The sequence below is a fragment of the Eptesicus fuscus genome, chromosome 5 (genome assembly GCF_027574615.1).
Source record: "Eptesicus fuscus isolate TK198812 chromosome 5, DD_ASM_mEF_20220401, whole genome shotgun sequence".
NCBI classification, from domain to species: domain Eukaryota; kingdom Metazoa; phylum Chordata; class Mammalia; order Chiroptera; family Vespertilionidae; genus Eptesicus; species Eptesicus fuscus.
This window is the reverse complement of record NC_072477.1, coordinates 35,389,680-35,461,768: the sequence shown is the minus strand read 5'-3', so window position 1 is coordinate 35,461,768 and position 72,089 is coordinate 35,389,680. Positions and strand designations below refer to the sequence as shown.

At 40.6% G+C, this 72,089-nt stretch overlaps 2 protein-coding genes across 6 annotated transcripts in view; one reads left to right on the top strand and one right to left on the bottom strand.

Moving 5' to 3' along the window:
* NAA30 (N-alpha-acetyltransferase 30, NatC catalytic subunit) overlaps positions 1-11,736 on the top strand; it is a 21,774-nt gene extending 10,038 nt beyond the window's left edge. Inside the window, exons 5-6 of one of the 3 annotated variants that reach the window (XM_054716032.1) lie at positions 889-1,086; positions 8,336-8,388. In XM_054716032.1, coding sequence (XP_054572007.1) covers positions 889-1,053 — 165 coding nt within the window. In that variant the 3' untranslated portion in view covers positions 1,054-1,086; positions 8,336-8,388. Of the gene's footprint in view, positions 1-888; positions 1,087-8,335 lie in introns of all 3 variants that reach the window. The other 2 variants (XM_008139006.3, XM_028141667.2) reach the window with 2 other exon arrangements.
* Positions 11,737-39,386: 27,650 nt separating this feature from the next.
* CCDC198 (coiled-coil domain containing 198) lies at positions 39,387-58,511 on the bottom strand. 3 transcript variants are annotated; one of them, XM_008139004.3, is made up of 6 exons: positions 58,289-58,511; positions 55,424-55,506; positions 46,219-46,305; positions 44,813-44,914; positions 43,869-44,028; positions 39,387-39,622 (listed from the first exon to the last, which is right to left on the bottom strand). In XM_008139004.3, the coding sequence occupies exons 1-6, from the start codon at positions 58,509-58,511 to the stop codon at positions 39,387-39,389; spliced, it is 891 nt and encodes a 296-aa protein (XP_008137226.2). The 3 variants fall into 3 exon arrangements, with proteins under 3 accessions (XP_008137226.2, XP_008137227.2, XP_054571463.1); XM_008139005.3 differs by having other exon boundaries at positions 44,813-44,911; XM_054715488.1 differs by lacking the exon at positions 39,387-39,622 and having other exon boundaries at positions 43,858-44,028; positions 44,813-44,911.
* Between the last annotated feature and the right edge of the window lie 13,578 nt (positions 58,512-72,089).

Genomic DNA, 72,089 nt, shown 5'->3' with positions numbered 1-72,089 from the left:
GTGTGTTTTGGTATAATGTACCTTTCACTGTCCTCATGCTCTTTAACTCTTCATTCATCTTTCCACTTATAGTTACTATTAATCTTTTGATATGCATCCTCCCATTTTCTAAGCACACCTGTATGCAGCTGTGTAATACTTTTTTTTTATAAAAAGTGAAATCACAATTATTCTGTAATAGTTTTTCCATTTAATGATATCTCATGAACACATTTCATTGTCAGAATATAGAGATTTACTGCAGAATATACTCATACTTCTTGTTTTCATTAGTTTGTATTCTGACAGATCACACTAAATGGTGGTTGCATGAGAAGGCCTACAGACACACCGGGCAGCATAGAGAAGTCTAGGATTTAATGATATTTAATTTTACTCCAAATAAGATAATTACACATGGTGGAGGATCTCATATTGTTTGCAGCTTTTAATATAAAAAAGTAAAAGGTACAGTGACCTTGATAATTTACATGGCTGGTAACTAAAATTTATATACACTATGACTATAAGTCTGTGTTTGGACCGTAGCCACAGTGGCTTAGACAGCTCATCAAGAAGAAAGTCAGGCTTTGAAAAAGTGGTGTAACAGTTTGGAGAAATCTTTGGCATGAGTGGAGTGATTTCCAGTGAACAGGGAAGCTATGATCAGGGAGTATTATATTCCTTATGGTTAAGCCTTTTCTGAGTTTCCATAATCATTACCTGTGAGACATGCTTCACTTAATTGATCAAATGTTTAAATAGTATTGGTTTTACTTTGAAAGTTTGAAGGGATAATATGGAGATTTTGGTTATATTGTTTTAGTCTCAAGGTTAAATCCTAAATTAGTGATATATGTATTATGAAATAGTCTTTTTTTTTAATATATATATTTTTATTGATTTCAGAGAGGAAGGGAGAGGGAGAGAGAGATAGAAAAGTCAATGAGAATCATTGATTGGCTGCCTCCTGCACACCCGCTACTGGGGAATGAGCCCAAAACCCTGGGCATGCGCCCTGACTGGGAATTGAACCACAACCTCCTGGTTCTTGGATCAACACTCAACCACTGAGCCATACCAGCTGGGCCCTTCTATTTTTTGATGGTAGTGTATTTGTTGGTTCTACTTTATATTGCCATTTCATCCCATTTCGTTTGGATTCTTCCCCTTCCACTCCATTGTAACAACTTTCTCACTGATGTATTTGCTTGACCCAGTAGCAGCTTCTTCCTCCTCTGCTTATTAAAATACTCGTCAGTCTTTAATACCCAATTAAAATATCAACAACTCCTTAAAGTTTTCTTTAATCCTTCTGGACAGAATCAATGTACCTTCTCTGGTTTTCTTTACTTCCCTTTTTGTAATATAGTAATCCCTACTTATCTGTGGTTTCACAGTTTCCCATGGTCACCTAGGCTCTGAAAATATGAAATGGAAAATTTCAGAAATAAACAATTCATACATTTTAAATTGCCAGCAGTTCTGAGTAGCATGATGAAATCTTGCACTGTTGTTGTACTGCTCCATCAGAATCCTCCCTTTGTCCAGCATGTTCACGCTGTGTATGTTTGCCTCAGATTAGTCACTTAGTAGCTATCTTGGTTATCAGATTGACTATTGCAGTGCTTGTATTCCAGTTACCCTTATTTTACTTAATAATGACCCCCCCAAACACGAGAGTGGTAATGGTGGTAATGCGGATATGCCAAAGAGAAGCCAAAAGTGTTTCCTTTAAGTGAAAAGGTGAAAGCGCTCAACCTAAGGAAGAAAAAAAAATTGTATGTTGAGGTTGCTAAGACATGTATAAGCCTAAGTGACCGTTATGACCGGTTGACCAGTCGCTATGACGCGCACTGACCACCAGGGTACAGACACTCAATGCAGGAGCTGCCCCCCCAGGTGGTCAGTGCGCTCCCACAGCCAATCTCCCCCGATCCCTCCCCCCAGCCGGCATACCTCCCATGAACCCTCCCCGCAGCTGGCAGGCCTCCAGGCCCTGTCCAGCGGCCGGCAGGCCCCGGCCAGCCCAGCCCCAATCAGGACTGGGAGAGACAGCCCTGATAGGCCCTGATCACCAGCCAGGCCTAGGGACCCCACCCATGCATGAATGTCTTGCACCGGGCCTCTAGTCTATAATAAGAATGAATCTTCTACCTGTGAAGTTGCCTAATTTATAAATTAAACTTTATCATAGGTATGTATGTATAGGAAAAAATGTAGTATATGTAGGGTTGGTACTATTTGTGGTTTCTGGAATCCACTAGAGGTCTTGGAACATTTCCCCCACAGATAAGGGGGGGACTACTGTACTTCGCTTAAATTTACTTGTACAGAGTCTGTGTCTTAGCCACTAAGGAGAACAGAGATTCCTTTTCTTGTTTACTGCTGTATTCTTAGTGTAGCATTAATGGTATAGTACATGGCTCTTAAATGTACTTTGTTGAACCAATCTTTGTTGAATAATTAGTTCTTTGTTTCTATCATCTTATCTGTACCTCCTTTCTAGCTACAGCAGTTGTCTTATTTGTGTACATAGTAAGATTAAAAAATATATATGCAGGATTAACTAAGTTGTTACAATACCTTTTGGTAAAAGCAAAATTACATGTAAAAATAGTCTTGTATATAATTCATTGTTTTGAGGAAAACTGAAATTATAATTTTCTAAGTATACAGTGACCAATTACAAAACAACCAACATGTTAACTTCATTTAACTTTTTATAATTTCTCTCTTTGTCTATGCAATGTGATGGTAATTCTGATCTTAAAGGAATGTTATGAAGAGCAATAAAGGTGTTCATTCAGCAATATCAGTGTAAGTAGCCTGTGAGGTGCCAGGCAGTGAGCTAGTGCTTAGGTTCTAGCAGTGAACAAGCCTGTCCTCCCTTTAGGAGCTTCCAGCTTATCCTACCTAATAAAAGAGTAATATGCAAATTAACATCACTCCGCTACACCCACCAGCCATGCCCACCAGTCATGCCCACCAGCCAATCAGAGCGAGTATGCAAATTAACCCCAACCAAGATGGCTGCCACCACAGAGAGCAGGAGGGAGGCTTCGTTTTCCCCGGTAATGGAGGAAGCCAAGCTTTCCACACACCCTGGCCAGCCCAGGCCTCCACTCAGGGATACAAAGTTTCAATTATAGAAGATAAATCCCAAGAAAAATGGCGGCAGCCACAGAGCTGGAGAGAGCAGGCTAGGGTTGCCCCGGCGACGGAGGAAGCCAAGCTTTCCACCTGCCCTGACCAGCCTAGGCCTCCACTCCAGGCTACAAAGTTTCAATTATAGAAGGTGAATAAATCCCAACAGAAATAGCTGCCGCCACGGAGCAAGCAGAAGGCTTGGCTTCGCTCCAGGCTACAAAGTTTCAATTGTAGAAGATAAATATATCCCAGGTACGAGGGCCTCCGCTTGTGTTGCCGGAGGGGCATGGCCGGCCTGCAAACCACCAGAGGCCCCTCGCCCAGGCTGCCCCATGCCCCAAGGGAACCCCCACCCTGATCCCAGACACCCTTCAAGGCAAACCAGCTGGCCCTCACCCATGCACCAGGCCTCTATCCTACCTAATAAAAGAGTGATATGCAGATTGACCATCACTCCAACACACAAGATCAAGATAGCTGCCCCCATGTGGTCAAAGATCCTGTCCCCATGTGGACACAAGATGGCCAGCAGGGGAGGGTAGTTGGGGGCGACCAGGCTTGCAAGGGAGGGCAGTTGGGGGCAATCAAGCCTGCAGGGGAGGGCAATTAGGGGTGACCATGCTGGCAAGGAGGAAAGTTGGGGGCAAACAGGCTGGCTGGGGGCAGTTAGACATCAGTCAGGCTGGCAGGGGAGTGGTTAGGGGGTGATCAGGCTGGCAGGCAGAAGTGGTTAGGGGCAATCAGGAAGGCAGGCAGGCGAGCAGTTGGGAGCTAGCAGTCCTGGATTGTGAGAGGGATCCCAGATTGGAGAGGGTGCAGGCTGGGCTGAGAGATACTCTTCCCCCCGCCCTGTGCATGAATTTCATGCACCGGGCCTCTAGTAATATTAAAAAGGGCTTCCTAAACTGTAATGGTTTGGCATATTCTAACAATGGTTTGTTGTGAAGAGAATCCGTAGACATTCACTGTAATCCTTTTTTTCTGTTAAGTAGAATTCAACTGCCAAGTTTCTTTAGGACCAAATAACCTTATTATCCTTTGGCTTCCAATGTAATACTCCCATGATGTGTACTAAAAGAATAGTTTTATAGTGAATTTCAGTATAAACCCAGATTCTCTTTTAATACAAGAATATAAGTGATCAAGTATTAAAAAGTAGTTACTTTTTTCCTAGCATTTTCTATTGAGTCAAATAATACATAATCTCTTTGTTTAGAAATTGTGAGTGTGCTGAGAGACTCTTTTTCATTTTAAAAAGGTTAGCCCTTTGTGAAATTTTTTTTCTATGTAATTCAACACCTGTTTGTATTTATGTAGCCATAGTTAGCTGCAGATGTTTTCAATATTTTAGATTGCCAAATATTAATGAAAATGGACTTAGATCTCCTTCATCATGTTTTAAATATGTTAGAGCTTCCATTTGCTGCATTGTTTTTACTTTGGAAATCAATCATGGGAGGTATAGAAGAGTGAATACTATTAAGCTCTAGTTCAGGTTTAGAGACTGGCCTTGAGTTTCATTCATTTGTAAATTAGAGAAAATAATAATTATTTATAGGATTATTGTGAAAATACAATAATGATAAATGCATGTAAAATGCTTTCCATAACATTTAGTAAGCCTTTGATAAATGTTAGCTATTTTATTAAAACTGTCACTCCTTTTTATTTCTGTGAAATCAGTTCCAAGTTTTGTGTTGTTGCAGCTTTATTGCTTCTCATATTGTTTTAACATTTTAGTTGTAATTTAGTTATTTAGGTGCTGGCCTAAAACAGAATTCTAGGAATTACCCAAGTTAATTGTTCAAAACTGAAAACTTGTATTGACCTAGACTGGAGTGTTAGGTGGCCTACATTACTTTTAAAAAATTCTATCTATCTATCTATCTATCTATCTATCTATCTATCTATCTATTTCAGTATACAAAATAATTCTATTACCAGATTGTAGATACAAAATAATTAGCCATTAAATTCTGTGGTTTTTTTAAAAAGAGCGGAGAGATTTGACTCCTTATTTTTATCTTAAAGCAATATGTTTGCTATACAACTATTATTTTAGGCCTTCTTAGGAAAATTTTCTCATGATCCTGAACTGTTACTTGCTTTCTAGATCTTTTTAAAGTTTTTATTTAGCATGTGATTTGCTTCTATGACTTAATTGCATAAGTAATTGTCTTAAGATGGTGCTTTCTCTTTAAGTACTCTGGTCATTTACAAGCTTGGCAGTACTTTAATATTTATGTAACATAATAAAAGGTGCTGAGAATATAACTAATAAATATTTAAGATATTTCTATATGTCAGGCAGTGTGTTAGATGCAGAGGAAATAGCTGTGAAGGAGGTACCTATCCATAATCACAGCCATTGTTGGGCTCACCAACTAATAGAAATGACATACTTATCAAATGTTAAATGAGAATGCAGTGGAATAAGGAGTGGTGCAGAGTGCTGTGAGGTTGTATAAAAAGAAAGGGACATAACTTGATTCAGTCTGGAAGTGACAAGCTAAGGCCAAAAGCAAGGAGGGTAGGAAGAGCATACTTCTAAATAGAGAAAAACAGATTATATGAAGGCTTAAGGTAGGAAAGATCTCAGTAGATTCCAGAAACTGAAAGTTTAGTGTTGATTGTGGAGAGCAACGGGAGAGACAAAGTTTGCAAGGTGGGTAGAGACCAAATTTTGATGGGACTTTTAGATTTCTTTAGATTATTTTTAATTTACGGACTTTATCTTGAGGATAAGCAGGGAATTAACAAGAGCATCACACTACTTAGAGAATGGGAGATCTTTGAGTTAGGAAGCTCTTGTACTTACAGTGAAGATTGATGGCAGCTCAGATTAGAGTGTTATCAATGAGGATAGAAAGAAGAGGACCAGTTTGAGAGAGATTTAAGAGAGAAAATGGAAATACTAAGTGCTTGGACATAGTACGGGGATGGAAAGGAAAGAGGTTCTAGGACAGTGGTCGGCAAACCGCTGCTCGCGAGCCACATGCGGCTCTTTGGCCCCTTGAGTGTTCTAACGCCACTTCTTCAAAATAGACTCGCCCAGGCCGAAAACGGACTTCTGTGCATGGGCCACGATGTTTCAATTGCACTGTATGTGCGTGCCCGCACATGGTATTTTGTGGAAGAGCCACACTCAAGGGGCCAAAGAGCCGCATGTGTTTGGCGAGCCGTGGTTTGCTGACCACTGTTCTAGGATGACTCCTAGGTTTCAGGTTTGAGGCATTATTGTGATGGATATCTTGTTACTGACATAAGGGATCATGGATGAGGAGTTAATCATGAGTTCATTTATTGGATATGATGAGTTACAATCTTTTCTCAATTTCATTTTTTGTTTGAATTCTTGTTAGATTTTTTGATACCTTGAGTTGGAACAGGAACATGCTCAAAGGCTTCACTTGGGCCTTTGTTTAATGATATTTTGCCCTTTTAATCCCACTCTAAACACCTGAGGGTTATAACATCCTGACAGTAACCATGGCTTACTGTATTAATAATTCTCAGTGAGGTAGGTTTAGAATCAATAGAGCTATGAATATAAAAGTTGGGAGGGTGGAATAAAGGATGTTTTGGTAGAGGAAGGTAAAATAAATTAAGGAAAGAAAATCATATAATTTTCAAAAGTATCATCGTCAGGGCCATTGCTATAGTAATATTTAAAAAGACCCAGAAAGACAATAATACTTTATGTGTTTTTCTGTTTAAAGTATTGTATTTAGCCCCCTGACCAGCATTATCTGGCAATTTTAAAAAGTACACATTCTTGGGTCCCACCCCAAACCTACTCAGAAACTTTGTGGGTGGGGCTGAGCAATTTTTTTTAATAAGCCCTACACTAAAGTTTGGGTACCTTTGGTCTAGGTTCAGCAAATTTTCTCTGCTAAATGCCAAGTAGTAAATATTTTAGGCTTCGCGGACCATAGATCTGTGGTGCATCTACTCATTTCTGTCTTTGTAAGTGAAGAAAGCATCCATAAACCTCATGTAAACAAATGGCCTTGGCTGTGTTCCAATAAAACTTTATTTACAAAAATAGACATGGGCACATTTGACCCAAGGGTTGTAGTTTGCAGACTCTGGTGTGGACTCTAGACAAGTGTGGTAGTTGTCATTGGGATAAATGATGACAAATTAATGAAAATATGGCACCCTTCCAACAAGCATGTAAACCTATTGTTTGAGTGTATATTGTATAAGGAAAACTTCCTGCATATGAGACAAAGTTATAGACTAGAGGCCCGGTACACGAAATTCGTGCACAGGACTGGGGGGGTCCTCTCAGCCTAGCCTGCACCCTCTCCAGTCCAGGCCCCCTCGGGGGATGTCCAGCAGTCGGACATTCCTCTCCCAATCCGGGACCGCTGGCTCCTAACCACTTGCCTGCCTGCCTGCCTGATGGCCCCTAACTGCCCCCCTTACCCCTACCTCCCCTCCCCCGCCGCCAGCCTGATCACCCCTAACTGCCTCTGCCTGCCAGCCTGATTGTTCCTAACTGCTCCCCCTGGTCGCCCCCAACTGCCCCCCCATGCCGGCCTGGTTGCCCCACGCAGTCTGCTGTTCAGTCGTTTGGTCGTCCCTCACTAACCCCCCTGCCAGCCTGGTTGCCCCACACAGCCTGCTGTTCCGTCATCCATTCAGTCGTGACGGCCCCTGGCCTTTTATATGTTAGGATTAATACTTAATCTTGTTCTTTACCTACACAAATACAATAAAATACTTGTAGTTATTTAAAAAGAAAAAGAAAATATAGGAGTTGGAGGTCAATGTGAACACTTTCAAATACTGGTTTATTTTCTAAACCATTGATTTTTTTTGTTCCTTCCATCTTTTTATCACACTGCTATTATCCACAGGGAAATAATTTATCTTTGTCTTAGTTTGAAACATATTTTCATTACTAAAAATTCTAAATATCACAAAAATCAGTAGAACAGAACATGTTTCAGTGTTTCCACCCCCTTTCTCCCCAAAAGGAATTATTATTAAACTTTTGATGACTATTTTTGTGTGTGTTTTTTTCTGTATGTCTTTAATAATTACTGTTTTAGCTATCAATTTTTAAAAAGTTAAGTATGGTATGTTTTTTTAAAAAAATATTTGATCTAATTGTTTATAAGTGATTTGTCAAATTATGAAATTGTAAATTAGTTTCAAATATATAACATTATAACTTAGTTTTTCTTATTTTTTGAAGGTTGTTTTGGAAACAGAAATAACGAATAAGTCTGCTTTGAAACTTTATGAAAATCTTGGTTTTGTTCGAGATAAGAGGCTGTTCAGATACTATTTAAATGGAGTTGATGCACTGCGACTTAAATTGTGGCTGCGTTGAGAAACTGACATCAAGGAACAACTCTCCAACCACTCAGAATCGACCTTTGCATGCAATGCAATTTGTACAGAATTGCTTTGCAGGTGGATTTAGTAATTTCCATGCAGTTCTTATCTGTCAGTGTCTCATTGAGTGTCGCACAACATTTGTTGCACTTTGGCATGGCGCATTTGTTCTGAATTAAAAGAGATTGTTTTAAACTTAAAGAGTTTTTTTGGTACCAACAAGATGTGCCAGTTGATTGCCAAGATTTGTTTGTTCATTTGCAAAAGTCTGCTGACAATGTAATTAATAACAAAGTGATCATTTTACCACAGAACCAGTAAGTGGAACATTGTTTTTGTTCCTTAAAAAAAGCCAATGTAGATTGTAAAAATCTCTAAGTATACTAACATTTCACATGAAACCTGCCATAGTTTTCTGAAGGAGGTAGGGGGAAAGCTTCAATTTTAGGTTTTATTTTTTTCAATATTAAATTTTCCATTCTTGAATATTGGTACCTCAGTGATTAGTGAATGAAAAATTTAGGGTTGGTTGTGTCTTACAATGAGTAAAGGTAACAATTAAATTGCGTCTGCCAGTGCTTGTGTAGATAAGTATATTTGTCTTCATCTCTAGTTTTTTAATGCATGCTACCTTTTTCTTTTCTTTTTTTAAGGCCTTTGCAAGCAAACTTTTTTTTAATTTAAATTCTGAATTTGATAATAAATTATTTCAGATTTTTATAATTTGGATACTTTTTTCAGGTGAGTGACAGAGTGGTTTACTTTACAGTAAGAAGTTGAATTTATTCGGAAAATCTTTGAGAAATGGCTCCAAAGGGGATGAGAAAGTTAGTGGAGCTGGGAATTGCTGGGTTTTGGATGCACTTTTTTCTTGAGAGTGAGGGAATTTTTGGAAAAGAATAGAAAATTAATGTAAACTGATATGATTTTATTTAATCAAAATTATTGCTAAGCTGTGAAGAACAGCTTTTACAATGTAGGTGGAAGATTTTTTCCCACTTGATTAGGATTCACATTGCTTTCATTTCTTGAAATGTTTCACTTTTGGTTCTTGGTCTTTTAAGGTGCATTGTATCCACTTTAAACTGATTTTATTTACTTTCCACTTATTTGAGCAAATTCTTGGGGGAACTTTGCTTAGTTCCTAGAAAAACAAAAGTGAGAAATGGAATTTTTTTTGGAATGAGTTCTTTTGGGTTTTCAATAGCCATCACTATGCTCATAAGTTAAATTGTGTTTTGGCCAGTCTGTGCACTATAACAAATTTTAAAATTAATTGCTTTCAATTGAGTCAGGAAACCTGTGATGGATAATTTATTTAGCTGGAAAACCTAGGTACCCATGGGAAAAAAAAATTCATTCTCTGTGAAAAATGTTTTATAGGAATCTATGCTTTTTCTTTCATTTGGCTATGCTTTACTTTTTCTCTAGTATTTGGTTTGAATTTTATTTTATGACTATGATTACTGTATTTTTTTAAAACCCTACCTCCATTAACAGTTGGTAAAAGCCCCCTTTCAGGAAAGTTTGTTGTCCTTTTTATTTTTTTTATTTTTTTTTAAAGGAAAGCTGCTCTTTGCTCAGTGTAATGTCTTGAAAGTGAACATGGTAACAAGTACTTTTAAAATAAAGATAAACAGATTTGGTGAAAATAAATCTTTCTGCTGGTGGGATCATTTATAGTTCCTTATTATTAAAGAAACCTTTTTCTTTCTATTTTATATTGCTCTTGAAAGTTTAATGGGCAGAATACTGGTTACATTAAAATATGACCACACAATACTCAGCTTTTCAGTTGACCATTTTGAGTATGATTTTGGTCAAACTTCATTTGGGCTCTTAGCATTTAGAGGAATACCAATTATTGTGATGCTTCTTATTTTTAATATGGAGGGAACTGAACTAAAAAAAAACACACCACAGTACAATACTTACATCACCAGATTTTATCTCACCACTTTATATTTGACTTGCTGGTTCATAGGTAATGATTATTGATGAACATACATTTGCTTGACTCACTAACGGGGACAGTTCTAAAGTAGACACATGCTGGATTTTCAGTTCAACAATTATGTTTTTGGCAGGTTGTCAATGAAACCATTACTACTGACCCTTTCCCTCTGAATTGACTAAGTTTTGCCAAATTGACTGGGTATTTATAAATGTGACCATAGCCATGTGATAAAAAGTCATATGGTTGCTGTATTATTTGACTAGTTTATGTTAAATAACAGTGTCTACTTTATGTCTTTAATTGGGTATGCAAAAATTGTTTACTTAAGTAGACTAAAATTTTAACTTATAACATGATAACCAAAATTAATTTCTATTCCAATTAAAAGGGATCAAACATTAATTTACTTTTTGATATTGGGCTTTTATTTTTCTTGAATAATCTAAAAAATTCCATTTAAAATTGATAGAGTGAGTTCACTTGGCTAAACCTGAGCAAAATTGGTGCAACTTTCTTTTAAAGGGGTGCTGCCTCTTTAAGACTGACTGTGCTATCCACTGACACTGGTTTGGCAGTTAATATTGCTGAACATTTTTTATACATGCTACCATGAAGCTATATATGTTAGTATTGAAGAAGCTAACGGGTATACTACCATTTTTGATGTGTGGACTGATTACAATTTCCATTATGTTAAAATAAAACTACTCAAGAGTAATCCACAGGTCAGTAACCAGACAATAGTTTTTGAAGTTGAAGCCAGCAAAATTAAAATAAGAAAGAAAAAATATTTAAAAATTGGTTTTAATATTTTCTGCCTCTTCCCCAAATCACCCTCTCCACTTGCTTGACAAATCTTTGTAAAGGAGTTTGTTTGTCACATGTTTTAACTTTACCTTGCCCTGTGTTATGGTATTGGCTGACATGTATAAGACTGGATGTGTATATTATGGTGTCTAAAAATCATGAAATTCATCACTTTTCAGGGGCATAGATAAAAGCAATTGGTAGTGCATCAGAATTACTTTTCAGTGCACCATGACATCACTAAAATGAGTGCTAAAATGTTACAGGGCTTTCAGGTTTGTAAAAACATAACTATAAATTATATTGACGTCAGATATGAGTTGAGTATAAAATATCACGTGTATCTCGAAATATTGGACTGCTGTTTGATGACTGGATATTGCTGCATAATTTTCTCCTATTGTCCCGTATCCTTTTGGAGAGAGAGATTTAATGGGATTTAAATGTGCAAGCTGTCTAAATAAGATGCAGTCAAATAAAGTATGGTTACGTTGTGTTTGCATTTTTCTTTTAGATACAGCTGTGTGCATTTTATGATTGAGTTGTTTTACTTACTAAGAAAAAAACCCAAGCAATCTACTCTGTTCCCCACTTTCTGCCTCTCATCTCAGAGTTATTTGGAAGAAGTGACATACAGTTGTTATCTCTACTTTGTGTTCTGACAAAGTAAATTAGAAAAATAGCAACATGAACTTAAATTTCCTGAAAATATTCAAAGTTAATCATCTCAAATGTCAGATAACAATACAAATGAGCGTATTAACCCAAAACTTCTTTAGTCCTTGTTTCATAGCACTTTATTCTTAAGGTAGTTTTTATTTCAATTTCCCATTTTTTGTATTTAAGTAATTTTTTTTTTTACCTATACCGAGACACCAGAGTAAAATAGAGCATTATGTAAAGGGCTTTTTATCCCATTCTTGTGAGAAGCTTTAAATGGTATTTATGCTTTCATCAAGATTTATGGATATTAATGGAAGAGGTCTGTTTCAATCATGACTGCTAAATTTCATCATGTATACCAAATCTCTTCAATTTTCTTTTATAGTCATGTTTTGAAAATATCTGAGTTCATGTTTTACTTGGGTCTCACATGGCACTTTAAATACTTCATACATTGTCTAAATAAGGACCAGACATTTGATACTGTTCTTTCACACCTATGAACAGAGATCAGTATTAACCTGTAGCACAGAAATATAGTGATACTTTTAAACAACTTTTTAAAAAGATGAGTTTGAAAAGTCTCAGGAGCATATGGCACGTTGCACTTTCTTCAGATCAGTGCTAATAGCACTTTCTATGGTGGTAGGAATGTTCTTTATGTTCTCCAATATGCTAGCACTTAGTAACATGTAGGTATTTGAGCCCATAAAGAGTGAATTTTTAATCAACTGAAATTTAAATAGCTATATGTGGCTAGTGGCTACTGTATTGGACAACATAGCTTTAGATAATAACTAAGCAGTAAAAGCTGAGGAAAGCATGTTTTGAATAGGAGTTTTAAGACCAGGTTATCTATTGAAATATGAAACAAGGATCATGATTGAAAATCTCTGAGCAAAAGAGTATAGCTGCACTGTTTATGTTGACAATCTATTTCATTAAAACAGTTTCTGACTGACCACCTCCCTCCCTGCCCCTGTTATGATGTGCTTCTGAGGAAAGTAGCCCTTTCCGGCTTTTATTATTGGGAAGTTCTTGGAGTTGCAGAGATGCACAAATTCAAATGCCAAAAATTGGTTTCTGATGAGATTGTCATATTTTTAGCATTAAACATTTTACATAGTTTAGCCTAATAATTTCTCACTTTAGATGAATTTGAAATCCTTCGACCTCTAACTGAGGTCGATTTCTCATTACCGGTGATTATACCAGAACATGGAGGAAGATCGTATTTATACTTACTATTTTTTAAATCCTGGAAGATCACTCATGTGGATCCAAAGGCAAGTGTTTTTGTTTCTGAAAGAACCAGATTAATTTTTCTATGTTCTCTGGCCACGGTGTGTCACCCTTGGTTCAAGCTGGTCTTCTAATAAGTGATTCATCAAAAGGACCTGAGTGGGAATGGGAGTGCCAGGCGTGGTACAGCCTGAAAACACTGCTGGGAAAAGCTCAGAGCAAGTGTTCTGTTGAGAGCAATCACTGTTTAACCTTCTCATGAAAAAGACGGAGGAATAACAGACCACCAAAGTGCCAAAATCTACCTTCTACTTTAAAAAATGTAAACAATACAGAGGTTATAATGTAAGGTTTTTAAAGTGCTAAGAAATAAGCTCATTTTTAGTTCTGGATTTTCATGACTACCTCTTTTGCTGTATGACTATATCTCAATTTTCTGATACCTCAATTTCCTGATAATCTGTATGTATGTTTTTGTAAATAAAATAATTTACCATATGCTAGGGGAAGGACCTGGCTCTTAAAGAAATTGTATAAAGACATTTATTATGGGATTTGTTATGCGGTGAATCAATTTCTTCAAAACGTCTTATACCAGTAGCCTTTCCTCGCCCCCTTGATTGAGGTTTTTCTTTTTTTTTCTTTCAGTAAATAATCTTATTTAGTGCAATTTGTGTTCCAGAAAGTGTGTACTCTCATTTGTTCATTTAAAACTGCAAAGATTTGTATGTCTCCTATGTTTTACTTTCATGCCAAAGAAACTCTTTTTTAAAAGCCAGCAGGTTGCACTAACTGGGGGGGAAAAATGTTTGCTCCTTAAGTAGGCATTCTTAAGAAGTTTTATTTCCTGAGATATAAATATTTTTTCAGAGGAAAATAATCCATTGTTTCGTTAAAGCCATTACTAATAAGTTGTAAAAATGCATGTGCTTTTAGGAATGCAGTGGTTCCATTAAGGAAACAATATTGACAATTTTAAGGAACTGTTTCTGTAATACAATCCACAATTGCATAAAACTTTGCAAACTGATTTAAGATATAAAGTAATTCCTAAATTTCATGTATGTTTATGAATTGTTCAGGATTGAATGCTCTAACATAGGGGATTGATCGCTATCACTTTTAGGGCCAGATTCCTATGATTGTACATGGTTAGTTTCGTCATTTTAAGGAGGCTGAACCAGCTGTCTTAAAGCTAAACCTGCTGCCTTTAAACTGTGCTACCTCCCTCCCCTTCAATTGTGGCTGTAAATAGTGACTCTTTGCAGTCAGCTAGCGTTATACTTGATTTTATTGTAAATGCAAATAAAAATTGTAAGTCCATCAAGTATTGACTTAACTAGGTAAATATAAACTGATTTCAACTTTGTCTTTGGCCAAATCTACCTGATGGTTTATGGTAATTTGGAAATGAAGTACATCATTATGGATGTGAGCACTGTGTTTGAGTTATTGTGGGAATCATTTTCTTCATATTTGGAACAGATAATGAACATTCAGAGGGTTTATTTCCATCCTGATGATACTGGGCAAGCTTTTTTAACCTCTCTATGAGCCTTTAGTGATAACTACCTGGTAAACTCATTGTAAAAATGCTATCATTTATGTAACAGTGCCTAGTAGCCTAGTACAGAGTAAATAATAAATGGTGACTGTTACTAATACATGTAGCAGTAGTATATAATGTATTTTGGTATTGGGTTTTGTAGCACCATTTTAATGGCAAATAATCTACATATTTCATTAGCTCTTATGAGAGTAGCCTAAACTAGCAAGTGAAGAGAGAAAACTTTGTCTTTTTATTGTGGAGAATACTAAAATAGAAGTATATAATGATCTCTCCATGTATGTACTTAACCAGGCCCAACACCCATGGCCTATCTGGTCCCATCCATTCTCCATCTGCCCTTCTCAGGTTTTTTTCCAAACAAATCCCAGAGATTATATTTTATCTATAAATATTTTAGTATTTATTTCAAATGGTAAGACCTAATTTTAAATAACAAGACCACAGTACTATTACACAATAATCTATAATCATTATATAACCAGTATTAATGTTTCGGTGTTTAGGAAATTGTTTTTGACAGCAGTATTGAGATGCATAAGAAATGGAGAGTAAATATGTCTAGAAAAGAGGTCACTCAGAGGATAAAAGATTTCTGTTACAAGGACAGTAGACACCTTAGTAGGTAAATTTGGAGGTGCAAATGGAAAGAAAAGGGGACAAGTAGAGCTAAGGTTGAATGGAGGGGGCTGTCTTTTATATTCCAAGTACCTAGTGTTTTCTTACGTAAGAAAAGGGAGTTGATAAATATGGCAAAATTGCCAACAGTGACATGACTTGGAAGAGGTTGGTTTTTTGGAATATAGTCACTGAAGCATGGCAGATAAGATATTGGGTGAGCAGGAGAGAGAAAATAGGTGGTCATATAGGGACACAATCTCCCCCACTCACCCCAAATGGTTGTTGATCCATGGACTACCTTAAAGAAACTGAAATCTTATGGATGTTCTCTCCCAAACACATTTTTAAACAAAAATTCCCAAATCTTAACGAAGTTATTTGGAAAAAGAACAATACTTTCAAAGAGATACCAGTAAGCTTTGACATAATTGTCATGCCATCAATGATTCAATTCTTAAATGCTGAGCTAATGGCTTTAGACTCAATAGCATTCTCAGCCTCAAAAGACAAAGTAATTTTGCATTTCTTTTCATAAATTGTCCTTAAGACAGCAAGATGGTTGGAGGGTTTCCCCATAATTGGGATATTTGCCTTTAGTTCCCAGTTTTCTGCACTGTTTACCTATGACCTCAGGCCAGTTGCTTAGCCTCCTTGTGCCTGGTCTTCATATTTTTATGGAGTAATTACAGCAGCCTTCCTTTGCAAGGACATTACAAGAAAACTTCGAGGAATGCCCTGAGCGACTTGGTTGATGATAGTACCATACTTAGTGCACTCAGCAAAACTTGTTCTTCTGGGTGACTTTCCCCCATTTCATTGCTGCTTTCCTAGCACCTGTTATTTGGTGCTGTTGTAGGGTATGTTTCCTGTTCAGGTGGAAGGGTTGAATCAAAAGAAGGTCCTGCGTTAGGGACACAATTTTAATAGAGATGGTTAAGCAAGTGAAGACAGTTTTTGTTTCTTTTTTTAAAGAAAACAAGGTGGGGAGCCCAGCCAGTGTGGTTCAGTGATTGTGTGTCGACCTATGAACCAGGAAGTCACAGTTCAATTTCTGCTCAGGGCACATGCCTGGATTGTGGGCTGGATCCCCAGTGTGGGGCAAGCAGGAGGCAGCTGATCAATGATTCTCTCTCATCATTAATGTTTCTATCTCCCTCTCTGGAATTGATAAAAATACATTAACCTTTGCACTCGGATGTCGAGTGTGACTCGACACGGTTAGCATTAGAATAAAGGAATTGAGAAAAGAGCAAGCGAGTGCAAAGGGTTAAAAAATAGGGTGGGAAAAGGATAAGGGCCACCCTATATTGAAACACTCCAATATTGTGGTTAAAAGGGGATCAAGATATAAATAATTCAGGATAAATTCATCACAGCCATTATTTGAATTTATAAAGAAACCCTAAACCACATGGCTGACTAGAATTGCCAAGATTACATAAAATCAGGAAATGATTTTATGAGATCTTGTACGGCAGCTACACTAAGTGTAGAGTGTGAGCTATGGAATCGTGGTTCTCAAACCAGTGAGTCCAATTTTCTCATTGTCTAAAAGAACACCTGACTGGAGACAAGAACACCTGGACATCTTTGCACAACCTGCTGAGCAGAGGATCACTGGAGTCTGGCTGATCAGAGGATCCTTGCAGCTATTGGGATGTGATCCCCTCAGCTTCCGGTGGAGAGACCTATGATTCATGTCTTCTCTTCATTGCCGGGAGGGCAATAGAGTAATAGTAAATAAATAGCCTGTGGTGAGATTGCCTCCTTACAGTTGTCAAAGCAGTTCCACCCACTTTTACTCAGTCTTTAAAAAGATCCTTTGGGAAAGATAAACCAACATTTACAAATGACATCTTTGTCTAAGATCACAGCAGTGATGAGACCTGAACCCAGGACTCCTGACTCTCCTAGTTTTCTTCCCATCCGACCTGGTGCTTGATGAAACCCAAAGGAGACAGGCAGAGTCCAGTATGTTTAATTCTGTTGGATAAAATTAAAACTTTAATGAGTCCTACTAAATTATTTAATAGGTCCAATTTGTAAAATCCATTAAAGCATTTAGGATTAAGTGGTTTTTCATAACATTTAATTGGTTTCTAATAATTAAGCCTGTAATATCTTTCAAGGGGACTGAAATTGATTTCTTTTTAAAGCAAAACTTGCCTTCTGTATTGTCTCATTCTATAAAAATGGAAATGAATGCTCTTATTTAGATTATTTATGCTTAATTTTAAACTTTTAAAGTATCATGCTCTAGTACAGGCATCCTCAAACTACGGCCCGCGGGCCACATGCGGGTGTTTTTGCCGTTTTGTTTTTTTACTTCAAAATAAGATATGTGCAGTGTGCATACGAATTTGTTCACAGTTTTTTTTTAAACTATAGTCCGGCCCTCCAACGGTCTGAGGGACAGTGAACTGGCCCCCTGTTTAAAAAGTTTGAGGACCCCTGCTCTAGTATATAACTTTCTTGCTGTATTTCCAGTAAATTTTTACTTTATCAAACTTCAAATAAGCCTATAGAAATACACTGAGTGGCCAGATTATTATGATCTCTGAACACATAATCTGGCCACTCAGTGTATATCCTATATAATAAAAGGCTATTATGCAAATTGTCCCCTCGACCAGGAGTTCGACCAGCAGGCAGGCCAGCCAACCACCCATGTCCCCTCCCCCTGGCCAGGCTAGCCAGACCCCACCCATGCACGAATTCATGCACCAGGCTATATACACATACACACACACACACACACACACACTGAGTGGCCAGATTATTATGCATTCAGAGATCATAATAATCTGGCCATTCAGTGTATGTTTTTAAGGGAAAGAAAGGAGTTCATAGAAAAACTACCTTGATTTAAGTTTGAAGTCTAATTAAAATATGTAAAATATTTTAAAACAATATGCAAAATCAGATTATACATATTTTCTTTGTAATGCTAAGTCTCAATGCAAACATTAGGAAATTAATTTTGTGTATATATGGATATATGTGTGTATATATATATATATATACACGTGTGTGTGTGTGTGTTTTATTTTTTTGTATTAGATCCTTTTCCTGGTGGTAAAAACTTGCTTGAATTAGGTTATCAGCTGCTGGTCATACTATGTTAAATGACTGTGCCAGTCTCTAAAGCTGTCTTCAAATAGAGTAGGATGCTACTACATAAAACTGTGCCACTTAAAACACTGGACAGGTCAGGGATGCCAAGCATACTGTGAGAGAAAATCTTTACTTTCTACTCATAAAAACGGTGTTATCAATATGTGCCTTTCAGGGTAGTGATGTGGGTTCTGCTCGAGTAATTCCATGACAGTAGGAAATTTGTTCATGGCTGTATTTGTTCACTGCCTAGATCAGTGCCTGGAACGTATCTGGCATCAAATAAATGCTGATAACAAATGCATTACTTGATGCAGAATACTTTGTGAGTTATTCCGACTTTGTGAGGTATCCCAAGTGTGAACTGGCAGGCAATCTGTATTTCCCTCCCGTTCTTTCTCCCTCCTTCCCTACATCATTCATGAAATTTGCATCGTCTGCTAATGTTCTTTACTAAGAACCTGCTCTAGGCTTGGTATCATGCTAGGCAGTGAGGAGACAGAGCCAACTGAATGGCTCTTGTGGGACTCACAGACCTACCTACAGCTCTGTGTGATAAGCAGAAGTGATCACTAAATTATTTTTTATGATGCCAGAGATGTTGACAAGGTAAAAAATTCAGAGATCAGCACGACCCTAAATATTTCTGAATTTTTTTTTTTTTGTATTTAAAAAAAAAAGACGCCAAGACCTTTATTTGTTGTGAATGTAAATATTTTTTATTATGTCAATTGCTCAGACACATAAATCCAAATACAATTAACTCCGAATTATAAATTAGACCTAAGAATTTGAACAAGAAAGTTTCATGGGAATTGAGATATCGAATTTATATATTTTAGCCACAGAGAAGTAATTTTTTATAAACAAGGCAATTATACACTTGTTTTAAAATCATTTGCATATACCTTCAGTTATAAAAAATAACTAGTGCTTTAAAACCAACAATGCTTTTAAAACTCAGTGTACATTTTCAAGTTTTTCTAATCTGTAACCCAAATTTTCCTATTCCTTGTCCACCTGGTACACCATTTCTTCTGTCTTTCCCACTCAGAGAACCTTGCCAAGTCAGCTGTAAAGTCAATTTGCTGGCAAAACCAAGAACATGAATGCACTTTTCAGTCAAATCAGCCTACTGACAGCAAGGAGAATCAAGGCTAAAAACAGAGTCAGAGTTATAATGAGAAAAATAGAAGCAAAGGGGATCCAGCCAGCCAGGGCTAAGAATCCAGTTATTTAAACAGGCAGAAGAAGGGGAAAGAACATTAGAGATTTTTGTGGATTAAAGTAGAAAAGTCTGAGTCTTAATCCAGAATGATTTTATTTTTACAAAGAGATATTTTTAAATGTTATAGGAAGGCATATATTCTATGTCAGCTAAAATCATTACATCTACTTTGAAAAGTGGCTTCTTTGAGAAGTTTGCCTTTACCCAAGGGAAAATGTTGTTGACTTTTCTGTATGTTTGACTTAATTGCAAGTACTGAATGGTTAGGTAGTAGTAACTATGTGTGAGCCTCACTTCTTTCTTCTTAAACTTCAGAGATTTGACTGAACTACTACCAGTTTATATATTTGGACTAGAGGCCCAATGCACAAAATTCGTGCAAGAGTAGGCCTTCGCAGCCCCAGCATCGTCCGGAAGGTCGTCCGGACGGTCATTCCTCTGTTTGGCTCTTCAGTCAATTTGCATATTATGCTTTTATTATTATAGATAATGAGGTAGAGGGATGCCTGGGAAGTAATCCTTCTGGTTCCAAGTCTGAGCATAACTCCTGGCAAATGGCTCTGCGTTGGGCAGTCAATGGGAAACCATTCAGCACAAACACTGATAGAGCATTGCTAGCATCAGAAGAGATGTTTAAATTCCCAACTAGAGCACACCATTTACTCATCTGACCTATATTTACTAAGCACCTACTATGTGCCAGAAAATGCACCTATGACTGTAGAAGAAAACTACCACTTTTAGCATCAAATAGTGTGTGAAGTCCAAGACAGCAGAAGTCTAGGGAAGGGAAGAGGAAGCACTAATTGAAAGCCGAAGGGGCCCTGGTGTTATCTGTATTCTTCGAGCAGACAGCAATCACAGAATTCTAATGGGAAGCTTGGGAACACTTAAATAAGCATTCAGATATCTGGTGAGTCAGAGCTATGGGAGGCCAATTTTGAAAGATTAATTAGAAAGCAAGGGAGAAGCCCTCCCTGTAAACAGTTTAAAACTGGGCAATACTCGTGATGCAAATGTGGCTGGATCTTGTCAGCAGCCTAATAATTCTCTTTTCAGTTCATAATCAGCATTTTATAGCAACTCTCTGTCCTTTCTCCTAAAAAAAGTAAATCTCAAATACATTGGTGAGTGCCTTGGGTTTTGCGTGCGTGCATGTGTGTGTGTGTGTGTGTGTGTGTGTGTTTTGGGGCCGCAGTTTCCCCCATTGCTGGAAGTGCTGCTGGCAGACAGTCCTCAGCCGTCAGGAAGTACCTCAGCCAAAGAGAGAGGCTTTACCCAATGTGATGCCCTTCCCAGAGCAGTCCAAGCGAGGTTGATGTGGGCTTGTAAAGGGCTGGCTTCCCCGCCCCAATTCTAAAGGGCCTTCTGGGTGCCAGAACTCCCCATGGAATTGGCTGAGCCTTCAAGGAGGCTGAATCTCAGTTCAGCTTCCCTTTCCATTCAGCTGCTTCCTAAGAGTGCTTCCTGATGACTTCCTGCATGCTGATCTCCATCTCAGAGTCTGTTTCCCAAGGAACCCACATGCTCACATATGGCATGCCTGGAAGGGGTCAGAGACTTGTAGCAAGACTGAGGCTTCAATACTAGCCACATTTGTATTTCTTCCCATCAAGGACTGATGGGATATTGGGGGGCTGTAGCAGAAAACCGATGCTTCAGCCAGGTTCTAGGTTTAGGAGGAAATGGAAGAGCTCAATAAAATCAAAACTAAGTCTTGGAGTTAAAAGCATCATCTGAGAATCAGAGAGATTTGGGTTCAAAATCATGTCTGTGTTTTATTTTGGACTAGAAGCCCGATGCACGAAGATTCGTGCAAGAATGGGCCTTCCTTCCCCTGGCTGCCGGCACTGCCTTGGAGCCGCCTTTCCACCTTCCCATGCTGCCCAGAGGCCTGGAGTGGCTGCGTTATCGCCATGGCTACGATGCAAGCATCCCGCCCCCCAGCCGCTCGGCGCCTGTGTATGCAAATTAACCCGCCATCTTGGTTGGGTTAATTTGCATACTTACTCCTAATTGGCTGGTGGGCATCATGAAGGTACAGTCAATTTGCATCTTTCTCTTTTATTAGTGTAGATGAGTTATTTAAATACTGTAAACCGCAACTTTCTCACCCAGAAAAAGGAATAATAAAAGTTATTTTATATGTTTATGGTGATGATTAAATACCAGTCACTGTAACATGTTGTACTCAAATTTATTTTCATTATTACTAGAGCCTATTTTACATAGGGAGACCAAGGGCAGAGCTTGCAGATGACACTTGTGGCATCAACTTGTCCAGCTTTCAGGGGTCTTGGGAATGCAAGGATAGGATCCAAGTATAAGTGTATATAAGCAGTGGTGCCATGTGGGCTGAGGAACCCATTCTCTGATCCTGTTGGACCTTTACCTCTGTCACCTTTGAGTCAAATGTGGTTACCAAAGTCAGGCCACCTGGGCCTGAATAATAATGTTTTACAATTGGAGAAGCCCATGGTCATAGAAAGACAATAGAAAGAATGACATAGAAAAACAAATACTGTATGATCTCACTTATATGTGGAAACTAAAACAATCAAACTCATAGAAGCAGAGAGTAGAATGGTTGTTGCCAGATGCCGTGTGTGTGTGTGTGTGTGTGTGTGTGTGTGTGTGTGTGTGTGTGTAATGTAAAGTGTTGATCAAGGGGCACAAAGTTTCAGTTACATAAGATCAATAAGTTTGGGAGATCTAATACAGGGGTGGGCATAAAGAATGAAGGCCCAGTTTTAAATTGCTGGCCTTCATTCTTTACACATTCTTGTAGTCTGCTTCCCCTACTGGAGCATAGAATGTAGACCTACTTTTGCCCTGTATATACCAATGGGACTATAGTTAACTGTATTGTATACTTAGAATTTTAAGTGTTCTCAACACATTTTAAAAAATAAAGAAAATAGTACCTATATGAAGTCATGGATATGTTAATTTGTTGATTTCAGTGATCATTTCACAATGTATGTGTACATGAAACATCAAGTTGTACACCTCAAGTATATACGATTTTTCTTTGTCAATTATACTTGAATAAAGCTGAGAGAGAGAGAGAGAGAGAGAGAGAGAGAGAGAGAGAGAGTCCTTAGGCCTGCTCTCCACATCCCAACCCTCACCATCCTTGTCTTCCAGCTTATGAGAGACAGGTCAAGACTTTGGATAAGTATTCTTGGGCTGGAGCAATTTCTAGCAGACTCCTATGTTTCTGTTATCTTTCTCTCAGATCTGCTATGGTAAGGATCTAGGTAAAATGAAATAATTGCAAAAGAAGACGGGGGAAATGTTTTAAACACTTTTTATTTTGAAATACTTTCAAGTTAACATAGAATTTGAAAAAAAAAAAGATACAAAGAACTCCTATATATCTTTCATCAACATTTCCCAATATTTAATGTAGGGACCCACTCAGAATTCCAGAATTGGTATAAATATTATTTTAAACTTAAGACATTTGAAAATCAACAGATGGAAAGAAGTCTTCTTGAAGCTTCCCTTATCTAACTAAAAGCAACAATTTCTGGGAAATAAAGCTGCAATAAATTTCTTCTATGGGCATATCTATGCCCACAGGGAGGGACGTGAATAAAACCTTCCCTAAATTCCTTCTCCAGGGTCAGTTTTATGGCTGTGAAGGAGACAAAAATCCATTCATATCTGTATAGACAAGCATTATTGGCTAACTTCTTTCTCTCTTGATCGTTATCCTAAAAACCCATTTGTTTTTCCTAAAGAAACCTATTCATTCTTCCCAGAAAAGCCTTTTCTCCCCCTTTCCTTTCCCCCTAAGTTAGGTATATAAGTTTTTAACTTAAATCACATAAAGAGCCAGCTACTTCTTTAGCAGGCTCCCATGTTTATGTGAATAAATATTTTTTTCCTGTTAATCTGTCTTCAGTCAGTTTAATTTGCAGGCCTCAGATATAACATAAGAGGATAGAGGACAAGATTTTTCTCCTCTACATTAACATTTTGCCTTATCTTTCCTATCTCTTTATATATTTACTAGTAGCCCTGCACACGAATCTGTGCGCCAGTAGGTCACTGCTGCCCTCCTGTAGCTCCCCCGCCCCCCCATAGCTTGCTGCCCTGCCCCCTCCTGTAGCTCTCCACCTCCCACTTGCTTGCTGCCCTGCCCCCTCCTGCAGCTCTCCACTGCCCGCTTGTAGTTCGCTGTCCCACCCTCCTGCAGATCCGTGATCTGGTCATTATGCGGTCGGTCATTACGCCTCATGGTGTAACGGATAATTAGCATATTCCTCTCTTATTATATAGGATTTTTTTCTAAACCATTTGAAAGGTATAGACATGACATCCGATTGCCCCTTAATACTGCAAAGTGTATTTCCTAAAAAGAGACACTTTCTCACAATACTATCATCTAAGCCCTAGAACCCACTAAAAATTTGCTGATTATCTCAGTAATTACCCAATAATATTCTTCATAAGTCCAGGATCCAATCTAGGATCATGTGTTACATTTAGTTATCATTGGTTTTAGTCTCCCTCAACCAAGAGCAGTTTCCCAGTGTTTTCTTATTTTTTATGGTATTGAAAGTTTTTCAAATTTACTCTGTTTGGGTATGTCTGATGTTTCCTCATGATTAGATTCAGATTATTCCTCTCAGGCAGGAATACTACAGAAGTGATGTTGTATTCTCTCCGTGTATACTAGTAGTATTAGGAGGAACATAATAGTTATCTGTCCTATTACTCTGGATATTAACTTTTATCACTTGGTTAAGATGATGTCTGCCTGGGTACTCTATTATAAAGTTGTTAACTAGTATGTACTTCTTTATTAATAAGCAATGAATAAGTATCTTGTAGAGAGATGCTATGAGATTATGTAAATATCCTGCCCCTCATCAAATTATCACCTACTTGTTTTAACAGCTATTGAGGATTAATGATTAAATCAGTTATTATAATGACAGTTGCCAAATGGTAATTTTATAATTTCATTATTACTTCCCTCTCTCTATACATATGTATTTCTCACCCATGGATATGTTATTTTAGAGAGAGGAAGGGAGGGAGAGAGAGAGAGAAAAACATCAATATGAGAGAGAAACCTTGATCGGTTGCCTCCAATACATGCCCCAACTGGGGATCAAACCCTCAATCTGGGTATATGCCCTGACCCAGAATCTAACCCACCACACTTTGGTATATGGGACGACGCTCCAACCAACTGAGCCACACAAGCCAGGGCTTATCTTTATATTTTTTATTTGTCATTCTCTTATAAGGTAGAACTTGTCCTTTCTCCTCATTTATTTATATATTAACTCATCTATATATATATAAAATCCTAATATGCAAAGTGTCCCCTCGGGAGTTCGACCGGGAGACCAGGAGTTTGATCACTCGTTATGACGTGCACTGACCACCAGGAGGCGGTGCAGAATGAAGGAAGGCCCCAACCGGCAGCAGGCAGCTGGCAGCCACTAGGGACTCTACCCGTACACCAATTTCATGCACTGGGCCTCTAGTTTATTTACATGGGCTTCTGTTTTGTTCCATGTGTTATTGCCTGTTACTATGATTATTTATTAGCCCACTTAAGCTGGCTCCTATGTCCTTTTAATGTGTCCCCATCATTGTTTGAAGCACTTCCTTACTTTCTGGCACAACACAATGTTCCAGACTCACCTGCCATTTCCTGTCATAGCCCTGGAATCAGTTATTTCTTTAAGAAGTCCTGGTTCCTTTTAAGGGAGAATGTAATTTAGAAAACATGATCTCAATGCTCATTGATATTGGGATGTCATTACTTTCTTTTAAAAATATATTTTTATTGGTTTCAGAGAGGAAGGGAGAAGGAGAGAGAGATAGAAACATCCATGGTGGAAGAGAATCATCGATTGGCTACCTCCTGCATGCCCCACACCAGGGACTGAGCCCGCAACCCAGGCATGTGCCCCAACTGGGAACCAAACTGTGACCTCCTGGTTTATAGGTCGATGCTCAACCACTGAGCAACACCAGCCCTGCAGGGTGTGTAATTACTTTTAATTCTTCTCAGCTGAGTAGGAAATATGTATGTACACACTCGCATATATCCATGTCTGTCTGTCTATCTATCTATCTATCTATCTATCTATCTATATCTATCTATCATCTATCTATATTAAAATACCATGAACTCACACATGATACCTTCAATTCCAATCCAACACCACAGGGCTTTTTATCCTTTCCTCTTTTACCTATTTGTAACACCTTTCTTCATCACTGAAAAACTTGGCTCCCATTAGCCTCAATTGTTTGCTTAGTTTGTCATTGCTCCTGTATGTAACCAATGTCCTAACCATACCGGCTGCCTTTTTGGCCCCAGCCCCACTGACTATGCTAGCTACACCAGCCAAGTTCTTGACCTTGACTAAGGGAAATGGAAGGGGAAGAGATGGTATACATTTTCTTTAATGAAGCCTAAAAAGTTCTGCTGCTCAGTGTAATATAAGTGTTTTTCCTGCTAAAATCCAATTCTAAGTTTAAAACAGACAGGTAAAAACGCAAAGTGAAAGTTCACATTCAATTGTTAGTTAGTGATTGACTTGGCAAGTGATTATCTGCTCTGCTTAATTTTATTGTCTGAGATGATGTAACACCCCATTGAAACTATTAAAGTCAATCATTTTTATTGCATAATGGACAGATCTGCCCTTTTTAGTGCAACCAATGTGCTTAATTAATGTATGTAAAATTATGAAAATCAGATTTTGCCACCAGTTTATTTTATTTTATTTTATTTTATTTTATTTTATTTTATTTTATTTTATTTTATTTTATTTTATTTTATTTTTGTTAGTCCTTACCAGAGGATATTTTTCCATTGATTTTTAGGGAGAGTGGAAGAGAGAGGGAAAGACGGAGAGAAACATCGATGTGAGAGAAACACATTGATTGGTTGCCTCGTGTACAAGCCTTGACCAAGGCCGGGGCCTGGGAGAAGTCTACAACCAAGGTACATGCCCTTGATCAGAATCAAACCTGAGACCCTTTGGTCCCCAGGCCAATGCTGTATCCACTGAGCCAAACCGGATAGGGCTTGACACCAGTTTAAACTTCTCAGATTGCACTCATTTTTTTTATCTTTGGAACTCAGCACTTCAATATACTTAAATGTTGTTCTAGCTTGAAATATTGTTTATTATGTAGCCTTAGTAGTTTGACTGATAACCCTGGGTTTGCTTAACCAGTCCTCAAACTGGAATGAGCATCCAAACTCCTGTGGTGATGGTTAACAATGCAGATACCTGGGCTCACACTCAGAGATTCTGATTCAGTATCTGCATCTTAATGAGATACCCAGCAGGTCAGGAGTAGGTGACCCAGGGACCACACCATGAGAAACATTGGATTGGCATGTTTTTTACTCAAGCCCAGGAGAGTTCTAGTTTAGAAGCTACGGTTGATTTTTTCCTGGTCCTATGCAAGGTTGAATTGGTCATTAGAACCTGTCGAAGCTTTCAAAATCAACAAGCAAATCGGTGTGTTGAAACTTGGCTGCCAATACCTGCAATCACAGGACAAATGTGCCAGCTGTTTATCAATATTCATGGGTCAAGTCTGTGCTAGTGTGTCTGAAAAGGGGTGGCATCAAAGCCAGAACCCTGATTGACCAGAGAGAGCTACAGCAAGTGCCCCTCCACCCCAATCTCAACGCCCTCCCTCCCCCCGCCCCAAGATGCCAACACCATGGGCCAGGTCTTCAGGACTTTAGGTTTGGCTGGCTGGTGTTTTTATTAATTAAAACTGAGAAGTGACTGGAGACAGACTGAGTACATGTGCTCCACCATCGCTGGTGAAAAATCTGTTTCCTTTCTTCAGTTTTCCTCTTGGAACAAGGACAGATGACTGAAAACATGAGCAGAAAGAAAGCAAGCTATCAACCAGCACTTGTTTATGTTGCGTGCTTTCATGAAGAGTGTTGCATTCCATGATCTTGAATCACCTGGTGGGTAGGTGGCTTTACTATCACAGTTCCACAGAGAAGGAAAGGGAGATGCAGAGAGTATGCACTTCGCACATGATCACAGGTCTACTAAGTGGTCATGAAGAGTTTCAGCTGTTGGCCTTTTGTCCTGAAATCCGGTGCTTTGTGCAATAAACACTGTCTTGACCAACCTCTTGTATTTTGACTTTGTTTTCCCTTCCCAAGGTGATGATATTCAGAAAAACAGAGACACTGTCATGAGTGAAAGTAATCTGAACAATAGGACACTTTCATACTAGCAGACCTATTCTTTGAATGTTAAAGCAGAATATAGAAATAGGGGCCAGTGATGAATGTGAAAACAATTTATCAGACAATTGACATCTCTATGCTAACGGTACTCTGGGAAAAAACTGAAGTGATTTCTAGTAGATTGGTTTATTCCACCTGAGGGTAAGGATCTTTTATAGGCAGGTGGTCTTTTAGAATGAGGATGTACAGGGTGACCAGAGTATAGTATTTCCCCTGTGTTCTGAGTGTGGGATCTTCTGCTGGTTTCATTGACCCTTCACATGAAATACATATTTTGTTAAATGGTTTTACTCTTTTATAATCGATCAAATATAACTTCAGATATTACCCAGGGTTTACCTTCCCTGCTTCCAGGTTTGGGTTATACAAATTTAAAAGCAAAGATCCTCTTCTGAGATGTAAATATTTCACAGAAGTTCTTTTCTTTACATTTGTACAATAGAAAGGACCATTGGGATGATTTCACAAGAAGATGAACCAGTCTGCCCCCAAAGGATTATGTAGGGCTCATCACTTCCAGATCTAAACCACTTACTTTTGATGCTTCCCCCTCCCCCCAGCTTTTTCCCCCTCAAGATTTCAGCCCAGGTGCCCATTACAGGAGTCAAGGGTCCCTTGGTCCATAGACCTCAATGGCAGCACTTGAGTGCATTGATCCAGAAACTTGCATTGACCAATGTCTCTCCTCCTGTAAGAGCCAGAACCAGAACTCAAACCAGATCTCCTGACTTTAGTCTATTCCTCTTTCCTTGGGGCCTGGGCAGTGGGCATCACTGCATGTGGGCACAGTGGGTAGGAGTGTTGAGCGGCTAGACAGCAGTTCCAGTTCTCTCCTAATAGTCTCCCCAGGCTTCAAATAAAATACTTACATCAGCTCCTAGTCCCTTTCCCTGGAACCCTACAACTCAATATATCCAATGGTACACTCACTGGCAGAGCAGCCCCCAAAACTCAGCGCTTTCGGTGGAAACCTGTTGGTTTGCTATCTCAGGAGCTTCTCTGGTGAAACCTGACACTGTTTCCTGTACATGGAAGGTAAGCAGAGACTGAAGAAAGAGACAGATGACTCCAGATTGGTAGGTAGCAGGTTTAACAAGCAAGGGAATGTATGTAGGAGGCTTTTCTGGCCGACTGCAAGATGAGTAGACCTCTGCATCCACTAAGTTAGAATCATAAAAGTTTATATATTGGTCTTAACTGGGTTCAGTCACACATTCAGTCCAGACGGTCTTAACAACACTGTACTTTCTCACAGTTGTGTCCTTGAACTGACTCCCACTGTGGGAAGAGTGAGCAGGATGTAACTTCCAAGGATGGGTAAAGGTTTAAAGAGCCTGATTCCTGGGTCCAGCTTGTGGGTCAATTGGCAGTCATGTCCTCTTGATCACCTCTTCTAACAATGGTGCAGAAATAATTCTAAGAACACAATATGAAACATCTATTACTTATCATCATATCTAATTCATCACCAAGTCCAGTTAATTTTCCTTCCTAAATATATCTCATCCTAGCTGGTTTGGCTCAGTGGATAGAGCGTTGGCCTGGGGACCAAAGGGTCCTGGGTTCAATTCCAGTCAAAGGCACGTACCTTGGTTGCAGGCTCCTTCCTGGCCTGGACCTTGGTTGGGGGCTTGTGCAGGAGGCAACCAATTGATGTGTTTCTCTCACATCAATGTTTCTCTCTGTCTTTCCCTCTCTCTTCCACTCTCTCTAAAAATCAATGGAAAAATATCCTCGGGTGAGGATTAACAAAAGAAATCTCTCAAGGGGAGAGATATTGCCACCACTCTGGTGTAAGCCATCAGTACCTCTGGTGGGGCCACTGAAAGAATCTCCTAGTCTCCCTTCTTTGTGTACTTTTCTCTCTGCATCCTAAAGTCGAGGCCTTCTTGCTAGACTGTCCTAGAACAGCCCTCCCCAAACCCTTTTGCCTAATTAACATCCACTCACTCTTCAGGTCTCAGCACCAGCAAGGGTCACCCCTTAGGGAGGTTGATTTTGCCTTCCAAGTTCTTGTGTTATTTGCTCTTATAGAAATTTCTTCTTTCACTTCATAGCATTTATCTCCACTGATAATTAAACAATCTTTGTGATTATTAGGTTAATGGATGTCACCTCTACTAGACTATAAAATCCATGAGAAGGGGATACATCTGTATTATCCTCTCTCCCTTCCCTTCTCTATTTCTCTCTCCTCCCCTCCCCTCCCCTCCCCTCCCCTCCCTTCCCTTCCCTTCCCTTCCCTTCCCTTCCCTTCCCTTCCCTTCCCTTCCCTTCCCTTCCCTTCCCTTCCCTTCCCTTCCCTTCCCTTCCCTCCCCTTCCTACCTCACTTTTTTCCATAGGAAGTCTATATTTTCACTGAGCAAAGGATATGAGCTATTCCACATTGGGAAGAAAAAATGGAAGTTATTCTCTTGAGGGGCAGGCTTCTGAAGATCTGAGATGTTCCACTAAAGTCTAAGTTAAAGCAACTCTGCCTAGGCCGCCTAGTTTGTAGTTAATTTATCTCACTTTGGGGGGTTATGTTTTTTCATTCTTTCATAGTTTTATTTATTAAAATCTTTAATGGAAAATTTCAAAATTACATAGAAGAAAAGAATATTATGAACATTCATGTACTATCACCCAGCTTTAACAATTAATAACATTTTGCCAACCTTGTTTCATCTTTTTCCTCCCACTTTTGTTGATGTTGGTGGTGAAGTAATTTAAAGCAAATACTTACATTATTATCATTTTAACCCTAAATAGTTCATTAACTAACATACAAGGAATTTTAAAGACATAACCCCAATGCCATTATCATCCCTAACAATAATTCTGTCATGTAATTTTAATAATACTTAATTCCCCCATGCTGAAATCTTCCCCATTGTCTAAAAATTGTCCTACAATTGGTTTGTTTAGGTTATAATCAAACAAGAACCACACACTGTATTATTTCCTAAGTCTCTTTTCATCTATAACTATTTCTTCTTCTCCCACCTTTTAAAATTCTATTTATTTGTTGGTGAAACTGGGTCATTTATTGCATGCCATTTCCTATCTTCTAGATTTGGCTAATTGCCTCCTTGTCCAACTTGTTTCCTTACTTGCTTTTTTATTCCCTGTATTTCCTGCAAACCAGCTCCAGGCTCGATTAGATTGAGATAAAACTTCTTTGGCAAGAATAAGTCCTAGGTGGTGCTTTGTATGTCTTGCGCCTCATCAGGAGACATATGACGTCCCATTTGTACTGATGATAAGATTGATCAGCTGATTAGGCTGTTGGGTGACAGTTCTCCACTGGGCTCTGCATTCCTTTATGTTTTGCAAGAAGAGGCTTTGTCTGCATTATCTTTTCAAGGGTGTTTGTATCGTGAAGCAGTCTTGGAAGAAAGAGATAGTGTCTCTCACTGGAGCAAGAGGGCAGACAAGCTTACTGGAAAGCATAAAACATCAGAATTCCCTAAGCTCAGGGTACCTTTCCTCTAAAGCAGCCCACTGTGTGCACAGAGTCATTTGACCCTCTTTGTTAGAACTGACGCTCAGGGAACCAGGGTAAAAATGATAATACTCTGGTTACTGCTATTGCTATAGCAATAGACTGTCCTTGGTCTTTGATTAGTCTGGATTCTCCAGAGAAACACCTCCCCCCCCCCCCCCCCCCCACCACACACACTCACACTCACACACTGACTCACACACACAGCGTTAGAGAGAGAATGATTTACTCATGTGCTTCTGGAACCTAAGAAGGCCAACATCAGCAGGCTGGAGACTCAGGAGAACCAATAGTGTATGTTCCAGTCCAAGTCCAAAGGCCCGAGAGGCAGGACAGCTGGTCTGAAGGCAAGAGGAGACCAATGTCCCAGCTCAGAAACAGTCATGTGCAGAGAAAGAATTCTTTCTTACTCTGCATTTTATTCTTTTCAGGCCTTTGATGGATTAGATGAGGCCCACCCACGTTAGGGCAGGCAATCTGCTTTACTGTCTACTGATTCAAATGTTAATCTCATCCTCATAGACACACCCAGACATGTTTAACCAAATGTCTGGGCACCCCATGGCCCAGTCAAGTTGACACGTAAAATTAACCATCACAACATTCTGACCCAGAATCTGTATCTTCTGTCAGCTTCCATGAAATTGTGGCAGATTAATTTGTTAGCTTACAAATAGAATGAAATCTCAAATCCTTCACAGCGTGTGATATGCACTTAAATAAACAATAAAAAGATTGGTCGTGGGCGCAGGTGGTGTCAGCCTGATCTCTCCATTACAAAACTCCCATTAGCTTTTCAGGGAAAGATTTTAGCATCAATTGATGTTTATTGCTTAGAGCCATTATTTCATTAGAGGTTGCAAAGTGATGTCACTCTAATGCTATTATTCTGTTTGCATTCATTAGTAGGACTGTTTCTACAAAGAATTTTCTTTTATCAACTATTTGATTATGCTGAAATCCAATTTTTACAGGAAAGATGGGATTAATTGCCAGTTCTTTCCTGTTTGTTATTAGTTGGTGTGGTAGCAATCTCCAAAGTAATCAGTATATTCATCTTTTGAGTGTTATGAACTATCTAGAGGTCCGGTGCATGAAATTCGTGCACGGGGGGGGGGGGGGGGTCCCCTCAGCCCAGCCTGCACCCTTTCCAATCTGGGACCCCTTGAGGGATGTCCGACTGCCCTTTTAGGCAGGCCTTAAACGGGCAGTCAGACATCCCTCTCACAATCCAGGACTGCTGGCTCCCAACTGCTCGCCTTCCTGCCTGCCTCATTGTCCCTAACTGCTTCTGCCTGCCAGCCTGATCACCCCCTAACCTCTCCCCTGCCAGCCTAATTGCCCTAACTGCCCTCCCCTGCAGGCCTGGTTGCCCCCAACTGCCCTCCCCTGCTGGCCCGATTGCCCCTACCTTCCCTCCCTTGCCAGCCTGGTTGCCCCTAACTGCCCTCCCATGCCTGGTCACCGCTAACTGCCCTCCCCTGCAGGCCTGGCCCCTCCCAAATGCCCTCACCTGCTGGCCTGATCACCCACAACTGCCCTCCCCTGCTGGCCATCTTGTGACGGCCATCTTGTGTCCACATGACGGTGGCCATCTTTGACCACAAGGGGGCAGCCATCTTGTGTGTTAGAATGATGGTCATTTGCATATTACCTCTTTATTATATAGGATGGTTTTTTTTATATTTTATATTTCAATTCATTGCAGTTATTTGTTTTTTGTGCTCAAATTTTCCCATCATTGATTAGTTGGAACCCCTGCAGGAGGCTACTGCAAACTTTAGAGATGATCACAGGAGTATTTGATAATTTTTTTTCTTTCTTGAACACAAAGTGGCCCATGATCATCTTGCACATTCATGCTGCTTACTGGAATCAGTCATTTCTCCAAGATGCCCTGATTCTTTACAATTCATTTATATCTATGCTAAGGTGTTTTGTTTTTAATTTTTAAAAAAAAATATTTTTTATTGATTTCAGAGAGGAAGGGAGAGGAGAGGGAAAGATAGAAACATCAATAATGAGAGAGAATCATTGGTGGGCTGCCTCCTGCATACCCCCCTCCCCCCCCACTGGGGATCGAGCCAGCAACCCTGGCATGTGCCCTTGACCTGAATTGAACCCAGGACCCTTCAGTCTGCAGGCTGATGCTCTATCCACTGAGCAAAACCAGCTAGGGCTATGCTAAGGTATTTTACATCAACTCTGCAGTGGATTGGCCTATCACCATAGAATTAGATGACTACCAGGGATTTCAGAAATCCTCTGGGCCAGCTGCCCTCCACCCTTAGACAAATGGACAGAATTTTGTTGTTCAATATTTACAGGGAAGATCCTAGCCTGCAGAGTAAGGGGTAGAGATGCAGGGTAGCGTAACAGATTCTGCAAGGGAAATAGGGATGAGGAAAAGATTAAAAATGGGAGTGGAGAAGGGAGGATTCGTAATGGAACAGACTCTGCCCTCAGAGTTTGATGGGTGATGCATCTTGACCTGAGACGTTCACAGCTGGTCTGCAGGGGATCACTACACAATAACTGGGCATGACTTCCTGTGTCTGCCTCTAAGAGCTCCCAGCCTAGTAGTAATTAGATATTAAAAAACCTCGGTATTTCCTTTATAGCCTGTTTTTAGGGCCACCTCTGAAATTGGAAATCAAGAAAGAAGCCATAAACCAGATAACAGAAACTTTGCAAAGAATCATGGAAAAAGCTGAAGTCAGCTCAGAACAGGACAGAGGTCAGGCTCTCTGCAGACCTATTCTCCAGGAAAGGGCTGCCAGGAATGGCTGGCAGCGGACTCAGACCCCAGGGAGGGAAGCAGGCTGGAAAAAAAGCACCAAAGTGAATCGAGTGTCAGAAAAATGTCCTCACTATCCCCAAGGTTTTCTGATTACTTTTTATTTTATTTTAATTAAGCAGTACATGTAGTGAGAATGGTCAGCAGAGAGCCTTCAAATGAACACGAACACTGAACATTGTTTAATATTTGGGTAGGACCTTTGAGCTTTGAATGCTCTTCCTTATAGGATTTTTAAAATAAAAGTTTTAAAAATCCTTCACATTTTGTTGGGAAATAGTTGCATGCATTCGATGTATGTTGCTGGCATAGAATTATGATCACTAGCAACATTTTGAGGAGAATGAGGTACTTTAGCAAAAGGTCAGTAGGTGGCAAACTTGTACAACCCTTAGGTTGAAGAAGGCCTGTAATGGGTAGATCTCATTCAAAGAAATGGGTCTTTTTGCAGTATGTTTACTGAACTGAAAAATATCACTATTACTTAAAATCCTTTTTTCACTTTCAGATGTTTTTCTTATTTTATTTTATTTTTCAATTACAGTTTACATTCAATATTATTTTTCACTAGAGGCCCGATATACAAAATTTGTGCAAGAATAGGCCTTCCTTACCCTGGCTGCCGGCACTGGCTTCCCTCTGGCACCCAGGACCCGGGCTTCTCTCGCAGCCCCGGCTTCCTCTGGAAGGTAGTCCGGAAGGACATCTGGTCTAATTAGCATATTACGCTTTTATTATTATAGATTAGTTTCAGGTATATCTTTATAGTTATGTACTTCTGGCTTTTGTTTCATGTCTTGTTGAACAAATCAGACTTCTAGAACCACAAAAAAATATTCTTATTTTATTTTTAATTTCAACAGGAATAATACTGCTAGTTAACTAACATGTATTGAGCAGTTATTATGTGTCAGGCACTGTTCTCAGCGCTCTACCTGTATGATCTTTATTTCATTGTCTCTGTAAGGTAGACACTGATTATCTCTATTTAACAATGAGGAAACTGTGGCCAGAGAGGATAAATAATTTACCTAAGACAGGAAGCAGCGGAGCTGGGATGTGAACTGTGACTCTAGAACCCATTGGTGTTTACCTCTAGACAGGTGTGCTGCCACGTGTTTAACATCCAGCTCTCCGAAAACAAGTCCTGGTTTGTCACATTTGCCAATTTTTGTGGTGTAAATACTCCCACCATAGCTGACGTGGCATCACTAAGCACGGATTTGGGGAGAGATCTCACAATTTTTCTTGGGAGCTGGACCTCTTGCCAGTTCCAGTGCACACAGCCTTTAGTTTTACACCAGAAGTTAGGGGGTGGTGTTCTTCAAATAGCTATTGGTTGAGATTCTTTGGTTTTAAGAAACAGAAATCAGTTGGAGCTGGCCCAAGCAGAAGGTGGAATTTACTATAAGGACATAGTATCAGAATGAAGGGCAGGAGGGTTTTAGGGTGGGGGAGCGAGGAACAAATATGCTGGGGGCCTCCATGGGTCCCTGATCTCTACTTCTCTGTTACTGCAGGGCAGTGTTCTTGCATCTCTGGCCTACAGGCAGAACAGCACTATCCATCGCTCCTGAATGTTCCTACAGCGGTTCCTGCCACCAGCAGAGACTGAGGCCTTCTCTGACTGGCTCAGTCAGGTCAAGAGTCAGGTCTAGGTCAGTCAGCTATGGCCATGTGACTTCAGTGGGTCTGTTTGCCTCTGTTCACGATCAAATGGAAGATGTCAGTCTAGACTAGGATCGGCCTCTTCTGTCTTTGAAATTCTGTTACACTCACACCTCTCTTTGTACTGTGGGCCTCCGGCTCCTCACCATTTGGGTCCTGATGAGCGTTCTGATGTACGTCCTCCCTGTCCGTTTTCCCTTTCCTCACTTTGCCATCCGGGCCTTCTTGCTGGCCCTTGAATATTACCAGCTCATCTCACCTTAGGGCCTTTGTGCTTGCTCTTCAGATGCCTGGAAAACATTTTCTACGCGTCTTCTTGTGGTTCACACCCTCCCTTCATTCAAGTCTCTCCCTCAGAGAGTCCCTCCCTAAGCATCCTGCCTGAAACAGTCCACACCACCCGTGCCTGTCCTCTCACCTGCTTTATTTTTCTTCATCATGTTTGATATTATCTGAAATTGTATCATGTATTCGACTCTCTGCTCATGGTCTCCCCACTGGAATGTAACCTATTGGTGTAGGGACTTTGTCTTGTTTATTGCTATATTTTCAGCATCTGGAACAGTGCTTGGCATGTCATAGATACTTAAATCTTTTTGTTGAATGCATGGTTAAATGAATGAACAAATGAGTTGCAGACTTATTTTGAAGTATACATTTAAAAATAAACCTCAGCCCTGGCCAGTCTGGCTAAGTTGGTTGAGCATTGTCCCGTGCACCCAAAGGTTGCCTGTTGATTCCTGGTCAGGGCACATGCCTAGATTGTGGGTTCAATCCCTGATAGGGGTGTGTGGGGGAGTCAACCAACAAATGTTTCTCTTTTACATAGATGTTTTTTTCTCTCTCTCAAAATCAATAAAGACATATTAAAAAAAGTAAATCTCAACTCTTGACTTTTTTTCAAATGTGTTTTGTTTATTCTGTGCTGAAATAAAAATAGTATTTCTTTTTAAAAAATGAGATGTAATTCAGATTTTTAATGGTCTGACCTTCCCCAATCTACCATTAACACACTTTCTCCAAAGCCCTCCCTGTAAGTATTCTAAATAAGTGAGGTTTTTGCAGCAATATGTGGAAATGGGCTTTTGTTGTTCGTTTGAGGCAGAAATATTTGATATTAATTATGACTTGATGATTGTATGCTTTCCTGGTAAGACAGGGAGTGGTGTTTTGTTTTCTGTGTTTGAAGGCTTGGTGCAAGCAGAAAACATTATCTGTTTATAAGACTATTTCACAGATGACTCCTACAAGAGTCCTCTTTAGTTAAATGCAGGTATAGTAACAGAATTATCATCAAAATAGACAAAGACAAATGGCTGTCTGCCTGAAAAAAAGAAAAAAACAATTGAGAAAAATATGTTTCCAAAAGTGTGCCAAAAAAGATTTTCTTTTGAAAAATTCAGAGCTAGGAGGAAAATATTATTTTCACAAGAGAAGCATGCATTTGGCCATTGACAAGCCATTTTCCTTTCCAAAGCTGGGGAGATTTTCAGTTGAAGAAGATTGACAACATTGCCTCTGGGCTGAAACTTATAGTTTTCACCATTATGATTGATTTTCTTTTGCAGCTAACACACTCTGATAGAGTTTTGAAAAAATTTTTGAGCTATGGCATCCTCACTATGGTACATACGTGTCTAGCTTCTGTATCCCAAGGCAATGTCTAATTCATGCCATCCATTTAGATGTATACATTTCATGAGCTTTTGCAGAAATTTTTCTTTCTTTACTGTATAACCAGCCTTGTACATTTCAGACTCGTGGGAAATGATGGAAATGAGAGGGAGCAACTGCACAGCTGGAGGGAAACAAGTGCCTCTCTAATTAACTAGTTAGCTCAACACATAAGCTAATGAATTCAACAAACATTTAATAATTAGTGCCAGATGTTGTGCTAGGATGTGGGGATGCCACCCGGAGGAGACATGGTCCATGCCCTCATGGAGCTCACAATCCAGTGAGTTCTAGAAGGCGGTGTCATTCCAATTTCAAGTCTCAGACCACCATGATGAAGATATACTTAATCTCTGCTATCTTCCACACTGGGAGCTGACCACCCCACTTTGTTGTAAACCTTCCAGATAAACCATAATATTCATTATGAATAGGTTGGACTCATTTTTTTCTCTCAAAGATTTTACTTTTTCAAGAAGGCTGACTGGTCAAACCATTATGTATTCCTTTGTAGGAAATATGCTTTTTACATACCACAGAAAAAGTAAGAATACTTCTTGCAAAGAACTGGGAGTAACAATACCTAGGGGTGACCTAGAGGCCTTTTGTCCTTGAAGGAAACATGATTGTTTATCCCCTGACACAGCAGTCTTTCTTTTTCGGTTCTTTGTGACTGACATAAATGCACTGAACATCAAATTCAGGGGTAATTCTCTCTATTTTTTTTTTTGGGGGGGGCGGTCTCCTAAATAAGGCTTAAAAGGGTGTTTTTATTTTGCTTTAAGTTTTACTAATATCTTAGAAGCTTCTGGATGGCATAAAAGTACTTTTAGAGTATGCTAAAAGTAGAGCCTAATTTTACACCAAAGAAACTCTTAAAGCTACCTAAAAATGTAATTTTTATAAATGGAGTAACTTTTGTATTGAATATTTCTACCATTCCTTTTAGTTTTAAGGAAGTCTAAGATCTACCTCATACTCTTAAGAGTTCTTCATTTAACTTTGAGCTTTAATTCACGACAACCTTTCACACTAGACATTATTCCACCTGTTTCCTGTAACCTTTCAGTTATAAGATCATAAACTGCTAACTCACAGGACTGTGACTTAGGGAGCTTAGTCTATAATGTAGCATCTTTAAAAACTCATTTTTATTTGTATCAAATCTACTTTCTCATCTCTTTGTTTTATAAGCTATAATTTGGGGCAAGTCTCAGAAATGGACCCCAATGGGCCACAGTTTGGAATTCATGCCCTTTTTCATTGATTGTGATCTGGACAATGATTTGCTTCAACAAACAGAATGTAGGAGTAATGCAGAGCCTGTTCCATGATTGCTCTTTAGAGGACTGGCAGCTTCTGCTTCCTCCTCTTGGAACATTTGTTTTTTGGAGCCCTGAGCTCCCCATTCACTACCTGGCTGGAGAGACCACTTGGAGAAACCAGGTGAAGAGACTCCGAGGCTGTATGGAGAGGGAGTGAGGTCCAGCTGTCTCAGTGTCCTGGTCAAGCCCTTGCTGCTGGCTGACTTCAACTTCATGAAAGACTTCAAAAGAGACCAGCAGAAGAACCACCCAACTGAGCCCAGCAACCCACAGAAGAGTGAAACAATAAGTGCCTGTTGTTTATGCCCCTACGTGTTGAGGCAGTTGGTTATGCAGCATCATTAACAAACTATGCCACATCTGTTAATCATAAGACTTTAAATAAAAAGCAAGTGAAATGGTTCCCTCAGAATAATTCATATACTAACTTGAAGAGTTTTTATAGGAAAATAAGTCTTCAATGCACTGAGAATCTAGGTTAGTGAATAGCATTCTTATTCTCGATCAAAAAACTCATCAAAAGGTGGGATTCTCTCTGTCCTGGTCCTCACCAGGGCTCGTGGTTTCTTCGTGACTTTCCCCAACTCATCGGAGTCAGAGCTAGAGCTGTCCCACAGCAGCTGTCCCCGGGCCTCTTGTTCACGGAGCCATGTTTCCATTTTGCCAATTTTCCGGGGACCATAGTCATTCCTTGAGTGATGTTCTAAAAATCCTGCATTCTGTGAATTTCCTACAAAAAGTTAAAAGTTCGTTTAATCAATTTCCCCCCTGACAATGGTGTATTTGTTTAAGTGCCTGTTTTTGTATGAACACAGAATAATCTGTTTGGTATTTTAAAAATATATATACATATACAGGATTCCATCTGTGGAAGCATTCAAGATATTTCTCTTTTCCTTTTTTAAAAAAAAAATTTAAATCTTCTGTAAGGCACAAGAATAGTACACCTGTATATATACCTGTATACTCCAGCTCACCAACAACATTTTGTCACTACATATGAACTTTTCAGTTGAACCATTTGAGGATTAGTTGTAGAGTCACTTCCCCCCAGCATACATCACCACAAATCTCCTAAGAACAAGGGCAGGAAGGAGAAAAGAAAAAAGAAAATCAAGGAGACCAAGAAGCCCTGACCAGATATCTCAGTTGGTTAGAGCATTGCCCTGATACGCCAAGGTAACGGGTTTGATCCCCGGCTAGGGCACATACAAGAGTCAACCAATGAATGCAAAAATAAGTGGTCAACAAATCAATGTTTCTCTCTCTCTCTCTCTCTCTCTCTCTCTCTCTCTCTCTCTCTCCTCCCCCCCTTGCCCCTATCCTCTCTCTCTAAAAAACAACAACAAAAAACCAATAAAACAAAACAACAAACAAACAAGCAAAAAAGGAGACTGAGAAACAGAAAATAAAATGCAATGTATGATCCTGGTTTGGATCCTGGATCTAAAAAAGAAAGCACAGCCCTGACCGGTTTGGCTCAGTGGATAGAGCATCGGCCTGCGGACTCAAGGGTCCCAGGTTCGATTCCGGTCAAGGGCATGTACTTTGGTTGTGGGCACATCCCCAGTAGGGGGTGTGCAGGAGGCAGCTGATTGATGTTTCTCTTTAAAAAAAAATAAATAAATAAATAAATAAATAAATAAAAATAAAAAAGAAAAGCACAAACAGGGAAACAAAAAGTAGCCATAAAGGGCATTATGGGGCTAACCATGGATATTTACATATGGACCAAACATTAGAAAACAGTAGGTATCAATATAACATTTGTAAGTGTAATAATTGTATTGTGGTTATGTAGGAAAGTTGCCCTTGTTCTTAGAAGAAAGCTTAAAGAAAAATACTAAGTAAATAATAGCACAGGTGTCCTGATAAGACCAGAATTGTGAAGGTGACAAATGATGTATTTAGGATGCCAATTCCCTGAGGTATATATTTTCACTATAAGATATCAGTTCCATATTTCTTCAATTTTGTCCATATCCCCATACATTTACATGACACTTTACATTTTATATGTGCTTTTACACAGATTTATATTAATTTTTACATAAGACCTATTTGGTGACATGCTTTATATTCCCATTTTACAGATGTGGAAATTGAGGTTTGCAGAGGTTAAATGACTATAATTTAGCTGTAATCTCTCTGTCTATAGAATAATCTCATGTAGACAAACATATAGCTAATATGTATTGAGAGATACTATGTACCAGGCACTGTTCTAGGAGCTAGAGAAGGTCCCTGCTCCCCTTTATTACAGTTAATAAATGTCCTGGTGGGGCTCAAATGAAAGACCTGGGTTCCAGGTGCATGGCTTTTTCTACTCACTATATTATGGCTTCTGGAAAGGGCAAGAGCAACATAAACATCTTAAAACTCATAGAATCTTAAGCTCTAAAAAATGATGTTCACTTTGTGTAAGTTATGTATCATTTTATATATATATATATATATATATATATATACACACATACAGTATATATAATTTATTATATAAATATATGTAAAGTGTGGGCAATTTCATTTTAAAGAAGCTGCAGGGGAAAAAAAGAAGAGACTTGAACTCTCACTTCAATTCCAAAAGAGGGAACGGAATAAGCAAATATAGCATAAAATCAGAGGAGATGGGTACAGAGGAATCTTAACTACCAGAATCTAACTAGCAGGATCCTCTTGGAAGTCTATGATCTTGGCTACATTCCACTTCTAGGAGAAAGCAAAGGGAATTGCTTTTAGAAGACAGGAAAAGAAATCAAAGATGCTATTTGGGAATAAGTAAAAAGGAATCATTGATCCAGCATATGCCTACTGCCGTGGTGAAATCTATAGGCTTTGCAGAGGGCAGCCTTCTCTTGAAAGATAAGGTTGAGGAGTCACAACCTCTATATTTGCAGACTTTCCCATGGTTGTCCTGGACAGAGCTCCAATGAGGCTGTACAAGAGGGTGGGTGAGAGAGCACACTTGGGAGTCAGAAGGACTTGGCCTTGAATATTGGCTCCGTTACATGGGGCCTAATAGTAACTCCTACCTTATAGGTTATGTGAGGATTAAATGCAATAATGCATTTAAGGGCAGACTACAGTGCCTGGCTTATAGTAAGCACTCAATAAACCTTTGCCAGAGCAAAATGAAGCAGCTCGGAAAAGCACGAGGAAAGCAGGAAAACCCCGTCACCATGTGTCACAGTCTCCCCTGAGCCCCTCCAAATCTGGAGCATCTCCCAAAGCCTACACCTGTGTTGGTTTTTCTTGGCCTGATCTCAAGCAATGAGTCTACATGTCTAACTGTAGCTGAGGCACTTTTCTTGGTTTGTTTTGCCAATATTTTTTTTAATTGTAAAAGTTGTTTTTCTACATGACTACACAGCATATTTTATTCTGGGACTCAGGAGTATAGGTTACATAGATGCCTCAAGTAGATTTTCAATTATTCAGCCTGTTCTTATTTCATTAACGTATTGATTAAGCATCTTGTTCCTCTGAGCAGGAGCAGGATCTCTTTCGGCTGCCTATTTTGCTCTTAGAAGCCCAAGACCACCAGAGGCGTGGCCAGCATCTCCCTAGAGCTCTCAGTGGTCAGTCTTGCTGAGGTGGGGATTTGGCCCACAGCAGGGCAATCTGAGAGTGTAGACAGTATTGTACATTTGCAATGGTGGGCTTGCCCTGGGGCAATACAGACAGGGCAAACTTTATGGGGCTCTAATTGGTGGGGCAACTTGGCGCAGAGGTTATGTATGTAGATATCTGTTGGAAATCACAAAGCAATCTGAGGCTATGAGCAATCTGGCCTGACTGCGGTGTGGGGCTGGGTATGAGAATGGCAGGAGATGAAGCCAGGGAGGGAGTTAGACTTTGTCCTCAGGCTGATGGAGACTCACTGAAGGATTTTTTTTTTTAGCAAGACAGTGAATTGGTCAGATTTGCATTGTATAAGGTTACTCCACTCTGAGGGCAGTACTTCTAGAACATTATTGTGCAGGGGAATCACTTTGGAATCTTGACAAAATGTGGGGCCTGATTCAGTAGGTCTGGGGTGGGGTCTGAAATTCCACATTCCTAATAAACTCCCAGGTGATGCAGACCCTGCTGGTCTGTGGACAATAGACCTGTGGTTCTTAAACTTTACAGGCGTCGAATCACCTCGGTAGAGGGTGTTAAACCCAGATTGCTGGGCCCACCCCTGCAGTTTCTGATTCAGTCACTCTGGCTGAGGTCCTAACAAGTTCCCAGGTGAGGCTGGCGCTGGAGGTCTGGGGACCACACTGAGAACCACTGATATGGAGGGCTGATGTGGGAGGGTGAGACCTGAGTGAGGAGTATAGTCAGGAGGCTGTAGCAATAGCCCTGGTATGACACAATGGCCTAAAGGTGACATGGGGAATGGGAGAAAGAAGGGAGATTTCAGTGCTAGGTGACCTCAACAGGACTTGGCGACTGATCAGTTGCAAGGAGAGGGAACAGAAGGCCCCAGGGCACGGAGGCCTCACTGAATGCATGGATGCAGCAGGAGCAGGCCTGGGTTCAGTTTTAGTTATTCCGAGTGTGCTGTGGGGGAAGAGTGGGCCGGGGGTGAGAGTGTCTGCTTATGGCACCAAACAAGCTGATACCAATTTCCCATTTAATATTTCCTCCATGTGCTTTATTCTCTTTCACCACAAGATGAGGCTCTTTGGCCTTTTTCCCTCCTAGGGATGGAGCGAGGATCGCCAATCATGCATACAAAGTACAGTAAACCTCTATAAAGAAAGAAGCATCTTATTACAGTGCTTAAACTTCTGCCTTTTATTCCGGGCCATCCAAATTACATGATAACCTACCCACTATTCCAGGAAGTAAATATCAGCAGGGACCTAAGACTATTTACTGACCTCCTACCCTAACAAGTTCCCTACCCTTACCCCTGAAAGTTTATTTGGTGATGATTGAAACACTTGAAATACTTTATTTTACTAAAAAAAAATTTCATGACTCACCTGGACTTGGGTTTAAGGTTTCATCAGGCAACACGGTTAGAAAGTCACCATCATCATCTCTGGGGATGCTGTCAAGGATTTTCTTGGCTGTGTTGTTCCTCGGTTTCTCCTTATTAATCCTCGCCTCCCTGTGAAGACTTTTCTTCAACTCCACTTGGGCCTGAAAACAATCAGTTATAAATGGTTCAAGTCCTCCCACCCCCCATCTTTACCCTCAGCTACTTTCACCAGAATAGGTCCATGGGTCGGCCACTTTGCCAGTTGTGTAATCATCTGTGGGCATCTGTGGTCCCCTAATCAGAATAGGACACTCTTTTTCCTATTAGAAGGTACAGAGTTTTTCTTTATGCACAAGTTTGTTGTTAGGAGAAGGGAGAGTATATCCACAGTCTCAAAAAGGTGAGGACTTCCGTTAAAGCCTTTCTCCGAAGGCTACTTGATATATTTGGAATAGCAGCAGACAGAGGTTTTAGGCTTATTCACTAGAGTGAGAAGTTTGGATTATGACAATTAGAGGAGCCATACTGTACATGGCTTTGTAACAAGAGGTCTTTCTTGTAAGATCACTCCATGGCATATATTGCAGAGATGCTTCAGTATCAAAATAAAGACCACCCACCAAACCCCACCACCCACCCCCTTTTTTCTTTTACTAAACCAAGAAAAATGGTCTAACGCCATTTTTTTCTGTTGCAGCCAGAATGTCATAGAAGCAAGAGTTTAAAAAGAGAGACTTGAGACACAGCTACATCCTGTAAACAGAGGAAAGACTTAGTTGGTAGGAGAAGGAATATTGTTGGTTCTTCCCAACTCCAATAGTTGAATCTTTGGATCTAATGACTAGATTTAAAAAGACTGGAGATGAACACTTAACTACATCTATGTGCCAGGGCAGTTATCATGCTCAGTGAATTTGGTAAATGTGATATTCTTCTCATATTTACCTCTTGTCTTTTCCGGTTTATTTCTAGCATTTGCATCTTATGTAAATATTGTCTTTTCCCAGAAGTATACATTGGAATTTGCGTCTTCTTTTCCAATTCCTGCTACAAAAGATGACACCTTCATTAGTGTGAGATAAGTAGTTACTGACTCTGCAATCTAAACTTGAAATCCTTTTTGGAACAGAACAAGATAAATCCGAAATCGTAATCCACAGAGATCTCTTGTGATATCAAAGACAGACCACAGCAGTTCCCCGGTAAGTCCTTCGCGTAGCTACCAGTGAATCGAGTGGCAGTTTGCAATGTATGCAATGCAGTTCTTCAAGGTTCCTGTGGAGTGTTTCAGACCTTGAATGGACATATCTTTTCACATCTCATTTTGACAAGATATCACTTTCCCTATCAATAGATGCTCATTATTATCTCCCCAGAAATGTGTTCTGGTTTGATGAGACCAGCCTCTCTCTCTTTCTCCCTGTCTCTTCTACCACTGACTACTTGTCTGGCTATGAAATTAGAACCTATTTATACAGAGTGTTCCCCTATATACCAATATAAGCCCTGGTATATTGCAGTTTAGGGAGGACTTGAAGTTGATTATTTGTGACTTTGGTGCTCTTCCCATAAACTCCAGTGGGACAGTGCAGACAGTCATTGAGGGCAATCAGGGGTGAATACACACTCATTTACCACCAGATGCCTTCAGTGATGTTTTATGGTGGCCTGTGGACAATGACTGTGTTCACTGATGTGAGCCTCAGGGAGAGGCCATCTCCTGAGGTGCTATCAGCATCACAAACATGGCCTTCAGGATCCAAAACTACCTGGACATCTTCTACCAAGTGAGCCAGCACACAGCAGTATCTAGCTGGTTCCAAAATGAATCCGGAGTAGAAAGTGTTAAAAATCTGCTTCTACCTCACATTTTACATTTCTGCACGAGGGGAGTTTTCTCAGCAGAGTATGACAAGTTTGTAAAAAGAAAGAACTCTACAGTAGGCCCTTTCCAGGATGACTTTTTGGTGCGTTGTAGTATTATTTATCCTGAAAACTGAGAAGAAAGAGAAAGTTTTAGCCGAGTGGAAGAAATGAAAGGGAAGAGTTATGCTGGACTTTCCCACATATTTGAACACTTCTAGAATCACCAATTTCCAAGTACAATTTCTCTGTCTCTTCTTCTTCTCCCTTTTCCACCAGGAAGCAGAGAAGGGCCCGGGTTCACCTGAGAGGCAAGAGCAGTTGCCAGCAGGAGGCAGGCCCGGGAGAAGATGTAGGGCTTTGTCAACTTCTCACTCTGAATAACGTAAGAATGTGATTTGCTTTGAAGTCCTCTGTGCAGGGAGCACATGAAAAGGACCGCCCACCCCCAGTTACACCCACCCCCTCCGAGTACCACTGCAGTTTACCTTTGCTTTGCGAGTCATCCTGGCTTCTCGCTGGCTCAAGATCCTTTCAGAAGTAATTATTTGTGGCAGGTCGATGGGTTCAAGCTTCTAGAAGCCCAACATTTAGAGCATTCAGCATTCCTCGAGCCATGAGATGATGAAACATAAAAGCCAGGCATTAAACTATCTTAACACTTTGCAAAAGCAGCACTTACTCTTGAGCGCACACAGAGAAGGCAATTTCAATGGGATTACAGTGGTATCTGTGCAAAAGGCCTTTCGACCTCTCTGGGTTCTATTGCACTGTTGTCAGTGACTTGTTGATCTCAATAGTGGTCAGAGTTAAAAGACTAAGAATCCTTTTCTAGCTGCATTGAGGGACCATGTCTAAAGTTATCGAACAATGAGGATCTTAGAGTATTAGAGATGAAAGAAGCACCAAGAAGTTATTTTCTTCATCCATTAACCACCCAGCTGAACTCTTCTGGTTCTTGGGGAAGTGATGTATTTTTAACATCTTCAGAGAAGCTCCCTTATCCTCCTCAATAGTAATCAGTGGTGCTTATGAGGCACACGTGACATGGAAGTTCAATTTGCTAACAAATCTTAGACATGGCTTTTCCTAGTGGGGGTTTGGCTTTACAGGGAAAGTGATGCTGGAGTTTCAAGGGGTCACTAATTGGGCAGCAATTGATGAACCAGTAGAGCTGCCTCCAGTCCTACTTGCCTCAGATGACTGACTGTTCCAGAAGCTAGAGCACTGGGAGTAGGCAGGGACATAAAGGCTGCCCTGTTCACGTTGACATGCAGTCAACGACCTGGAGGGCCAAGGAGTTCATTGCTTCACTCAGTGAATACTTATTCAACAATTGCCATATGCCAGGCATGGGGGTACAGTGGTCAACAAAAATGGGCATGGTCCCTCATGGAGCTTACAGTCCATGGGGGAGGAGGAGCAAATATACTTTTGCTTGTGTGATTATTTGATTAAGAATTACAAACTAATCAGTACTTGTGGAAAAACTCTGCAGGGCAGGACTGACAATATATTATACCTGGAGGACTCCACCTCAGAAATGGGTGGTATTATGACTTGAATTGTGTTCCTTCTCCCAAATGTATATGTTGAAGTTCTAACCCCTAGTACCTCAGAATGTGACTTTATTGGGTAATAGGGTCCTTGCAGATAAAATTAGTTAATATGAGGTTATACTGGAGTAGGCTGGGCCTTTAATTCAATATGTTGGTGTCCTCATAAAAAGAGGAAATTTGGAAAAGCACCATGTGAAGATAAAGGTGGACATTGGAGTGATGTTTCACAAGGAAAGGAATGCCAAAGACTGGCAGCAAATCCCCAGAAGCTAAGAGAAAGGCATGGAACAGATTCTCCCTCCCAGCCCTCAGAAGAAACCTACCCTGCCAACACCTTGATTTCACACTTCTAGCTTCCAGAACTGTGACATAGTACATTTCTGTTATTTTAAGCCACACAATTTTTTATACGTCATGATTGTAGCCCTAGAAAAATAATACAAGAGGGAGAAGGGTAAGGAGGCAGTCCACGAAAGTTTGCTGAAGAAGTAATTTTTCAGCAGAAGTTGGAAGGTTGGAAGTATTAAGGGGACTAAGGTTAGGAGAGTGCATGAGCTATTGAAGGAATTGCAAGAAGTCAGTTGGCTGCAGTTCAGAGTGAGAGGAAGAGCAGCTCAAATGAGGCTGGAAAGGGAGCCAGGGGTCAGCTTACGCCGGGCCTAATGCGGTAGTATCAGATGTTGGTTTCCTTAAGACTATGGACAGTCATTGACACATTTTAAGCAAAGTAGTGACATGATTACTACATTTGTTTTAAAAAAATGATCACTGTAGCTGCAGTGTGGAAACTAAACTAAAGAGAGTAGTGAGGGGTCTGTGGCTCGTGGAAGGACACTGATGGACTCTGCAAATATTTAAAACTGACCAAACAGGATTCATGATGGCCGGTGAGGGAGAGTGAAGTGTCCAGATGATATTCAGATACAAGGTACAGATAGTGTTATCGGTCACTGAGATGGGGAATTCTAGAGGACCAGGTTTAGGTGGAATATAGAAGGAAAATACAAATTCGGTTTAGAGCAGGTTGCGTTTGAGAAGCCTTTGAGGCATATCAGTGTAGATGTTGAGTAGATTAGATGTACAGGCAAGGAGCTCAGAGGACAGGTCTGTGCTGGGTAAAGCAAAACTGAAGCCATAGTCATTGGGCGAGTCAAGAATGAGAAGAGCAGCGCCAAGGAGTCCAACACCAAGAGGCTAGTGTGTGAAGATGAAACGGCCAAGGAGACAGAAGTGATGGCTCAGGAAGCAGGAGGAAACCGGGACACCATGTGCTGCAACAAACAATGTGAGCACTACTCCCTTAGTCCAACATGAAAGGCAAATCCTAACATCTTTTGAAATTATTTTTCATTTGAAATTATTTTTCATTGTATTATCAAGGCATAGTCCTGGAAGCCAGTGTAGCTTTCAAGGGTGAAAAGAGACAGAGTGAGACCACAGGAAATGGATGCTGAGCATCCAGCACTCACAGTGGGAGAGTGACATGTGCCTCCTGCTACTTCCCTATGGGACCATTTCTGGGCTGTTCTCAGGAGGGCAGCCAGCACTTCTTTCTGCTAAAGCAGCCTAATGTGAGGAAGTAGTGTTTTGTTTGTTTTTAACATAGTGACTTAGCAAGGAGATAATGAGGGGTGGTCAATACTAGTACGAGAGAGGTTTGTCTCTCTTCTCTGCTGAACATAAAGATGCAGGACAAATGGGACCTGCTGGCAGAGGAAGCAGCAGCTGGTCAAGTTAGAACCCTGAGGGGAACGGAGTCAAAAAGGAAGGGGGATGGAGACCAAGGGTCAAGGGATATCCAGGCAAATGAGAGGGAGAATCAGCAATAACTAGGGAGGTTGGGGGGTGAGGAAAGAACAGGAAGTGTTTATGCTATCCCCTGGCATGGTTCAGGATTCGGGTCTTTCTGGTGATTAGGCCCAAATGCCTTTGCAGCCGCTATTGTCCATCATGCTCAGGGTCCCAATATGTCATCTCATTCAATTGTCACGGGAACCCTGTGGATGATGATGATGGTTCCCCATTTTAGAGAGGTTAGTGACATGTCTAAAGTTGCATAGCTAGTAAGTGGCAACTCCAGGATTCAAACTCAGGTCTGTCCAGTTCCAAACTTCATGCTTTTTTCCTTCACTACGTGTTCCTAAACCTGATTTATCACTAGAAACTCGGGGAATTAAAAGAAAAATGTCCTGAGCAATTCATTAGGGATTAAGATTCAACAGGTCTTGGCTAGTTCTGGCAAAAAAATATATAGTATATATATTTGTGTGTATGTTTAATTAATAAACTTTATTTTTTTAGAGCTTATTTAAGTTCACAGCAAAATTGAGCAGAAAGTAGAACTCTCATATACCTTCTGCACACAACCTCTCCATTACCAAGAGCCTGCACCAGAATGGAACATTTATCACAACTGATAAACCTACAGTGACATATCATTATCACCCAAAGTCTTTAGTTTACAGTAAGGTTCACTCTTGGTGTTGTACATTCTAATGGGTTTGGACAAATGTATAATGACATGTACCTACCATTGAAGTACCATATAGAGTGGTTATATTACCCTCTAAATCCTCTGTCTATTTACTCATCCATCTTCCCCTCTAACTCATGGTGACCACTAGTATTTTTATGACTATCTCTATAGTTTTACATTTCCCAGAATGTCATAAAGTTGGAATCACACAGTATGCAATCTTTTAAGATTGGTTTCTTTCACTTAGTAATATGCATTTATGTTTCCCCCATGTCTTTTCATGGCTTGATAGGCAAATTTCCTCTTAATGCTGAATAATATTCCATTTTCTGGATATATCACAATTTATGTACCCATTCACCTATTGAAGGACATCTTGGTTGCTTCCAAATTTTGGCAATTATGAATAAGGCTGCTATAAACATCTGTGTGTAGGCTTTTGTATGGACATGAGATTTCGATTCATTTGGGGAAAATACCAAGGAGTCTGATTGATGTACCTGCAGTTCTGATATTGAATCTGCAGTTCTGATAAGGGTTACGTAGCAGGTGTCTTCAAGTACTCTCCGTAGGCAATTACTTTCTTCCTGGCCATTGAAAAGAACCTAAGGGCTCACACTATTTCTCCACGAAGGACACTAGATGGCAGCAACTAACATTGCAAATAGGATCCCTCTGTTAAATCTTTTTACTTGACCTGGGAAGCACTGCAGAAAAAAATTGTTGGAAAATTGGCTTCTCTAAACAAAGCAGTCAAGTGAAATGGCCTTGGAATTCTGGCTTCATATTAAGTTCCTTTTCCCTCCCTGGGAAATGGGATGCCTCGCTTCATCATCTTCAGAGAGAACACGACTGAAGGAATTATTTGGAGAATTGTTAGAATGACATTAAAAAAAAAAAAAGATTATTTGTCTAAAGATTTCTGGATTATTTGGCTTCTTAAATAAAACAAATTGTCAGGATAACCAGTGGAAGTGTCACATAAGAGACAGGAGATTCAATCTGTTAGTGGTGACAAACACTAACCTGAGCTTCTATTTACTAGTAGGAGAAAGGTGTGCAGGAACAACATGAAGAAATAATAAAATTCATTTGGCACTGTGACTGAAGAATGTGTCCTCTAAGGCTCTGGGATAAAGGTCAAGATGTCCAAGACGGCCTTGGAGGAAGAAATCATAAGGCCAAGGGGGGATTTCTGGTCAAGGCATTGCAAGGAGCTCACATTTTTTTAAAAAAAATATATTCTATTGATTTTTTACAGAGAGGAAGAGAGAGGGAATAGAGAGTCAGAAACATCGATGAGAGAGAAACATCGATCAGCTGCCTCCTGCACACCCCCCACTGGGGATGTGCTCGCAACCAAGGTACATGCCCTTGACCGGAATCAAACCTGGGACCCTTGAGTCCGCAGGCCAACGCTCTATCCACTGAGCCAAACCGGTTTTGGCAGGAGCTCACATTTTAATAACATTCGTTGTTCCAAACATATAGCAATGAAAAAATAAAGCAGGAAACCAAAAAGATATGGTCAGCCTTTAATACAAGATATATATCTCCTTGGAATAGAAAACAGAACCGAAAACTTGGGGGAGGCAGATTAATAAGGCATTTAGGATTCCTGATGGCTGTGAGCTATTTCTATAGGTTAAATGGGACCTAAGAGTGCTCCATACAAGATGGGAAACTAGAGCCAGGCTCACAGTTTCAACTCAATGGCTTTTTCACCCCTTTTCCTGGTGAAAAAAAAGCTGCATCAAAATGTAAGCTGAGAGATGTACCAAAATTAAAAAAATTACACAAGACCTCTGTGGAAAAATTATGAAATATTATTGAAACATCTAAAAGAAAATATAAGTAAATGGAAATTTATGCCATGTTCATGGTTTAAAAGACTCAATATTGTAAACTTGGTTAATCTTCCCCAAGTTAATCTATTAATGCTGATAAGATTTTTTTGTGAAACTTGCCAAGAAGATCCAAACTACACATGGAAGAGCAGAGGACTATGGATAGCAAAGATAATTCTGAAGAAGAATAAAGTGAGGGGACTTTCCTTATTGGATATAAAAACTCGGTTTTAAGTTAATTGTTACGGCTGTGGAATTCCTGTGGAGATACCAGGTAGACCAGTGCAACAGAGGAGAGAGTCCAGAAATAGACTCCTGAAGCTCTGGATATTGGATAGATGACAGAAGTAACATTTCAAATCAATGGTCAAAGAATGAATGATTCCATAAAGAGTGCTGGGACAATAGATTAATCAAATGGGGAAAAAAGTAAAATTAGATTTCAACTTCACACCTGCACACAAATGAATTTCAGATGGATTAAGAGCTAAGTGTGAAAAGTTAAATAGTATAAATTTTAGAAATACAAAATATCTTTACGAACTTGGGAAAGAGAATAATTAGTCAAAATATAAGAAATACAAAACATAAAGGTTAAGATTGAGAAATTTGACATTAAAACTGGAAATCTATGTGTACATACACCCATGCATGCGCGCATGCCAAATGAAAAAGCAAACCATAGATGAAAAGAAGATATTTGCAACACAGATAATTAAAAAAGGACCAGGTCTCATAAAGAATTCTTATGAATCACAAAGAAAAAGGTAATAGAAAATTGGCAAAGGACTAAAAAAGGTAAAGAAAAAGTTTGTGACAAATTGTCTAATACCAAAAACAGCATAACAAGACCACCCAGGTCAGAATCATCCTCCATATCTCTCATCACCAGTCTTTATGCTCATCTTTCTCTCCTCTCCATTCATTCATTCAACATTTATTCAACACATACTTATTGCTCACCTACTACCTGCCATGTACTGTTTTATATTTTTTTACCTTTTTGTTGTTTAAAGTATTACACATAGTAGTACATATGTCTCCTTTTTTTTCCTCCCAATTGACCTTCCCCTAGCCTCCCCTGCCCCCCAGCACATGCCCTCACCCCCTCCCAGTGTCTTGCATCCAATGGTTATGCTTATATGCAGTTTTAGATACTTGCATACATTATTGAAGACAACAGACAGAGATCCCTGCTTCTGTGAAGATTATGTTCTAGCATTGGGGTTGGGGGAGGATGAAGAGGCACTGAAGAAAATACACATTGAACATAATAGTTAAGTTACTGCTTGTGTTGGATGAAAATAAGTGTTCTGGGGAACAGGGGGAGATAGTGAAGGGCCAGAGCAATCAGGAGTGCTAGGGTGAGGGTTGCAATTGTCAATGGATTGTCAGGATAAGCCTCCCAGGGAAGGTGAGATTTGAGCAAATCTTTGGAGATGAGGGAGTCATTTGAGATTACCTGAGGAAACACTATATAGTGGGGTGGGGAGTTGCGGGAGACATCTCCATCTTAGGCTAGACCTGAGATAGCTGGATGAGAAGGTGAATCAGGCCAGAAGGGACAGTGATGGTCAGCCTGGGGCAGGCACATTTGCTTTAGAGTTCCCTGGAAGAGGTTATCAGATCTAAGCAACTCCACGTTAGAGAGAACCTGAGTTCATGACCTGCTCTTTGTTTGAGGAGTAGATGTTCAGGAAGTAGAGAGTGCCAAATATGCAAGTCAAATTATTTAAGGTGCAATTCAACTTGGTTTAATAATTTAAAAAAATACTTTTAGAATTTTCTCTGGCAGAGATTAGGCTATTAATTAGCATGTCATGGGAACCTAGCATTTATTATTCTCTCAAAAACCCATTTGTAGTGGAAAATGTGCTGAGCCTCATTTGTGAAAGATAATTATAGTTTATATTTTTCCGATATCTGCCAAGTTCCCAGTGATTTCCCTCTTCTCAGGGAGCTACCTTTAGAGTCTACATTTCCACTGCATGGCATACCCCCTGGTCATAGCTCTTTGGACCAAACCTGGAATCATGAGCAGAGCTGAGCCAATAAGATTTTTTTTCTCTCAGGAATTTGGAATTGGAGCCAAGAGGGCCAGGCCACACTGTTTGACTGGAACTATAAGATGCAAATTAATGGTCACATATCACCAAAGGAGCTGAGAAAGTTGATTTGCAGGGAGGGAATAAAGCAGGTGCATAGAGAATAGCTTAGGGGAGACACATAAAGTTCTACCTTCAGGTTCCAAGGCACAATTCTCTGAAGTCCAGGTGCCTCCCAACTCTTGGGTTCAATAAAACACTCCTCTATCCTTATCATTCATCACATTTGTTATTTTGGTTAGTCAATTGGACTTACAATTTAGTCCAATTGACTAATTTAGTCCAATTTAGTGATGCTACAGGTCTCCAGTAGGGAGTGCACTTTGATTTTTTTTCCCCACCAGGGACAATGGGTCTCTTTATTATTCATTGATCTGTTCATTCATTCACAAAATATTATGGGGTATATATTAGGTGTTAGTGACTGAAGATATAAGACTGAATAAGACATGGTCTTTGTGCTCAAATAATTCATTTGTCTGATTTTTCTTTTTAAGGTGGTTTGGTTAGGATGTGGGGAAGTAGTCTTTGAAATACCAGAGTTCTCTTTTTGAGCTTGATGGATTGATGTACTCTTTTAGCTTATTTAGGATTGCTAGGTATGAAAAGTACTTTGTGAACTACAGACTGCTACACACTTACTTTTCACTGGTTACTTTTCATTAAACAATATTTTAAGGCTTTTAATAGTTTGGGAAAAGATGCTTTTTTTGTGTGTGTGTGACCAAAAGATATAAACACATCAAATAATGATTGTGAGTTTTTGGAGAAAACAGGTAAATAAAAACCAACTGAAACAGAAATAATGCCTAACAAATGAGCTCAAATACACCTGGGATTGGTCTAGTTATCTGGGTGAATTGTGTAGCAGGTGGGATTTGGCTCTGATTCTTTTCAAATGTCAGAGATAGATCCTGCTCACTGAGACAACCCCCTTCTCCCCCAACCCCACCCAGCCCTGCTTTCAGCTGGTGCTTATTTTCAAAGATCCACTCATATCTCTTTCCCCTTCTACGATGAGAGTTCTGAGACTTTACAGTTCTCTAGACAAAATTCATTAAATATTTATTAAGGTGAGTGCATTTAAAACTTGCTTTGCTGCCTTGAAATCTAATGTTCTCAATTTCAACAACCAGTTGACACTTAAAACAACAAAAGGGTAGGGACAGCAGGGCTGTAGATATCATCTCTGCCCAGTTAAGAAAACGAGCTTTGAAGACTTGATTGATATGTGGTCTCTGTTGTCTTTGTTAACTCTCTGAACTACATGTATAAAGCAAAGATAATACTTCCTTTCTCATAGAGGGGTATGAGGATTAAATGGGTGACATAGATCAAGTTGTCTGGGGTGTCTCTGACTTGTAGTAGGTGAAAATTAAATAGTAGTAGCTATTGTTATTGTTATTATTGTCTATTACAAGTGATTTCCCCATAGTCATTCAACTAATCAATGCAAGCTTCAGGTCCTTTGAGCCTCATCATGGCTATGTCTTTGGTACTATACTTTCTTCTTTTGGTAGTGGTTTTAAAAGTGAAATCATTACAAAAGAAAACCTAAAGAAAGATGGTCTTTGCACTGATAACATTCTCTTTAACATTATTGTCATTCTCATTTGCTTGGTCCTTTTACTATCCCTCTTTTATGATTATAGTTAAAAAGGGATGTGACCTTTAAATTCCTATGAAGCTTTTTAAATTTATCTTACTTGAAGTCTTCGGGGTGGATGCCTTTTAATAATACTTGTTTCTCCCTGTTCCAGTGGGATGTCAAAATACATGGCCCTGGGCACTTGAAGGATTGGGGGAGAAGCAAGAAAAGACACATTAGAAACAATTTACTATTAAATGAGTTTAACAATTAGTTTTTAGGCTTTGTTAACACAATTTTGTACCTTTTAAAAAATATATGTCTAACTTATGGGTTGAATGTGGAGATGAAACATATAAAGCAGGAACCCTACATGAGAGCAAAAATATTAGTCTAGAAGCAGAATTTAATTTCTGTTTTTCTCATTTCCTCCCCAAACATATTGATGACAACCCAGCCAGTATGGCTCAGCAGTTGAGTGTCCGTCCACCCAGAACCAAGAGGTTGACAGTTCAATTCTGGATCAGGGCACATGCCCAAGGTTGCAGGCTCAATTCCCAGTGGGGGGGTGGGGGGAGCATGCAGGAGGCAACCTATTGATGATATTTCTCTCTCATCAATGTTTCTCACTCCTTCTCCCTCTCCCTTCCTCTCTCTCTAAAAATCAATAAAAACATATTTTTTAAAAAATGTATTGATGACAAATGTTATTCAAACACAGAATTTGGCATGAAAAATAGAAATGTATGGATTTATTTTAATTCTATTAAAACACCCCCAAATAATATAGGAAATCAGGGTAAAATATAGCTTTAAAAAATAAATTCTCTTTTTAGATTAACTATGTAGATAGATAGATAGATAGATAGATAGATAGATAGATAGATATTAGGTAGAGAGGTGATAAGAAAATGGAGCATAAGTGTTTAATAGGAGTATGCAACACTAAGCATTGTATGTTCCTAATTAAATAGTCCCCCTAACTAAGGAAAGACATTCCCACAGTTAATTCTGTAATGTAGCATGTCAATATTATTTATTGATAAAAACAACCTTGTTAGGAAACAGAGGCTCAAGAGCTCCATTGTGAATTGGATTTTTTAGCTTGATTTTCCTGAGCCCTTGGAACTACTACCATGACCAACACTGCATGAATGAAGTTCTTGTCCTTTCCTCTCAACAGGCTGGAAGCATTCTGATTTCTAGATTCTTGTGTAGACTGTCCTACAGCCCCATGTTGCATTTTAAATGGAAAAATTCCTGGATAATTATGTATTTCTATCCTTAAGACACTTCAATGAGCCATAACTGGTTTGGCTCAGTGGATAGAGCATCGGCCTGTGGACTCAAGGGTCCCAGTTTCTATTCCAGTCAAGGGCATATAACTTGGTTGTAGGCACATCCCCAGTAGGGGGTGTGCAGGAGGCAGCTGATTGATGTTTCTCTCTCATCAATGTTTCTAACTCTCTCTCCCTCTCCCTTCCTCTCTATAAAAAAATCAATAAAATATATATTTTTAAAAAGACACTTCAATGACCACCTTAAGAAATTTGCTCTGTCCTTATTTTCTTTTAAGAGATGCCAGCATAGTGAGCAAGACAGAAACAATAGCAAAGGCAACTAAAAACATGTGGGATTTAAAAATCTAAATATTTTCAGCAAAATTTTCTTCAGTAACCTGACTCTTCTGTAATTGTATACTATGATTTGAGTGATATCACCCCCTTATTTAATTTGATTCTCCTGAAATGGCATAGGCAGTGTCAGGTAGTTATTTTTACTAGTATCCCTGATTTATAATTGAAGAAAACAGAGGAAGTAAATTGCTCAAGTCATACTATTTGGTATTTGGTGGCGCTGCGGTTTGAATATGGCCCCTTGAAAATAGTGGTCAAAATGCTCACCATTCCCTAGTTATTTATTTTTAATGTGATTTTGCTATTTCAAAAATAAGAACATTTCCCAGTTGTGACCCATTCTAACGTACCCAGAATCAGCTTTTCCCATTCAGATACCAAAATCTTAAAACCGGATAAAGGGTTTAGATTGTTTTTAAAAAGGGAATTATTCAATAAAATTAAGAGGAAAATTCCCATTCATGACCTTAGGAAGTTGAAGAACATAAAAACCTAAGTCATAGGGAACCAATCAAAGGTTGTCAGTTACAGAAAGTAGCACTGAAAGTCCTTCTCGGTAAGATCTCCCAGGTACCAAAATAGATACAAGGCTTTCTGGCCAAGTTGACCAATAATGGGAGCTTGGTAATGTGTTATTGATCTAGAATGTGAAGAAAAAAGAAAATTACATATAAATGTATGTACTAGTATGTTTACATTATTCATGTACACTTCTCTTCCCAAGTTAGAAGTCTAGTAAAATATCCCAGGATAATTTACAGCCACTTCAGGCCTAGAGCTTCCTATCTTAATGGGAAAAATTTTTCTTAGTTCTGCAGATGACCATGAGAATATGGAGTTGGGGACAGGGTGACTCATCCACTCATCTGGACTGCAATAAATCAATTTTGTTTGGGGCGGTTTCCAAATTCACATTAGAGTGAACTCCTACAGTGCTGCTTTCAAAATAACAAAGTCAGAGGCATTAAACACTACTGGAGAGGATGATTTAAATTTAGAATCTGATGGAAACACATGATGGTCACAAGGTATCACACCTTTATCTAAATAATTTTAATTGTCTGGCAAAGCTAGGTATAAACATTGAAAGCACTATAAACTAAACTGAAACAAAAGGATTTTTCCTTCTATGGAATGGTGAAAAGCCCTTTATGCAGTTTATACACCCATTCTAACGTACCCAGAATACTTAACAATTGACAAACATTCAATCTCCCATCAAAAGATGTTCCCTTACGTTTCAATAATTGAGAAACTTTCTGAGATTATGGGGTTAGACAGGTAAACCCATCAATAGCTCTCAAATCTCACAAATACACAAATCTCACGCTGGGCTTCATGTTTACCTGCAGAATATCTTCCAAACCAGGTCTCTCGTAGAGGGGGCAACTGCCCTTCCAAAGCTTGACTCCGGTCCTGCAGTCTGGCCAGTGAATATGTACTCTTTTCTTCCAGGTTCTGAGTGAATGCAAAGTCCGCAGGACCAGCCGAGGGTGTCTCTTCCGCTTTGTTTTGCAAAGGTGCTACTTTGATCACTCTAGGGTGAGCCTTGGAGTGGCTCAGGCCCATTTTACCTTAAAGACAGTCAAAAGAAAACCATGAGGGAAGTGGCGTGGGGCCTTTAATGTTAATGTAGGTCGTTTTAATCAAGGTATTTCAGACGTTTAGCCCTGCTTTCCAAAGCAGTTGTTTCCCTCCTGACATCTTTGTAGGTCTACTTCACCACACACTAACCCCTCTGGCCACTTCCTGGGAGGTTGGTTTCCATGGAGACTTCCCTCCAACTCCCACTTTGTCATTTCAGACCCAAAGAATTCAGTTAAACATTGACTTGGTTATGCTACTTTATGAAAGGCTTAGTGGTAGGAATAGAAACCTCTATTGATCATTAAACAGATCTCTAACCCCAGAAAGGCCATTAACAGAGATGGAGAGCAGAGGGTTAGAGAAGTCTTAAACTTGACCCTTTCATTGCATGGACCTTTAAACCCCACCTGTAAGAGCTACCAACTAAGTAAGAATAGCTAAATCACCTTTGGACAGGAGGGATGCAGGCTTATCATCTAGGGCTTAGTCAATCTTTAATTTTAATTGAAGAATTTATCTTCCAAATAGGTAAAGCAACAGCAGAATAGCTAAAATAATTTGATTTTTCTGTCAATAACTTGAATTGCCTTAGAAGAGATGAATACATTACAGGAGAGTAGGGAGACAATAGGAATTTCCCCCGAACGCAATGGGACAAACTTCTTGAATAAATGGTTCAAGTAAACCTTAATAAATGGTTCAAGTACCAGTAAACCTTAAAAGGTAGGCTATTTACTATGTTTTTAAAAATAGGGGAGAAAAAGCACTGGAAATAAATGTGTTGAAATGCTGAGTGGGGGTTTTTGAATGGTGGAATTATGGGTGATTATTTAAAAAAAAATTTTATACTTAGAAACAGAACTCACTTTCAAGTTCTAATTGTTCATGTTCATCATAACCTTGTAGTGAAGTTCAAAGAAATTTGTTTTCCATTTTTGCAAAATTCATTATCTAAGAGGTTAACATGGGTTTGGAAAGTCTTGATAACCAATAGAGTTCATCTAAAAAGATGTTTGAGCTTAACTTTTTCCTACTTAATTCCCTTTGCATTTTACAACAATGTTCTCGGTGGCAGAGATACTTGTAAGAAAGAATCATATGTTAACAGTATCTTCAAACAAAATTATGATAAAGATTAAGATATTAGAACAATATCTAGCAGATTTATTTTTTGGATACAATCAGTTTAAGTATTTCTAAGGGCAGGGTAAAGTATTGCGAGTCAACAAATGAATGAGAAATTATATGGGGACTTCATGGATCTGGACCAGTGAGAATTCCACTCTCATATTCTTTACTATTATCTAATTTTGAGAGATTATATGTGTGGAGAATATCAGTCTTTGTAAGGAAGTTGGTTAGTTGTTGAGGAAATTATTTTAAAAATAAAGATTCACACCATGTTTGTTTCTCTTTTTATTACTAGCCACCACTGTCACACCTTGTAACTTGCTCAGATTACTTAACACTTGTGTGCCTCAATGTCCTCATCTGTAAAATGGGGCTGACAATAATTCATGAAGAAAGAATCAATTGATTCTGTTTATAGCTCTTAGCCAGCATTCTTCTTCTGCAGATGTATTGCTACATGTCTACATGTAATAGGATAGTCCTTATTACCCACTGGTCAGAATCTATTAAAATAGACATATTCTTGTCTAAAGGAGTTTATGCTAAGTATAGAAAAGAACAATGAAGAAAGGGTAAATTAGTTGGGTCTATTTAACATCAATGCTTAAGGACTATCATTTAAAAAGTGTTCATGTGTTGGAAGAATTTTTATTAGAATGATGATAAAAATATTTTCAATTTTATTAAAAGAGGAAAAGGAGACTTTAATGTCATCTATAGAGTTATTTATAAGATATAATTTATTAACCACAACAGTTGAAAAACATTAAAAAGCTTTCACCTACCCAAATCTTGCCCATTCCTCAGACTATCTGTGATATTTTATAATGATCCTTCCCCAGTTCAAGAACGGTTATGGCCCTAGCCATTTTGGTTTGGCTCAATGGATAGAGCATCAGCCCTTGGACTGAAGGGTCCAGGGTTGGATTATAGTCAAGGGCATGTACCTCTCAGGCATATGAGAGGCAACCAATTAATGTGCCTCTCTCACATAGATGTTTCTCTCACTCTGTCTCTCCCCCTCCCTTCTACTCTTTCTAAAAAAAAAATAAATAAATAAATAAATAAATAAATAAATAAATAAATCAAGGGAAAAATATCCTTAGGTGAGGATTAAAAACAATAACAACAACAAAATGGTTATGGATATGCATTGTTGTGTATAGAAGATGATAAAATACGATGTTGTTTGTAATAGTTAGGGTTCATGAATATGAAATCTATACTAATAAAAGGGTAATATGCTAATTAGACCGGACATCTTTCGGATGTCCTTCCGGACAAAGCAATGGTGGTGGGGGCCAAGGCAGAGGTGGTTAGGGGCCATCAGGCCGGCAGGGGAGAGCAGTTAGGGGCGATCAGGCAGGCAGGCAGAGGCAGTTAGGGGAGATCAGCCAGGCAGGCAGAGGCAGTTAGGGGCTATCAGCCAGGCAGGCAGAGGCAGTTAGGGGTGATCAGGCAGGCAGGCAGGTGAGCAGTAGGAGCCAGCGGTCCTGGATTGTGAGAGGGATGTCCGACTGCCGGTTTAGGCTTGATCCCTGTGGGCAATCTGACCATGGAGTTCTCAAGGAGTGTCCTTGCACAAGCTCCAGTGCTCAGAGCTTTCTTACCTTGTGTAGCGAACACCTTCCTTTGGGACATGGAGTGAGCTAAGTACCTATTATCCCACTCCTAACACTCCTTTTTGCCTTTCCATTCAAACTGGAGGGAGCAAAGCTACAAAGCTGCTTTCTTAGTCAGAAATCTCTGCTTTTGTTCTTGGTTCTCTCCTGACTTCGGCAAAACTGTTAAGGAAGCTTGTTTAGTGGACTTAAATTCTATAGTAGTGGGAATGCAGACTGGTGTAGCCACTGTGGAGAACAGTATGAAGTTTCCTTAAAACAATAAAAATGAAACTCCCATTTGACCCAGTGATCCCACTTCTAGGAATATATCACAAGAAACGAGAAACACCAATCAGAAAGGATATGTGCACCTCTATGTTCATAGCAGCACAATTTACCATAGCTAAGATTTGGAAACAGCCTAGGTGCCCATCAGCAGATGAATGGATTAGAAAACTGGTACATCTACACAATGGAATACTATGCTGTGGTAAAAAAAGAAGGAATTCTTACCATTTGCAACAGCATGGATGGAACTGGAGAGCATTATGCTAAGTGAAATTAGCCAGTCAGAGAAAGATAAATATCACATGATCTCACTCATTTGTGGAATATAATGAACAACATACACTGATGAACAAAAACAGATCCAGAGACAGAGAAGCATTGATCAGACCATCAAACCTCAGAGGGAAGGTAGGGGAGGGTGGGTGTAAGGGGGAGAGATCAACAAAAGGACTTGTATGCATGCATATAAGCCTAACCAATGGACACAGATACCAGGGGGGTGAGGTCATGAGTGGGGGGCGGTGAGGGAGCAATGGGGGGATAGGACACATATGTAATACCTTAATCAATAAAGAAAGAAAGAAAAGAAATAGGGTTGACTCCTCCCTAAAAAAAAAATTCTATAGTAAAGTTGATGCAGGGTCACGGAGATGTGTGCATGTTTCTGCTCGCTATTAAGAGAAAGTCTACATTTGAAAGATGCAGGGCTTTAAGTCTAAGTTTGGTATCAGAGAGTGGTGAGGTGCCCTTTACACTTCCTTACAATTTTTCATAGCCGGATTTACACTATATGTCTCCTCTGAGCCAGCAAGACAAAAGGTTCCTCCCCTCTCCCCTTCTCCCCCCCGCCATGTAAAAACATTACTTATCTTTGCTCATAGGATTGTGATTTGATAGCTCTTGCCTTAGTTTCGATGGACTTCCCAGGCTCATCCACACTCCCTGGATCATCCACACTCGCTGGATCAGATAGCTCTTGGAGATAAGAAGCCTGGAGGAAGAAAGGTAGATTTTTCTGCAGGTAGCTCACCAGGTACCATGTTAATCCAACAGGTAATGAATGGTGACTGCAATAGTAGTAGCAGTAGCAGTAGGTTCTAAGCAGCTACAGGCAATGTAAAACCACACAAATGCTCAATGGCTATGCACATTCACAAATAGTAAATTTTGACATTTAAACAATTTAATATTAGAGAAATTTTTTAATGGACTATGGATATCCTACCTAATAATAGACAAATATGCAAATTGACCGCACCTTCGCTAGGCCCAAGCCACGCCCACCAGCCAAGCCACGCCCACCAACCAATCAGGACGAGTATGCAAATTACCCCAACAAAGATGGCAGCTAATTTGCATATCAAGACAGCTTAGAAAGAAGCCAAGAGATGCTGAAGGGAGCAAAGCTGCGGAGAAGCAAGCAAGCCGGGGAGGGGGGAGGAGAAGGGAGGAGCGGAGGCGGGGCCGGGGAGAAGGAAGGAGAGCGGGGCGGGCTGGCAGAGAAGGCGGGCTGGGGGACAAGGAAGGAGAGCAGGCGGGGCGGGGTAGAGTGCAGCAGGAAACCCTATTGCAGGATTTTTCCTGCAACGGGAACGCTAGTGCATATATATATTCAGATTTTTAAAAAAAAAATAAATTTTTATGATGAGAGAGAATCATTGATCGGCTGCCTTCTGCATGGCCCCTCCTGGGGATCAAGCCCACAACCCGGGCATGTGCCCTGATCAGGAATCCAACTGTGACCTCCTGGTTCATAGGTCCGTGCTCACTCACTGAGTCACACTGTTTGGGCTGGAAGTTTTATAGTAGGCAGGTGATGACCACTAAGGTGATTTTCCTTAGCATTGATGGTGGTGCTTTGATCAGGTTGGTTAAGTTGCCTTTTGATCCTTCAGCCTATGTTTTTTTTTTTGAGAAAGGTTTAGACAGAATTGAAAACAACATATGTATAAATCTTCCTTAGGGTTGGATTTAATTTCACACATGGGTTAATTACTATGCATTGACCATTTAGAAAGTAGGGTGTAAATCTTAAGTGTTTACAGGATTCTTAAATGCTGCTTCTAATAAAGTTATAGCCTTTTCTGCAATTGATCGGTAGTGGATAAGCCATCACTGGAGGCTTTTCAGCAATGTGAATTATGTGTTTGGATGCCAGCTAAGCAGAGTTGATGTATGACCAAACCTTAATTTTCCTCCCAGTGATTATTTCCCTCTATATTTACCCATACATTGGGTGGGAGGGTGACCGTGCAATTAGACCTCCTTCATTTGGAATTGCTGAAGCAAAACAAATGGGAAAAAAATGTGAATTGAAGCTGCTTGTGTAAGCTGTTAAATAAGATCAGTTGAATCAAATATATATTTTTACCCTTTAAATGCAGTCTGCAAGTGCATCATTGAATTAAATGCTAAAATCAAACCATCACATACTTGCTACTCTGAAGATAGCCAGTGCATGGGTTTCTTAAAATGCATTGCTAATGGATTTAACTTAGGCCAAATCATTTTTCTGTATTTTATTTCTTTTTTTTTCTTTTATTTATTTATTTTTTTAATGTTTTTATTTTATTTTATTTTATTGCTTTATATATATATTTAATTTCTTTATTGATTATGGTATCACATATTTGTCCTCATCCTTTCATTCCCATCCCATACCCCTCCCCACGGACGCCCCCACCGCCCTGTTGTCCTTAACCATTGGTTAGGCTAATATGCATGCACACAAGTCCTTTGGTTGATCTCTCTCCCCTACCCCCTCCTTCCCCTACCCTCCCTCTGAGGCCTGATAGTCCGCTCGATGCCTCCTTGTTTCTGGGTCTGTTCTTGTTCCTCAGTCTATTTTGTTCATCATTTCCCCTAGATGAGTGAGATCATGTGTTACTAGAAATATACTTATAAGAACCGAATGTGAGACGAGCAATAATAGTTATGCTGACAGGCAAATGAATCAGTCTGTAGTGAGTTTCTTTCTGGACCAACAGTTCTTTTGAGACCCAATTTCAATATCCACCAGTTCCTTATGTGTACATGTCGGCACTGACTTTTCAGCTCTGGATGGTGGACAAATGGTGGTAATGCAGGTCCAACTCCCTCGGGTTTGGTCTCGCCCAGACCCAGAGGCACGGCTTCACCCGGACTCAGGGGCGCGTGGCCTCACCCGGACCCAGGGGTGCATGGCCTCACCCAGACCCAGGGGCACATGGCCTCACCCAGATCCAGGACCCAGCCTCACCCGGATCCAGGGGCGCACGGCCTCACCCGGACCCAGGGGCACATGGCCTCTCCTGGACCCAGGGGTGTGGTCTCACCCGGACCCGGGACCCGGCCTCGTCCGGATCCAGGGGCACACGGCCTCATCCGGACCCGGGATCCAGTTTCACCCGGACCCAGGGGCGCATGGCCTCACCCGGACCCAGGGGCGCGTGATACTCTAGAAAAATCAATTGTACTGGACAAAAAAGCTATTACTAAGTGTTAACTAAAATTTTTATTGGTAGTTCATCTCATGGTAAAATTGCGTAACATATAATGAACCTAAAGCAGTCACATTTTAGTGCAAAAAAGTAAAATTTAAAAGCTATCAAGATTACAGCATAAAATTTCCAAAAGCCTCCCAATATTTAAACCAAAAAAGGGGGGATAGTAGAAGAATATCATGTAAGGAAAAATATCCTGCAAATAAATTACATCTAGAAAATTTTTACTTTAGAAAATTAACTTTCATTTGTAATGCTAACAGCAAGTCACCCAGGTAAAACATACATGGTGTCAAAACAAGCCAAAGGAAAATCATTTGGGCAAAAAAATGAAAAAGGATCACAAGTCAAATTTATAGAAAATATTCCTTTATTAACTTTTGGTCGAGAATATGTTTGTATATTTTCAGAAAACAACTCCGAGACATGTGGATTCCTGCAACAGAGAGGAATTGACAGGAGTGCTCCAGCCATAAAGTCAGAAGAGAAACAGTCCAGAGATGGAAGATGCTGATGATGCCTTGCCATACTAGCAGTCAGCAGATATGCGTCACTGCAGATTGCCCAGGACCAAACCAGAGACGGTCGGACCTGCAATACCACCATTTGTCCACCATCCAGAACTGAAATATCATTGCTGTTATGAACACATAAACAACTGTTGGACATAGAAACCGGGACTCAAAAGAACTGTTGGCCCAGAAAGAAACTCACTATAGACTGATTCATTTGCCTCTCAGCATAACTATTATTGCTTGTCTCATTTTCGGTTCCTATAAGTGTATTCCTAGTATCACATGAGCTCACTCATCTAGGGGAAAAGATGAACAACATGGACTGAAGAACAAGAACAGCATTGATCAGACTGTCAGACCTCAGAGGGAAGGTAGGGGAGGGTGGGGACAAGGGAGATAGATCAACCAAAGGACTTGTGTGCTTGCATATGAGCCTAACCAGTGATCACGGACAACAGGGGGAGGGGGGCATGCATGTGGGGGGGGGGGGTTTGGGAAGGGAACAGGGGGAGGGGGTTGATGACAAATATGTGATACCTTAATCAATAAATTAAAAAAAAAAGAAATGTAAGCAAGAGACTCTGAATCAGAAACTTGGGGCTATTTCATTGCATTTCCTCAAATCTGTATTTTATTTCTTACTGGGAGAACATCAACCTTTGGCTATAATGACCAGGTTTCCCTTTGCCTTTCCCTTCATTTCCTCTTTTATTCTGTTACTAGTGGCCCGGTGCACAAAATTCATGCATATTAAAAGGGAATTAATTAGAGGAAATATTTTAATATTGCTATTTGCCCTTTCTCTATAATAGAAATGTCAGAGATGAAAGAAAATTAGTAAAATGTATATGAAAATCTCCCTCCTGTCAGAGTCTGGGGCACGCCACAGGACCCAGAGTCAACTCCCCGCACACCACCTGCACGTGCTTCGAAAACACAGGAGACCAAGACCCGGCCAGCCTCACCCCTTCAAGCCCCTTCGGGTGGGGGGCACAGCCTCAGGTCTTCCAGCCTGGCGCCAGGTGGGGGGGGGGGGCACAGCCTCAGGTCTTCCAGCCTGGCGCCAGGTGGGGGGGGGGGGGCGCAGCCTCAGGTCCCCCATCAAACCTCACTGGGTGGGGAGCAGGGGGCAGCCTCAGGTCTCCTGTCAAGCCCCGCTGAACGGGAGACATGGCCTAAGGTCCCCCGCCCCAGCCAGGCACCATGCAGCCTCAGGTCCCTGCTGTTTGGTCGTTACGTTACAGCATCCCGGCCAATTTGCATATTCCTCTATTAGTATAGATTTCCCATCAAATGTAATGCCACTCTCACTGCTCTGGCCCTCGGTCTGACAGATCCTTCCTTCCTTCCTTCCTTCAAGATTACATTTTAACTGTTGTCCATGGATGTTTGTCTCAAGAATTTACACTGAAATTTAACCTTCAATACATGCTCCCTGTCTGGTCTAAACAGTCATTCAGGATATAGGCCCAAATTATATAACATACACTTTTCCCTAAGACAAGTGCCTACTCTTACTGATATCTACTGAAACCAAATTTTGAGTCCCTCCTTTTTTTAAAAAAGAAATTTAATTGTGGACCCAGTGGTGAAGATGTGAATTTATAAACGTTAAGGCAGCACGGGGACAGGGTGAAGAGAGTACAGTAAACCAGAAGTTCAGAGTGGCCCAAAGAGGCCCAGAGTGAAGCTTCAGTTGGTGTCATTGAACTGAACGCTAGTCTGGCCAGCGCTAGTGCCCAAGCTCAGAAACCCCAGGGGTCAGTGGATGAAAACTTCATCCACTCTGGGTCTGCCCAAATCAGGATGTCTCCCTGTTCTGAGAGAGTCTGTACTTGGCTCTTTTAAAAATTGCTTTGAAAGTGCTGGCTGGGTAGTTCACTTGGTTAGAGCAGTGGTTGACAAACTGCGGCTCGCGAGCCACATGCGGCTCGCGAGCCGCGGTTTGCCGCTCTGTTGACTAATAAGTTTGCTGACCACTGGGATAGGGGCTTAATCACAAGGAACAACAACAGCCTGTAATTATTGGAATTGAGAGTCTAGGTCAGTGGTCAGCAAACTCATTAGTCAACAGAGCGGCAAACCACGGCTTGCGAGCCCCATGTGGCTCGCGAGCCGCGGTTTGCCGACCACTGGGTTAGAGCATTGTCCCAATATACCAAGGTTGTCAAGTTTGATCCCCAGCCAGGGCACATAGAAAAAGCCACTAATGAATGCATAAATAAATGGAACAATAAATTGATAGTCTCTTTCTCTCTCTCTCTCAAATTAGTAAATTTTTTAAAAATTGTTTTTGAGATGAAATTAGAGGACATCAAATAAAGAGATCGCCGCAAAGATTTCCCCTCCCTTCATTCCCTCTTTTATTCCTTTTATTTCCCATCAAATGTAATGCCAAGCAACACCGAGGTACCACCCTCACTGCGTTGGCCCTCTGCCTTCATTCGTCCAGGTGGCCAGGAACCCTGATCTGGCTCAGGTCACTTGGCAAAGCAATGAGTACAGAGGCTTCCTGTTACCTGTGGCTGAGCTCTGGCCAGCGCAGTCAGGTGGCCACTCTGACCTCATTTACCGCTTTCCTTCTCGGCAGAAATTGTGTTTGTGATGAAATCCAAATTTAACTCTATGATCTCTTTTGTGATCTGTAGGGGGCAACTTCTTCCCTCCCCTCCCCTCCCCTCCCCTCCCCTCCCCTCCCCTCCCCTCCTCTCCCCTCCCCTCCTCTCCCCTCCCCTCCTCTCCCCTCCCCTCCCCTCTCCTCCCCTCCCCTCCCCTCCCTCCCTCCCTCCCTCCCTCCCTTCCTTCCTTCCTTCCTTCCTTCCTTCCTTCCTTCCTTCCTTCCTTCCTTCCTTCCTTCCTAATTCAAACAGAAAGCAAATCAGCATGACTGCTAAACAAAGGTATAGAATCAAAGGGTTTGCTAATGTTAAACTGGCTTCCTGCTTCCAACTTGTACCCTAATAAAGGACATGGATCTTGAAATATCTTACTTTAGAACAAAGAATAATAGAACAATAAGCTCAGTCTATTTCATCTGTTTCTCATAAGAAGGGAAAAATATTGCCCAGAACTGTCAGGGGGTCTCAGGTTTTCCTGGAAAGACTCTCCCAAGGGTCTTCCATCATAATACCCCCTTGGACCCATATTCTTTCTGAAGTTGCTCCAAGAGCAGTGCACAACGTTTTGCCAACAGTTTGGCCAGCTGCCTAACCGCATTGCTTATGGCTCATTCTGGGTCTCGTCAGCAGGCTCATGGGCACTGGCAGTGCAGCAAGGCAGGGGGCAGAGGACTCTCTTAATTAGAGCTGTGCAGTTTTCCACGGGTCTTTTCCAGAGCTTTCTTAGTTATCCTGTGGAAGCTAGATCCCCTGGCGCAGGGCTCACAGGCAGGCAGATGCTCCCTCAGACCTTCGTCCCTTCTAGATGCTTCCTACTCTAACTGGCATGCTGCTCTCCCCGGGATTTTACTCTTAGACTTCAGACACCTCCAAGCAGCAAGCAGTAGTGAATTTCTATGCAACTGTTTGCAGCCATGGTGGCTGCAATGTGTAGGCTCTGTGTAACCACAGTCTCTGGGCGTTCCTCCAGCCTCCTTGCCTGTCGCTTCTGGTGGGAGCAGAAGCTGGAGGCAGCCCACTGGGACAGGCACTACGTGGGGAGTATCTGATGTGAATGAGACACAACACTTACTACTCTCCCTGAGTTCAAAATCTAGCACTGATGGTGGATGGGCAAGGAGTGGCGCAGAGCTCGCTCTGGAATGGCACTGATAGCTGCAGCTTAGCGGATGCCAGTGGCTTCCTGCTGCCCTGAGAGTACAATCCAAACTCATTCATGTGGTGTCTTGGGTTCCCTCAGACAAAGCTGCTAGTGCAAGTGGTATATTGGGCAGGTGATTCCAGAAAACACAGGTGGCAGGTGGGGAAGTAATTCAGGGAAGAGAGAAAAACTAATAAAGGGGATATTATCTAGTTTGTTTCACCCTGAGTAGATCTTAATCCTGCTATAGATTTCTGGGAAACACACTTGAAAGATACCTCTCCAGAGGGGGAAGGGAGGGATAGTATACCCCTCCTGCCTGTCACTGGTTGAGAACTGCTGAGGGGAGAACAGGAAGAAGGGTGTCAATTCCCTGGCACTTCCAGCTGGGCACAGTCTCAAGGTCACCATGGGCTCCGGCAGTGAGAGAAGCCGAAACACAGTGCTGAGGGCTGGCAGTCTGCTCTGAAACAGTGAAGGCCCAGGAGACCTGGCAGGGCACCAACAGTGTCCTCGGAACATGCTCTTACGTATTCCCGCACAGGCAGGCTCAGGTGACATCTGCAGCCTTAGCTCAGGGAGGCAGAGTAGAGGAGGGGCATTCATGTTTGGGGAGATGACATTTCCAGTAGGCTAAGTTAGGCATTATCATGCAAAGAAGTTGATAGACGGTAAGCAGGAAGGCCAGGGTAGCACCACGCTGCAGGGCATTCCATGGGAACAGTTTCGTCAATAAACAGACCTCTGGCGTGATACTAGTAGCTGCCACTTCTGAGTACCCAGAATGCCCAGGTACTGCGCTAAAGGCCTTCCTGCATCTTCTCAGTCCATCTTCACAACCTCCCTCATGTTGCAGGTGAGGAAATAGGCTCAGAGAGGCCCAGTAACTTGTCCCCATGCCTGTCAGTGGTAAAGACAAGATGAAGCCCCCTTGTCGGACTCCCAGACTTTTGTTTTTGTTTGTTTGTTTTTAGTTGTTATAACTCTAAAATGTTAAATATTTCACCAAAGCAATTCTCCCACCTTCTATGTGTCACTAGCTTGTTGAAGAGACTGTGGAATCAGTTGTCCTGTGATCTGATGGTTTCCTCCTAGTGTCATTGAACTTGTTCCTCCAGCCCCTGGGCTTTCTGTAAACTAGGAGTTAGGTCTAAAGGCTTGTGAGATGGAGGTTGGATCAGTTAGAGACCCTGATTCTAGCTGGTCCTGTATAGGGCACACTGCGCCCTGGGGAGGCTGCATGCTAGGATTGACTGTGGGTTAAGGAGGTGACAGTGGATGCCCACCCCCAATTGCAAAGCTGATTTATCCCCCTTATAATAATCAAATAACCACCAATGGGGTGATACTCTTAATGCCTGTGCTCTTAACCATAATATAATAGAAGTATCTCAACCCTAAGTTTTCAATCAGATGTGGCCATGCCAGATCTGACTCCCACTGAGGTGTGGAGCCTGAACCAACACAGGCATCTCAGACGTAAGACAGCCTTCGTAATTCCCTGGACCCAGCCTGGGAGAGGCTTTAAGACCTTATCTTTTCAGGTTCCATGTGGAGAGGTCAGGCCCTGCGGGCTGCAGAGGTTGACCGCTGTAGAGTCAGGACAGGAGATGTTGGCACAGAGCTGAGGACAACAGCAAGGCTCCTGCCTTCCTTCCAGGGCCAGCCAAGTGCCAGGAGCAGCCCCTTCTTTCCTGCACTTCCCAGGTGCATTCCAGATGAGGCTTGGCCCCTCTGTGTCTCTCATGCCAGCTGCCACAGGTCCCGGACAAGCAAAGAAACTGTCAGTTTCCATTTCCAATTATGTCAAATGGTTCTATTATGCAATCAGATCTGGCTGAGGCCCAGAATAGACCCCAAAGCACCAAGTGATCTGATGACATTCCCACGCGTTCTGTTCTCATTAACACTCTGCCCAGTCCGACAACATCCAGATGTGTCCTGGGGCTGGAACTCCACCGGGAGAGCCCAGGGCTGAATTGCTGCAGCTGCTACCTTGGGCCCGGAGGCAGACTTCTCTGGCAGTGCCAGTCATTTTCGCTGCACCGTCACTATGCTTCCTTGACATCTGGGTCCGGGGAAATAGTTCATGGGCCCCTCCACTCTGAAAAAGCGAGATACAACCAATAATAACTACAGTTTTCCCTAAAGGGCAAGCATAGGAGCTTGGAGCATGTGAAAGCTGGGCTAACCCACCTAGGAGGGACTCCTAATAGCCTTTCTCCAAACCCCAAATTTTGCCAGGTCAGCAAAGGACACATGGAAATATCCCTAAGAGAAAAAAAGTAGTTGCCCAGACTTTTGGTTCCATTTCTGATCTTACTTTGTTTCTGGAGGGCAGGGGGAAAAGTCTGCATGAAAGCAGTAAGATTTTAAGGAAGAAAGAAAGATGTTCAGGCTCAATGAGGATGTGGGTGCCAATAGTGGAGAGCTGGCCTAGGCAGCCTGTGGTCAGGGAGCAGGGAAGTTGGAGTTGAGAAGTTTAATATCCAGGAAGACTGCTTTGTATGTGGAGGGACAGAGCCCTAGGAAACAATACCATGAGGTTAGAGCCAGAGCCGAGGGGTGGGGAACACTCAAAGGCACAGTAGTGTGGGGACATGCAGCAGTCTAGAGATGGGGCTGGAATTCAGGTCCATTGAAGAGAAGAGAAATCCTTATTTTGGGAGAACTTGCAGCTTTCAATCCTGTCAAATGTTTTATGAAACTTTCAATCTTACAGGGGGCCAAACCCCTTCAAAGCACATTGCTATGCAAAACACTGACTTTTGTCATAGTGTG

Coding starts and splice junctions, on each gene's coding strand:
- CCDC198 (XM_008139004.3), bottom strand. CDS start 58,511: ATGGGCCTGAGCCACTCCAAGGCTCACCCTAGAGTGATCAAAGTAGCA. Junction 44,915..46,218: donor GGATGACTCGCAAAGCAAAG/GTAAACTGCAGT, acceptor CATCTTTTGTAG/CAGGAATTGGAAAAGAAGAC. Junction 39,623..43,868: donor AACCTTAAACCCAAGTCCAG/GTGAGTCATGAA, acceptor AACTTTTTGTAG/GAAATTCACAGAATGCAGGA.